The following is a 72,089-nucleotide window of genomic DNA, read 5'->3' as shown; positions in this document are numbered from 1 at the left end:
TACCAGGTTATGCCTTATACCATGCTCTACAGCTCCAAAACATGGAACACGCTACAATAGGAGTGTGGCTATCAGTAATTGCCAAGGATAACCACAACCCCAGGTTGGTACCACAGCAAGAAGCAGCATGGACTATCCACGGGCAAGTAACAGTGGCTCAAACTGCATCCCTGTTTGCAGCCTGGTACAGACCACCCTATCAAACCCAGGAACCCCAGCCAGCCTTCATTAAGACACTACAGAGTAGGAATGTCTCAACAAATACCAAACAAGGCACACACAAAGTATGACATAGGTGGCAATCCATTATATATGGAAGAAGAAATCAGGGACCTAGGGACACAAGTGGACGGTAACCTGTCATGTGACACTCACATTGCCAAGGTGGCCAGGAAGACCTGCTATATTGCCCAACTTAATATGAAAGGATGCACATGTAGATCAAGAGAGGTCACTGTGCCCCCATACTCTTCCCTTATCAGGCGAATACTTGAGAACAATGCCCCAGTTTGGATGTACCTTACCCGACACCTGTAGCAGTTAGAAAGACCCCAAATGTACCTCACCAAGAGGATAAAGGGTCCAAACATTTGTCATCTGCTGCCTGGCTGAAGAAACCACAGCCCAATTCACATGCATACTGCCCAGACAGAGGCGATGTATGCCTGATGTACAAGGCCATGTCCAATCCAGAATTAATGGACATGCTCCACTACAGAAACTCCAAATCCAGCAGAGACACCACAGTGAGATATCTGAACCTCCACACATAGATAAATAGGATGTGCTGGAGGGACAAGTCCACAACCCAGAGGCTCCTTACACTCTGGAACAGAATCCCAGTCCATGATAGGCTGAGCTCCACACTCATACACAACAATTGAAATCCAGTCATGTGCATGGGAGATAGTAGGTGTACACTGGGGGCCATCCCTGTGTCACATCTAGTAAAGTAAACCCCAAATGGGCATAATATGCACATTGCAAGGGGTGTCGAAAGACACACACAGTCTGTCTATGCTCCAACATGGCCAGGGCAGATAGCCTAGTATGAACCTATGAACCTATGACAATACAAATTGTGCAGGACACAAAGGATAATCACACAGCTGTCCTAACTGATGGTAGAAACCATGGTGATAATCCACACATATGCTCTGCAGTACTCAAATATCACAAACAATACACCAAACCCACACACATTGCCAACATCCAAACTAACAGATTCTTTGCAAACTCCCCACCAGCACCAAACTGCCAAATATCTATCCCAGCAGAGTGCTGGCCCCCTGACATTGCAGATGCTGAGGTAACAGCCAGCATCTACAAAGCAAACCACACAGCATAAATGGTACCAGATGGTGTCCTGGGTTGTGTCCAACAAGTACTGTAAGAAGAATGGAACACCAAATAGCACGACTGTGCACTCACCGTCTTACCACAGGATATGTACCCAAAGAGCAGTGTACAGCAACAGTGGTCCCTCACCACAAAGGTGGTGACTGAATGGATACTGCAAACTACCACCCCTCAACCCTGACTATCTTGGTTGGAAAAGTAATGGAGAGGATGATCATGGATCCCATGAATAACGAGATTGGGTACCTACAGACATTGGACCCTACCCAGTGTGGCTTTCATAGGGCAGATCCTGCCCTTTAAACATGTCTGACTCATGTGAAACACGCACCAAGGCCATTGATGAGGGGAATGTGGTTCACACAGCCTATCTGGACCTTGCTAAACCCTTCCATACAATACCCCAGTTGTTCAGTACAGATAAGCTCACCAGCCTAACTATAAACCCCTATCCAAGTAGATGGGTTCTAAACCAGCGCAAGGACAGAACTGACCTGGTCAGACATGCTGCAGCCATGTCAGACTACAAACCAGGTACAACTGGCATCCCACAAAGCACGGTCCTGGGACCTCTCTTGTATGCTATATATGTCACATAGGTACAGGCCAACATGGAAGGACTCTGTCTGAACAGGTTCGCAGATGACTACAAACTGTCCACCATATCGGACCCTCCAGCTGACACAAGCATCCTACAAAAGGCACACATAGAAACAGACAAGTGGTGCCACAGCCATGTCAGCAAGCTAAATGCAGAATAGTGTATAGTCATCCCCTGTGGAAACACAGTACGTGGCCACAAATTACCACATAGGTGTTAACCCATTAAGTACATCAGGAGCAATAAGAGACCTGGGGACACAAGGTGATAGATATCCTGCATGTGACAACCATGTGTCTGTAGTGGTTACAGAAACATACCATATACCCACCTAATCATGAAGGTAAGCACAGCTAGGTCATGGTAGGTCATTGTGCCTCTCCAGTCATCCATTAGCAGCCTCACAATTGTGTACAATGGCCCTTGTAGGATGTACCTTAGCAGACACTTGCATCAACTGGAAAGACCCCACAAATACCCCACCAGGAGGATCTCAGAGCTGTAACAGATGCCATGTGTTGCCTGATTAAACAAACTGCAGCTCCACACAGTGCCATACCATCTGGCTGGAGGTGATCTGTGCCTGATGTATAAAGCCATGACCAAGCTGGAATCAATGGACATCTGGCAACATGTAAAATCTGAATGCTGGTGACCTATGCAGATGACAGGCCTGAACCCCAGCACAGACATAAACAGGACATGCTTTACCAATTGGTCCATAACTCAGAAGCTCACTCCACTCATGACTAAACCCCCAGTATAGGTTATCCAGGGAGTCCCTCATTGACTGTCATCCAGAGGAATCATGATGACTGGATGGGAGATGGTATGTGTACCCTGGATATCACCTGTATGTCACGGGTAGACAGAGGCACAGCACACTAACCTTGACATGTGTCATGTCAAACACCAGTAAATATGTGTGTTGAAGGACAAACACTCTCTGACTAGCATTACAAATGGCCTAGGGCACATGGCCATTGTTTGTCACTGTCCACACAAGTTGTGGAATATATTAACAATGTTGGACAATCCTGTTCTATGTTGTCCATATCTGAACAAATTGCAACATGGTCATATCTGCACAACTGGCCCTCAACCAGTCTGGTGTGCTCACTACAAATATTACAAGCAGTGATAGGACTGAAACCAATGATACTGTCCACCACAGTGAAAGTACTGAACCAGTACACTATACAACAATACACTGTTTGGTCAGTATGAAAGGATGTTGACAACTGTATGCAAACTATCCCATGGCAACCCTGCAGGCACAGCATAATGCCTGTTAGGTTCAGACACAAAGCAGTTGGGCAGTAAGAACACAACCTGACGTCCAACACTCAACTGTACATGTGAAATATAGATGAAGTCCACACACAAGCACAAATATGGTGGACCACAATTCCCAACATATGGAAAGTTCACACTGGGCATGCTCACACACTTAGATAAACGAGACGTGTCAGTCAAGAAGCCATAGAAACTGTGAACTGGGCATGCTCACACACTTAGGCCATGTCACAGTTCAGCAGTTGCACACACATATCTGGCATTTGTATGTGTTAACACAGGAACCTCCCACAATACAGAAATCTGCCCAGTGCACACAGTGAAATTACAACAGAGACATAAGTAAAGTACTGGATCACACTCATATGCAATCATCTGCCACAGTACACAAGTTGTTCATAGAGATAGGGAAAGCTATGGCAATAAAGACCCACAAACAGTATATGAGCAACAGATACTTGCATCCGAAAGGTAAACATATGTCTATAGAGTGCAATACTAGGCTGTTGTCCCTAGAGAATACAGAAGGTTATCCACAGTGTATTTGGCGTCTACCTCCGCAGTACAGTAGGCCACTGTGCCTCAGCAAAGTCAATGCATATATATGCTCTCCCCCTTACTGATGGATAGTGACAGATGTACATACCTCTTCATAAATAATGATGTCAGCACACTATACATATGTCAGGAGCACAAATTATACCCTGTAATTTGAATAGCATGCTCAGCTACTGCGTCTCTCACAAGTGTCATAATATAGTTAGGTAGGGGTTTGAATCCTGCAAGTGCTCAGTGTGTGTGTGTGTGTGTGTGTGTGTGTGTGTGTGTGTGGGGGGGGGGTGGAGTAGTGTGTGTGCAATTCTATGTGTAAGAGAAATGTCCCTTTTGGCAACTAGTACAACTCACCACATGCTGCATATTCCACTGTCTAAACACTGATGATGTCAGCACCCTATAAGTACAGCAGGAGAAAGCAAGCCTCCCAGTAATGCAAATAGCGTGCTCTGCTACTGTGTCTCTCACAAGTGTCATAACACAGTTAGGCAAGGGTTTGCATCCTACAAATGCCATGTGTGTTTTTGTCACACAGTTTGTCCATGTGTGTGGGGTGTTGTTCCCAATATTGCACGACATAGATCATATCAGTAATGTCAATGCACACATGATGATTTGTGTGCCACATACACATATGTACCTGTGACCTTCAATAGTTTCTATGTCTGAAGCCTGCCTCATGTGAATACATGGAATCCGCATTAGACAACTGTATGACTGTGGTGTTCTGTGCAGAGGCTGCATGTGGTATGTGCATATACAGTGTGAGTCATATATGGTGTCATCCTACCAGCGAGGGAAACACGACTGGTCTGGAGCATATAGTCCACATGTTGTTGATGAACAGGTGCAGCATGTGTCCACCTCTTGTGGGAGTGGTAACAAGTTGTTCATAGCAATTCAGTGAATGAATGCTAGGAACCTTCAGCTAGGGTCTTGGAGCTAGAGTAATGCTCACACTCTATGTTTGGGTAGTTGCAGTCCACCCATATAATGGTGTTTGTAGAGACCGTCATATTCCCAGTGTTGTCAGGAAGGCCAAGTGGGTTTCCTGGGTATGGGAGGGTGGTGTGTGTCAGGCTATGAACCTGAAGGCAGTCTAACCCACTGTTAGTTGCACATGGATAGGCTCTGATGCTTTGTGCTGTGCCACCAACCTGGAGGTGTGTGTATCTGTGGTGCCTTTGGATACATCCCCCCTGTTCTGGTTTGGTGCATGTTTAGGGGACAACAAGCATGGTATGAGGTATGACCTGGCAGTGCTGGGGTGCACCTGGGAGCCTTGTACCAGGAGTCTGTTACTGCATGGATATTGCTGTTCTCCATGCTAAGGACAGTGTCCACTGCATGCATCCTGAGGTTTACACTGCTGGCGTTGAGTAGCATTACTATTAGTGTCCTATCCCATGTGATACCTGTGTATGTGGCTATGTAATTTGAGCCTTGCATAAAAAGGCACTATGTGTGTAGCAAGAGCCTCTGCCAATATACAATGGCCCATGGGTGACAGGTGCAAGCTGTCCCTAGCAAAGCAACGTGGCTTGTCTAGCATGTAATCCCACGCTGACAGGCATTTGATCCCCTTTGAATGTCACTGAAACATACAGCAATTGTAGAAATTGATCATCCTGTATACATATTGTGGCAGCATTCTTGGTGAGGGTAAGATGCTACTCAAGGTCAGGGTCATACCAGCCTGTGCCACATGCTCAGAGAGCCCCTCTATGTCCCCTATCATGTAGTCCAGGGAGGTACGTCACAGGTCATTCACACTGGCATGGACAATGACTGAGTCATATTTGTACATGCCTTGGAGTGACCTGTATGCTTGTGTTATGTGGTGGATCATACTGCCCGATGGGCATCTCACCATGACCTTCTCCTTGTTCAGCCTGGTGAATGGGACTGCAGTGTACCTGACGATAGAGGTACCTATTACAACTGTAGCAGGTGTGTTGTTAAGCCATATGGGCTGTGACTGTTTGGCACACAGGTTTTATGAGCAATGTGTTGCACGTGCTCTGTTCTGGCGTAACGTTTGCTTGTGTGTCTGCTTCGCAGGTGTCTGCTGCTCAGGCAGGATGCTATTCTGAGACTCCAAGAATATTCCTGTGTGTTTATGTGTTTGGATTGCTGTTGTGGCAGGTCTATGTGAGACTGGTATTGTATTCTCTGTAGTATCCCACTCCACCTGACAGGGTATGCCAATACTGAGTTAAGAGAGCTTAGCCCCCAGTTTGGCTATGTGGTTGCATCTCTCACATGTGTTGTACGTTTATGGGAAGGGGAGAGGGTTGTCTGTGTACATGAGGCAGCTGTAACATTGCCACATGACTCACAGATTCACAAACTGGACCAGAGAGAAGATTGACAAGTGACCTTTGCACATGCTACCATAGTATTGTGAATCCCATAATAAGTAACAACACATAGGGCCAATGGGGAACAAGGTACTCAAGGTGAGTATGTGAGAGTGTAGTACTCTTGATTTGTTAGTGCTGGCATATATAAATGCTTTCATGAGCAAATGCCAGGTAAGTCATATGCAATGTGTTACAGGCAACTTACATGCAAACAGGACAAACAGTGACGCTCTGTCAAGTGAGACATGGACATCAGTACAGTAAGCAATACAGATGTCACTAGGGATCCACAGAGGCGCTGTAAATCTGCATTGCAGGTGGAATCAGTGTTTCAGGGACATATCAAGCAAACATGCATACCAACAAAGCTACAGTCAGCAGGCCTAGATCTAGACTATGCTACAACAAACAAGGTGTACGACTTCCAGTAGGTAACAGTGCATATATGCAGGCACTATAAGCCTGTACCCAGAAAGTCACAGGTCAGACGGGCTGTGTCCAGCCCCACCTCCCACAAGTGTAATGTAGAATAACTGGCCTGAAACCCAAGTGCTCATACCTGAACTAATACACATTTCAAATAACAGGCACTGAGCCCTCACTCAGCAGTTCCAAACTTTGTAGGATGTATGCTACCTGTTCTGGCACCACAGTATCCTTGACATGTATGGAGACTCTCCCTCCAGTCATAGTTAGTTCTGTGTTTTGGGGCTGTTATGCATGATACGAGGTGTGACCTTGTAGTGCTAGTGTGCTCTTGTGAATCTTGAACCTGTTGTGTATTACTGCACAGATATCAACATCTTCAAACATCCTCATTGCAGAGTCGAGTGTGGACAGCATGCAACTTGCAGTTGACATGTCCATCATTGAGTATCAATACTTACATTTTCTTATCCCCTGTGCTACCTATGTAGGTGGCCTTCTGTTGACAGCCTCACCACCAGTATGCAAAGATGTGCAGACATTACACTATGGTAATTATTATGGGTGTACAAAACAATACAATGACATTCATACTGTAACTGCATCAGGCATGCTGGGATATACCCACAATGATATCATTACACTGCACTGTTGACAACATGATACTATTACTACACTTCTATGTAGTCACCCTGTGCATCAGCATCATGTTAACCTGTTCCTGCACCGATGTTACAGAATGCAGGAGGTGACACAGTTTCATCATATGCACAGCGTGTGTACTTGGTATGCCTGAGTCTGCCACTGATACAATCAATTGACATGTCTGTGTGTGTGTGTTGGTGAGGGACAGCAGTACAAGATGGGGCAATGTTGATGCAGTGTGTGCGTGTATGCGGTAGCCCTAGGTGTTATCAAATCACATGTGTGTATGCATGCACACAGTTCCACCTCATGGCTGCCATATACAGGTGTTTGTGGATAGCCACAGACTGTACCTGCCTGGTCATATAGATCACTGTCTCTGGCCACGGACATGGTACCTGTGCCTGGCAGGGGTGCTACGGACCATATCAGGTACTACGTCAGACTGGGTACTGTCATCAGAAGCAGGTGGTTGGTGACTGGAGACAGGTCCCTGTTGGGACTGTCCAGAGCCATGTGCACGTGGTCTCCTGGGGCGGTCTGATGACAGCACAGACCCAGCATTGCTGGGGCTGCTGCTGGCACTATGGGAGCGGCCGCGGGCCTGTTGTCGTCCGTGACGGCTGCCAGCTGCTGCTGTTGCTGGCATACACCCACATCGACACCTCAACCATCCACCATTGCCCTGGCTCATGGACATGTAGTTGTGGAACAGATCTAATGTGTCCCCCCAACGTCTGTCAATGACCTCGGTGAAATTATGGATGGCAGCCGCAACATCACGCATACTGTCACTCATAGCTGTGCGGCATTCTCTCAGCTCCCTCAGACCCTGTCTGGTGTACCATTCCATACGTGACTGTGCCTGCATTACAGCCCGAAACATAGCTGAGGTTGAAAGACCTCTGTGGGCACTTCTGACAGGGACAGTACGCCCACGGATGCTCCCACGAGAACCCCTGGACATCTGCCTGTGTGGTACCATGTCAGGACCCTGGCCATGGCTGCTTTGTGGGGATGCATGTGCCACTGATACCACATTACCCTGGTCAATGCCCACTGTATCCTGTCCATCACCTAGGGACACTGGTGACAAAGGATGTATTGGCAGGATGACTGTGCGCATTGATGGGGTCGACAGCTGTGTACTGTCGATTGGCTGACCAACGACGGACCCTGGCACACCTCCCTGTGCCATTACACAAGTATCATCATTATCACTATCCACGGCAGCTGATTCAGGTTCCCTGCTGCACAACACCAGAGCAGCACCAGAACCTGTGGGAGTAAGACAGGGAACACAGTTTACAATGTGTACACAATGTCACCACAGATACACACATGCACACATGCACACAGGGCACACATGCACACATTCACACATGCACACAGGGCACATGCACACATGCACACATGGGGCACATGCACACATGCACACATGGACACATGCACACAGGGCACATGCACACAGGGCACATGCACACATGCACACATGCACACTCTTCAGTATATGAGATATCAACACACAGACACAAACACACCTGCAATCAAACACATAGCACTACTGCTTCAGCCTATTATTACTATTAGTATCAAGAGTATTGAAGGTATTGTTATTACTAACTCACCAGCATGGATAGGCTGCCTTGATGTTACACCAGAAGGACCTGCAGTAATGAGACATTTATTGTCAGTGGGCACAACTGTGCCATTGATACTGTGAGTATGATACAGTTCAGTAGTGCAACAGTTGGCTTCCACAGGTCTACTGCTGATATTGAGAATATCACTATTGCACAATAATTACCAAGATAACAGTTACAAACCGAGGACACACCTCACACATGCATAAACTAACAGTGTACAGAACAGTCAACTATACACATGGCATGTTACCTGCATGCTCCATGTCCTGCTGCTGGGTGGCTCCAGCCTCCATCATTACACATGTATGCTGCTGCTGTTGTTGCTGTTGGGCTGGAGCCACAACACTTAGGAGTAGTCCCTCCAGTCTGGTGAGGGGGGATGTCTAGCCACCCCACCACCTGTGGCAAGCTGTTGCCTGTGGATATCCAACGTACGCTGACGGACATTTCTAATTAAATCACTGCAGTGAAGGCGCACCTGCTCATATGTCCGGTTATGTGTGCCTATGTCATTTACCCGACAGACCTGGTCTTGCCACAGTGCAGCCCTCTCCTGCTGTTTCTGGCTGGTGTGGGAAAAGAGTATTGCAAAATCCCACACCAGGCTCTGGTGTATCTCTTCCTCCTCCACAGCGGAGTACACAGGGTTTTGCTGGTGAACCATAGCCCTGAAAAGGAGAAGAAAAATATGTCAGCAATATATGGCACACATAATACACATAATACTCGACTGTAGTGATATAACTTAACCCCCATATATAGCATCTGTCTGTCTATTGGGGGATACACATGTAAATGACCATATACCAGTGCTCAGCCGACAACTGTGCAACAGTACCTGGCACACTCCATATGACAGACTAGTATACTCCAGCAGTCAGCACACTGGTTTAGGTCCAATGCACAGTCTCACACTGGGGGTTTGTATCAAGCTACTGTATGGGGAACATTATCAACCAATGCACTGCATGCAATGCACGTTACATATTTCACTGGTAATGCACACTACTTTTACTTGCCATAACCCTACCTACACCACAGTCAAATACAGGGTAACACAGCACAACATATGGTAATGTAGTATGTTTTGATCGCAATACCTCACACATCTGTCTCTGGCCTCACACCACGGACACACACTACCATGACAGACAGACAGTCATGGTGAGCAATCACACAAGTACATAACATGCACCCAGTCACTGGCACAATCATTCCACCTCACATATTTGGTTTGCAATGGGTTCATGGGTGTGCATTGTGTCTTAGGTAGGTAGTATGCTATTGGCCCTAGGCCTACAGCAGCATACTGTTATGCTACCCTGCCCCTTGTGACACATGTGATGTAATTGCACCTGCTCCTGTCAAACAGTTACGCAGGGTGACTCATATGGCATATTACCTATCTGCATAACATTCAGCAGGGGTAAGTCTGACATCTACTCATTGGGAGCCTTGCTTCTTAATGCTGTGTGGGTTACTCCAGGGTATGTCTTATCTGTGGGTAGGGACCTGTACCTCCACCATGTGCTCTTTACTGTTGTGACAAGGATGACAGACATAGGTAATTTGGGTTGTGGAAGTTGGAGGTGTTACCATGGTTGTTGGAAAACTGTCATGGGTGTGACCTAACTATGTATATCCAGCAGTGGTAACCTCTATGTAGACAGTCTGGGTGCGCTCTCTGGTCTTGTCAGTTACTCTGCATAGGTAATGTGTTTTAGTGCATTGACACAATTACTTACATATGTCTGTGTCCTTCTCCATATCTGTAGCTGTCATGGGAGGTACATGCCGTGTAGGACATTGTGGGGTGTAGAGGGGTACAGTGACCTATATGTCCATAGCTGACACACCATGTCTGCTGACACATTCCATGTACAGGTATTACAGGACTAGTGTGCCACTTTGTATATCAATGGGGAGCCTATTGTACATTTGTTGCTCCTGTTCCCCCCTGACACGTGCAGTGGTGGGCAGGCATGCACATATGTGGTGGTTACTGGTGTCCGTGTTTTGGAATGGGGTATGGTACTCCAGTATCCACACTGGTGTTCACTCCATGCCTTTGTCACCAGGCACCTGTTGCAATACATCTGCACACATGTGCCTCACTCAGTATACATATATATATATATATATATATATATATATATATATATATATATATGGATATATATATATATATATATATATATATATATATATATATATATATATATATATATATATAGATATATAGATATAGATATATAGATATAGATATGGGGGAGAGAGAGAGAGAGAGAGAGAGAGAGAGAGGGAGAGAGAGAGTCAGAAGGGGTGGGATAGAGAGAGAGAGATAGTCATATACAGACATATCTGTTGACAGTCAGATCGGTCTGTCTATGTATATGTATCTACATATATCTATGTATGTATGTGTGTATTACATATATCTGTACGTACATATTCTATCAATCTCCATGTCTGTGCAGTAACTGAAACCTGGTTCAAGGCTCCTGAGAGCACCCCAGCGCTACCAGGCTATACCTCGTATCATGCTTTTTGGCCCCAAAACTCGGGTAAACAAAAAGGGAGGGGGAGTGTCCATATTTATCAAGGACACCCACACCTCCAGGTTAGTGGCAACACATGAAGCATCAGAGACCATCCAGGTGCAACTAACCATAGGCAAAACGGCTATACAACTGGTAGCATGTTACAGACCACCCTCCCAATCTCAGAAACCCCATTCAGCCTTCCTGAAGACATTGTAGGATATGAATGTCTCACCAAACACCATCATATTTGGAGACTTCAACTACCCTAACATAGACTGGGTGCATTATTCTTGCCCAAACACCCTAGCCCAAAGGTTCCTGGAATTCATAAATTGAAATGCAGTGGAACAACTAGTCACCTCTCCCACAAGGGGAGATAATATACTAGACCTGATTATCACAAACATGGGGACAATGTGCTACACACCGGAAGTATACCCCTCACTAGTGACATCTGACCACAAACTAATCACCCTGGATATACATATCCCACCTCTTCCCCCAACACAAAAGACTACAGTGAAAAACTTCTCAAAAGCCGACTTTACACTTCTTAAAACTGAGATGGTATCCTTTAAGCCCACTGGGCCAGTGGAAACCACATCCCACAATGCAGAATCCTTCACAAATGCTTTCTACTGACATCTCCAAGAATGCATGGATCATGCAATCCCAAATAAAATCAAGACCCTCTCCACCAAGGGCAGGCGTCCTGTCTGGTGGACCCCAGCCATGAACAAATTGTATAAGAAATGAAGGAAGCTACGGCACAACAGAGCAAAATCCCATAAAGAGAAGGCATCTCTGATCAGCACTAGTAGAAAGCTACATTCTCTCATAAAAACATCCAAGGCCAACTTTGAGAGAAAAATCACTATGGACACTAAAGATAACCACAAGGCCTTCTTCTGCTATGTTAGAAACCTGGGCAGAAACCCTCAGATATGTTCAGAGTTAGTTCACAATGACAAAAAATACACTGAACACACAGATATTGCCAACATTCTGGCAGACAGGTTCAGTGTAAATTTCTCCCCTCCCTCACCCCCAAAAGAAGAAATACTTATCCCAGCTGAATGTAACCTCCCTGTCATCTCAGATGTCCAGCTGAGAACCACCCTCAGCAAAGCTATAAAGACAGCATCAATGGGACCTGACGGTATCCCGGGTTGCGTGCTACGTGAACTCCGAGAGGAGCTAAACCCGCACATAAAATGCTATTTAACCGTAGCCTTACTACAGGATTTGTACCTGAACACTGGCGTACAACAACAGTAGTCCCACTCCACAAAGGTGGCACCTCTACGGACCCTGGTAACTACCGCCCCATAAGCTTAACCAGCCTGGTCTGCAAAGCTATGGAAAGACTCATTATGGAACTCATAAACAGAGACATTGGGGACTTACAGACACTTGATCCCACCCAGTTCGGCTTTGTAAAGGGCAGATCCTGCCTTTTGAACCTGGTTGGCTTTTTCAAAACAGTCACTAGAGCCATTGACGAGGGCAAAGCAGTCCATACAGCCTACCTGGACTTGGCTAAAGCTTCCGACACAATACCCCACTCTGGCATCATAGACAAGCTAAACAGCTGAAATGTAAATCCAGATGACTGCATACTAGGCGCCATAGTCGATACACCAGCTGACACATACATCCTACAGAAAGGCCTCACTGCAATGGACAACTGGTGCTGGAGTCATGGCCTTAAACTGAATGCCAAATAATGTATAGTCATCCCCTTTGGGAAAAACAAAGTACCCACATATTATCACATAGACAGTAACCCACTGAGTATGGAAAAGGTAATCACAGACCTGGGGACACAAGTCGGTAGTGACCTCTCATTTGACACCCATGTTGCCAAAGTGGTTAGAAAGACTTCCTACCTTGCCCACCTTATCATGTAGGGATTCACATCCAGATCAAAAGAGGTCATTGTACCCCTATACTCCTCCCTTATCAGGCCCATGAATGAGTACTATGCCCCATTTGGTATGTACCTCACCCGGCACTTGCAACAGCTTGGGAGACCCCAAAAGTACCTCACCAAGAGGATCAAGGGTCTCCAACATATGTCATATGCTGCCAGACTGAAGAAACTCCAGCTCTATTCAGTAGCATACTGCCTACTTAGAGGTGATCTGTGCCTGACGTACAAGGTCATGTCCAATCAGGAATTGATGGACATGCTCCACCTCATAAAATCCAAATCCATCAGAACCACAAGAGCTAAAGATTTAAACCTCAGCACAAATACGAATTGGACATGCTGGAGGGACAGATTCATAACTCAGAGGCTTCCCATACTGGAAGAGAATCCCAGTTCATGTTAGGCAGAGCCCCTCACTGACTCTCTTCATGTGAAATCTTGATGAGTGGATGGGAGATCATAGGTTTACCCCAGGGGTCATCTCTGTGTCACTACTAGACAGAGGCACAGTAAACTAATTCTATTATGTAAGGGGGTCTTCACTGTGTCACTACTAGACAGAGGCACAGTATTCTAAATCTATTCTGTACACTTTTGTACCATTACATGGGGTGGCGAAAGCCACATCACTATGGCTAGGCTTATAAATGCCCCAGGGCAGATAGCCTAGTACTAAACTATGACACTGTGAAACTATATATGTCTATGTATTTCTACATCCCTCTCTATCTATGTATAATATATGCATATTATATATACACACACACACATATATATATATATATATATATATATATATATATATATATATATACATACATACATATCTCGATATACATATGTATACACATGATAGATATATATATAATCCTTTTATTTCCACATATGTATACACACAGTAACGTACTGATGAACATCCATTACTGTACAACCTACATTGTACATTGCACTACAACCTACATTGCTATGTGCACATAGCTACCTTCACATACATATGTATGTACAGCCTTCAGTGACAGTTTCAGTATGTCCCCGGCCCTATGTACATCTTCATATACATAGATACAGACCAATAACACATATGGAGGGTTCACAGTATTTAGACTATTATATTAGTACTTTACATTACCTGTGTTTGTTGCAGCTGTTTGCTTAGGCTTTCAGATACTTGGCCTGCTGTCGACTTGTTTGTTTTGTTGTTACTTTTTATTTTTATTTCTTTCTTTCTCTTTCTCTTTCTCTTTCTCTCTCTCTCTCTCTCTCTCTCTCTCTCTCTCTCTGTCTCTACCTCCAGAGGGTGCAATGAAAGTATTGCATGTTTGGACTGGGAGTACAGGATGCTTTTGTAGGTATCTGCACATGTCCATGTGATGGCCTCTGCACCAATTGTTAGCCAGCATTTACTAATTGCATGCAGCCTGTTGTGTAGTGATTGCAGTTCTCACTGTGATTTCAGGACAGTGCTATAAAAAGGTTTGTTAGGTAGGTGTAGCCCTTTCAGATTATCAGGGTGTGGACCATGCTGGTTTGCTGTGGACACTGTTCTGTGAGTGTAAGAGTTGGTATGTCTCTCATATTTCAGGCTGTGTTGTAGACACTGCAATGCATGTTGTACTGTAACCTGAGTATTCCTTCCTCCAGTTTCCTCTTCTCCATGTGTATGTAAACTGACACCTACGACTAGTAATACTGTGTATATGGGTGTGTGTGCTTTCCTGTGGGAAATGTGGTGTAACTGGTATATAGCAGTGGCTCTTGCAATCTGTTGCTATGGCTTCAATATTTGTCCTTTACATTCACTCCTTGTATGCCTGCTAGGTGTCTTTCCTGTAATGTGTTGCTATAGCTTTCCTATTTTCCATTTACATTCACAGCTTGTAATGCTTGCTATATCTGTTTGGGCAGCAAATCCCTATGTGTTTGTTGTGGTAGGGTGGTACTGCATGCAGTGTGGTCTGGCCATGGTGTGGGCCTTGACACTTACAAGGGTATTTGATCATGCTGCTGAGCAGGCCTCAGATACTCTCAGGTGCATCTTTTATCAGCCTCATGGAATGGTACATATCACTGGGATACTCCCATGAAATATTCTGATATTCTGCATTTGTGACTGTGGGTTATTTTGAGCATATGTATTACTACACCATTTGTGACGTGCAAGTGGTGCATACTTTCAGTAATTCATAGTTACCATTGCATGTGTTGTAACACCTTTCTGCCTACTGTTAGTACATTTCACAGGGAGTCATTGGGGCACAGCTGACATTTGTTTTCACATCAGGGGCATCCCTGTAACTCAGTCACAGTTGCTATGTCTGGGCTCTTAACTATTCGACTATGGCAGTGTTTATCCTGCTCTGAGTATGTGTGTGGCTTGCCAGGTGCTACTGTGACATTATTACCTACTAGCTACCAACTAGCATGGCTGTTTCTCTTCACACAGTACTATTTTACACATCCACTAGATTTGACAGTAAATATACATGACATGCTTTGTGTACTAGACTTGCTATATTCCATTTACATTAATGCCTACTATTTCATGATATATTTATTTCAGCACAATGTTCTTGTATAGCAGTCATGGCTTAGTGGTAAATCATGTAGACTAGTGTTTCCAAGGTCCTGGGTTCGAGACTGACAGAGGTATTCTATTTTGCTGCTGAGCAAACTACAGGCCTTGTCATTCAGAGTGACTAAGGCACTTTTAAGCAGTTGTAAGCGGGTTAGCCCTGGTTTGCGCAGAGCTCACGCATGCGCACTGCCACTTAGCTTCGCGCACACATGCTTAGCTAAGCGCACAGAAGCGCACACCCGCTTACTACTGCTTAAAAGTGCTTACTCTTGCGCACACTGGTGCTAATTTCTTTTAAAGAAACGAAAATGGGGAGATAGGAAAATGGTGAAAAAGGGGGCACAAAGAGGGTAGGACAGTAGGAAAACAAGCTCGGGTTTTGCAGGAGGGATCTAGGAAAGGCCCACAGCTGCCCATTTCTTCATCAGCAACAGCTGTGCATATGTTTGTAATTTGGTGTGAAATTTGAAACCTTCCATCCCTGAGAGAGGTGTGAGGACAACAATATTTGTTGTACAGCCAATTGTAATTGCCAGTTTACATGTCCAGCAGACATGTGTGCAAAATAGGCAGCTATGTATGGGGCATAATTTTTTGTGGGTACAGAGTGCCCTTTTTTTTTTTTCAGGTGAGAGTGGTATGTCAGGTACAGGAAGTCAGTATAGCTGGGGAGGTAGGTTGGGGAGGTTAACAGACAAGACAAACAAGATGCATACAGGGGTGGTGTATGACACATGTGGGGGGATACACAATTGACGGGGACGGATGTTTGTATATCTCGAGCCCATGAGCCCACAGATGGCAAGAGTGGAACTGAGATCCCTACCCATGGGCAGTTGCCAGTGTGCCTTCACTGCCCAGGACGGGGCTGTGCTGGGGGCTGTGTAGGATGGGCAGCAGGCACGCCCGTGAGTTGTGCCACCTGAGCCTCAAGCTGGCATAGGGGCACAAGCACAGCATGCCTGATCTCCCTACGCACCACAGTCCAGACACTACGGAGGGTGAGTGGATGTTCTCCTCCAGCCACGCTTGCAGAGGGGGGACGAGCCCCATCCCCTGCCTCGCTTCCACCTGCAGATGGCACAGGGCCACCGGAGAAGGGTCCAGCCTGGGCACTACTGCCAGGTGCACTCGCCAGCTGAGGTGGGAGAGGTGGGTCCGCTGGAACCCGCCTTCCTTGCCGTCCTATGTTTTGCATTATTTTATGACAGTTTGGATTAGTAACGTACAATACCATTCACAATTAGTTGTAACAGCATGCATTAATATTCCCATTAACCAAACACCCATAAATTCAAGCCATTGAACAGCAAGCATAACACATGCATAATTTGAACAACAAAACACAATCCAACCACATGCAGGGTTGATTGATGGCAACAGTCCATCAGGTTTGGATGTATGAACAGGGCACATGCATCAACGTACATGCAAATATGTATGAACCAACAGGACAAATGTCCAGGGGAATTAATTGTGAAGACACATACCCATTTCATGTGGAATGGATTATTTGTGGTTATAGGGTAGGATGAAGAAATATTTCGTTAACATCTTCAAATACCTATACATATGCTGTACATTTCTACTAGCTGCAGATATATACACACTACAGGCCTGACTACAGTTTCCTATGTGTAAACTTATGCATGTTGGTGATGAGAATGTTACTGCTACATTAATATACATAGCATTTTTATTCATACACATTAATATCTGGCTCTGTTCAGCTACAGCATCCTGCTACATTTGCTTTATATGTCTCTAGACAACTGTGGATGTTTGGTATTTCATACAACCATACTCTCTGCATATTGCAAACGTACAGCAACATATCCAAATTGTGGGACACACATTCCAGCTTCAGTACTTTATTCCACACATTTCACTGTTTGGTTGTGGCTGTCACATTCATTTCATTCTGTACTGACTGCAGTATACTTTATTCAGGAGTTATTACAACTTTATTGGTGGATTCATACCTCTTTCTCACACTCTCACTTGTTTTATTTTTACAGTTCAGGATGGTACTTAATTCTAGGCTTTATTGACATGTTTTACTTGGTTACAACAATCCTTTCCAACAGTCTCACTTGTGTCATGTTTCAGATTTTAAACGGGGATATATTTCACACATGCGTTTTACTCAGCTTGTGTAGCTGTAATTTACAGCCTGCTGCAGGTTATGTACTATTATATTACAGGTGAAACATCTTTATTTCAGACTTGTTTCATTTTTATTTTTCGATTACAGGCTGCATCACACTTATGTAATCACACAGTACTAGCAGAATCTCTCTTACACTGTTACTTGCACTTTTTATTAATAAGTGACTACATTGCACTCTTTTGCAAGCTGTCATACTTATATTTTTTAACAGTTACAGGGAGAGAATTACTAACCTGCCTGGTGGCGCAACAGCACAAGCCTATCGGCATGGGCTCGACGGTTCATGGAACGGACAGCTGCAGCTGTAATATAAATGAAGTAATATTGGAATACACATCTCCATAATATCAGCTAGGTTAACTTCTTACATAAATAATTACATGTAACTTACTCAGTAGTGGGGCATTGGGCATTTGCCGGGCCTCCTGGATCAAACGGTTCAGTTGGTCCTGCTTCCGTCTCTTCAGGTCCACATGGTGGTGATGGACCTGTTCACCAGTCCTTGGTATTCCTGTGGCACTGGTGAGATCATGTGCCAACCGGTCCCACGCCTCAGCCTTGTATGCTCCCCACAGGACCTGGCCCTGCATGAGTTGGACCTCATGATCATGGACGAGGAGCCAAACCATATATTTGGACTCCTCAATGCCCCACCTCTGTGCTTGGAAGCAACTACCCTCTCCTACACCTGCCATCCTGACTGCAAATCAATTCCACAATGAGTTATGCTGTGTATTCCCGCCTATGGGGCTTATATATGCCATTTTTCCCGCACTTATCTGTGATTGGCCATTTTGGAAATGTATCAGCTTCACAAAACCTGCTTTGTCATGCTTCTCTTTCCATTCATTCCTATATATATATGCTATTACTGCATTTCTAAGAGCAACTATCATAGCTTAGTGGTTCAGTACTTTGACTATGGTGCTTGGTATCCTGAGTTCGAGCCTGGCCATTGTTTTTTTATTTTATGACTGTCTACACAGGCTAGGAGGTGTGTCTGTGTAAAGGCAGTTTTGATACAGCTTGCTCAACGTTGCCCGCCGGTTAGCTTGTTAGCACGGTGCGCAGCTCCGCGCAAATGGGTTACACTGGTTTACACGTCATTTGGCTGTCAGCATGCATATTACGCTCAGCTCAGCTATGGGCACACAGTTTCAGTGTGTTAAAATGCTGCTCAACCCCGGGCACTCATTTTACACCTGTTAAACCACTGCTCACCTACGGGCAGATATACTCAGCTTGTTAGAGTGTAGCTCAGCTATAGGCACTTCTGACATTTTTATTTTTTTTTTTATTATCACACATTTCTTCTAAATACATGGCCCATTTCATTACATTTTACATAAAATATAATTTTATAAATGTACATATATGTCAGGGAATTGTTTAGTGCTTATTTCACTAAAAATAAAAATTAATGTTGTGGGGGCTGGAACCATGACTGCCTCCTCTTCAGCCAACGTCTCTACCACTACGCTATTGCTTCTTGGCTTACTTTGCATATTTAGATCTTATATGCTTTTCCACTGACTGCTAACTGTAGCTAAGTGGCAAACGAGCGCAATCACGGGCAAACATCTTTAAAACTTATAAAAAAAATATAACATGTTCATTTTTACATTTTATGTTTATAGTCTGTGGGGGCATGTGTTGTGTTGTGTTTGTTGACATTCTGCGGAGTCTGTCGTGGGGGTTTACTTTTGGGACTGTTACTCTTCTGGGGGCGTGTCAGTTTGCAGGACTCGCCCTGTGGACACACCCCCTACTTTCTTACACGGACCGTGTTAGCCTTGGGTGTGAGTCAGCATGCTCTCATGAATATGCATGGCATGCTGACGTCACACCGTTTAACTGCAGCCTCCGTGTAAGACTTGTAACTCTTACACGGAGGCTTCGTGAATCCTGCCCAATGTGTTTACCTTCCAAGCAAAAGGTCCTATGTCTGATCCTCACTAAGAGAAAATTGGATAAGCTTGGTTTAAAATCATCTGCAAGACCAGCTAGCCTAGTACCTATGAAATTATATATCAGAAGCATATCTCTTTTGTTAAATATCAAGATGAACTTATTAAAAACACAAGAGAAAAGAAGCTAACTTGGGATACAGTCGAAATTCCAATGTAACAAAACAGTATTCTCCAAAAGATTGACTACTGAAGATCAAAACACACAAGGTTGACTCCATTGGCTACCACCTTTTTTAGTAATGCAAATGTCAGCAGAGTGTTGTATGAGATCACAGTACAACAGGAAATGGTCAATTGTCCTTTCCCCATTGCAAGCTCAGAGTTGGTATATTTTGGGGGGGTGGGGTCTGGGAGCCTGCTCCTCCCTGAATATAATTATTTTAGCATTTTCAGGTGTTCATGTTTCCACCTTTTGTGGTTAATGTTTTGGTCTGCAGTGTTTTGGTGGTCAAGTTTTTGAATGTATTCCACTAAGTCCGTACTCTTTAAAGACAGAAGCAGGAGTAGCAGTTCATCCACATACTTCTGGTTTTTACACTGTGTTTACAGAAGGACAGGCTTAAGTGATGCTAACTTGTAGCAGGTGATAGATGCTCCAAGTTATTTTTTAAGATGAATTTTAACGTAGGCCTTTAAGTCCATATGCTGGGCTAGCACATTGGGCAGCAAAAAACGTTATGCAGTTTGTACTTGTTATTCATTCTGTTTGGAACAGAGGCAGTCACCTTTCCTATCGCCTTCCTTCTACTTTTAAAATTACTCATTAGTTGGGATTAAGGAAGGTGCACGCTCCTAACAGAAAGTGAGATGAGATAAAGGCACTTCACCACCAACTGCAAGTAAGCTTTGTACAGGTAGCTAATTCTCAGGACTACTCTCAAGCTCTGTATTGGAAGAATGTTTTATTAATAGTAACACTGGATACGGCAGCCTTAGAGATCATGTCATAGCTTAAGCGTTTGGTCTGGCAGATGCTGTACTAAAAATGATACATACTGACATTGCTGCATAACAAACTTGTAGTGGGCTGACATAATCTATCTCAGTGTTCTCAAATGGAATTCATGCAGACAAAGTGTATATGGTAGTTAAACGCACCCTTCACCTCAAGGTTACTGGTACTGACATAATAAGCTACTTTTCTTGCATTTAGGTAAACCACTGGCCTGACTATATATATATTTTTATTATTTTGCTCATAACCTGTTTTTTAATTATAATATATGTAGGGGCTTGCATTTCATTATCACTTACTATAACAGCAAAGCAGAAACTCCTTAAACTAGATCTGCAACAAATATGATGATTGACTCAGGATATAAGCATGCTGGCACTTAAGAATATACGTGCAGCAGTAAAGCATGGCTGTGCAAGCAGTCCTGATGCTTTGAGGCTGCTTCTCAGTATAATAGCAGGTAAGTAGTCCTGTTATACCATTTACTTACCTGCATGCAGCTCAACTGATACGATCTTTATAATATCCCCAGCACCGCCACTCAGAGGTTTCAAAATCGATTCCATTTGATGCAGATGTGAATATCTCCACATTGACTTTAAAAAATTCTGCACCTGCAATTCTTATGCATGTTTCTCTTTTCGTTCTACACATGCCACGACACAAACATCTGACTTTGCTGTTTATACAAGTGTCATTTTTTACACAGGCTTAAATCCACATTAGTTCTCCTAAATGAACTTGCCTATATTTAGAGGCATCCCATGATGCTACCTCTCATATCATTAGTAAGCAGAACAAAATAAAAGTCCAGAATCATGTCAAGTGGTCAGCAGAATACTGCTCCAGAACAAAATAAAAGTCCAGAATCATGTCAAGGGGTCAGCAGAATACTGCTTCTGTGCAAATGGATTCAGCAAAGTGAGTATAAACAATTACTTGCAGTGGCATTTATATACTATATTTAAAAAAAATAGTTACTGATCTAGCACATGGGCTAAGTAAAAATGAGCTAGCAGCATTGAGTGTAACAAAACTATTTTAAATGATTATATGCATTGTCCCTATGTTTCTCTGTAAGCATAGTGATCACCTCTGCTGTACAGAATTAATGGGTATACCTGACGCCAAGGAGCCTGGATGGCCAGCTAAATCACAGCCTAATATAATCCACCACCGGTTCTGGGTAGATTAGTGTTTCCATTTATGATCTGTACCACAGGTGATTATTTGTCAAGAATATTGATGGAAATTTTATTTAAAAAATTCAGCTACATTATTTATGATAGAAAAATGTCTTACAAAGTCTCTCTCTTGCTCTCTCTCTTTCTCTCTCTCTCTCTCTGTCTATCTCATCAATCAGTATTGGTAAGTTTGTTAGTCTTCTAATACTGACTAATTTAGTGCTAGAATGGGGGTGGGGCTATTTCAATAATGCTCATGTGGTCTATTGATTTCTAAGGTGGTCTCCCAGTACTCAAGATACAAACTGCATTCTGAAGTATTTTGTTGGCCTCACTAACATGTTGACCAGAAATGCATTCCTATAGGGTGTGTGAGAGAGAGATGAATATTTGTTACGTAAGATCTCTGGGTGTAATCAATAAGAATTGTTACTTCTCCAGCACTTTTACAAACATGATCTGTTTTGCATATTGTGTAACCTAAGATATTAAATTCTGAGTTGGCAATGCACAGATGAAGTTATACCACTGAAACTGCTAATATGTATGGTTTGAACTAAGACAATGAGGCTTGAAAAGATGCACACTTCTGCAGCCTTTTAGTCTTGGCTGTGTTACATTTTGAATTTAAAGTAGTACGATTCATGAGAGAAAGAAAACCTGGATTAGCTCCAGAATCCTGAAACCTGTGCAGTTATAGCTGTAATCAATAGCAGTATGCTTTACTGAACCTATATAATGAAGTAACATGGGGCAATCTTTGACAGTTTTTTTTTTTAGGTTGTTTAGCAGTGTGCCAAACAAGGTACAGATCTACAGTCAGGGGTGACATCTATAAGAGCAAGTCTGCCTGGGAAGAATTTGGACAGGTAAATCTGATAGTAGAAATATTGTTTATAGATAAAAGTAGAACTTAAGCTGCTAAGAATACTTGCAACCCATACAAAAGTATTGCCCTAATCATTTTGCAATAGAATGCATATGATGGGTAGGTATATATGCTGTAGCAGTAAAAAGAGATGATATAATAGCTAATACCATATAATGACTAGGTGGCTCTGCTATTGGATGACTTTACTCTATATCTCCTGGGGTTGAGCATGGCTGGGTGGGTGGGTGGATGTATGGGAGGGAATGAACACTGACAAATTTTAAGTCCACACATGTTGCCTGTGGCTAGCACACCAGAATGGTATCTACCAGCTGGTCTAGAGAAAGATATTAAATAGTGATTTTCTGTATCTATGTTTTGAATTAACACATATACTTGCAGGTTGGTGTGCATCCTATCTTTCCGCTATCTGTCCAAAAAAAAAAAAAAGATGCAGAGTTCTTACTTGGTGGCAAGCCTGGCTTTATACTGTTCATTGTGCTGCAAGAGATTCAAGTCACTGTATAACACACAGCAGTGATAATTTATTGGGGACATGCAAAACAGAAAAAATTCAAGGCATGAACTATGAGGTTATGACTGACAGCAGTTACTATTACCAATATATCATATTAAGAGTAGAATACTCTATTCAGAATTGAGCAGTACAAACTTTAGGGTGTGCAGACTAAGAAATGGATAATGTTTGAACATATGAAAATGCATCCAAAGTATCTCTGTATTGAAAACATCAGGGATAAACCTGTACACATCTTACCACAGTACTCTTTGCTTGTTTTAGGTCATCAGCTAGTTCTCTGTCCTTTCCCTATGCATTATGTTTTTACCAGTCATGCTCTGGCATTCTGTTGGAAGTGAAGTCAAGGTCTATACTTAATGTTTGGTTACGTGAACTGGAGAGCGAGATACATTGCAATATTTTTTCAGTCATATTTGACATACATGATTTGTTTTGCATTTACAGGAGGGGAAAATACAATGGGTGCATTCTGTCTTTTTTATTCCGGCCATGGACAGCTGAGTACTGAACATGATTCATATGTTAGTGCTGACAGGCAGACCCGGTTACGTGTTGTTCAGTCACAGTATACTTCATGCCGTGTATGAGATGAGACATACCTATCATGCTTTGACTGTGGCTGTTATTGTTCTTATTTGTGGCACATACAAATCTCAGAGACAAATATACACGCATAGTCAAAGTACTTGCACTTACATAGTATGTTATATTCTCTCCACAATTTTGTTCAATTATTAGACACCTCTTTCTTTTTGTGAGCCAAACATTTTTTCCAACTTCCATCCAGCATTCCATGTTAAAATCATAGCTTATTCTTCTTTGGAAGAGCATTTAAATAAAATATATTAAACTTAAAACAGATTGATTAAATTGCATTTCATTTACAGTAAAGGAGATGGAAGAAATATGCCATGGAGATCCAGCAACAAGATTCATACCTTTCAAGAAGATTACATTAAAAGATAATACAAAGGGACATAGTGAATTTAGTGGTTGGTATATACTTTTGCCAGGAGACATTCAATAACAAGACTTTGACATAATAGAGAAGAGGAAGAAGCTTTCTGACACCTGACAGGTCTGGAGCAAAATAAAGGTACAACATAACACCATTAGTCTGAACTTTTTTTTCTTTCTTTTAAGCTTTTCTGGCTAAATTTTCTTGTATCAGAATACTCACTGCATATAGCACTGTATATACCAGTACCATGGTACCATTATAGCACTAAGGTAACACTTTATCCAGGTGATCATAAGCATGTGACATGGAATGGTGCAATTGTCCTTCTTTTATAAGATTTAAAAAAGAAACTACTGGTGAATGTGTTTGGATGAGAACATACTAGCATTTTGTAAAGGCATATGAGGATAGGATGGCATTTTATCTTCCAAAGATAGTGGCTGACCATAAATACCATAGAGATAAAGGGGAACTATTAGAGGGATGCTTCTTTTAGACAACTAATGAATAACATAACATTGTAAACTCATTTTCATAAAAAAGTATACTGCAGTACTATACAAACTAATGTTAACCAACTTTGCTTTAAAGTTAAAACTGAACAAAGTCAAACATGCATATTTGTGAATAACTTTGCATGTTTCTGTGCATATTCATTTGTATGTTTTAGAGTGAGTGTACCACTTATTTTTATTCTGGTACTAAATATTCCCAACTGAGATATGATACCTGCCATTAATGAAGATAAAGCCAAAAAGTCACATTTTTTACATTGATCTTTTGGAGCTTTCTCTGATGGGTCTCACCTGTGATCCACTTGATCAAAGAAAGCAAAAACACTTTGTGTTAATTATTGTTAATGGCAGACACTGCTTAAAACGTTGCCATTCTCTTTTCCCCACTTTACATTTTTTAACCTCACATGTGATCATTTTTTTTCTTTTTACATTAGTACTTGTTGACTTTCCATTCCTTCTTGTCTAGAAAGAGTACAAATGTTACTGCTCATATTGACAAAGCTTTTATTATTCTAGTAAAATTACCATACGTTTCCATTCTCTAGGTATTTAATGGATCATTTTAATATGTGAATATTTTTATCTTTATGAATATATCCAGCATGATCTTGTTGGTGGGTGGTTCACTTTGCAGTTGAAAATTAATGTCACACTCTATTGTTCTTTCTCAGCTTCTTCTTGTGAGTCCCATACTAACTAACATATCATACTCAGAAATAAATTAATAACATAAAATATAATAGCTAAATATTTTATAATAAGTAAACACTTTAGGTGTCACTGCTAAGTGGCCTGTGGCCAAAGGCTCTGTAGTAACAAATGACAGTTGTCTAGTTGCAGCGAATATGAGAAGAAAATCTGCTGAGCACATAATGCACTGATGAAATTGTAGTTTCATCCTAAATGATTTTGTGAGAAATATGCATATCCTGTGTCAGAATGCTGACATTTTTCGAACAGCAACATGTTTAATCCAGAAAAACAGCAGCATAGCTGGCTGAAAATGAGCTCTTTGTACATGCCAGTAGTTCTCTGCAAAATCGCAGGACAGTGAGGATCAAGGGATTTGCCCTGTCCCCACGGTAGTGCATTCTCGGAGCTAGTACCTATAATTAGAGGGTGTGGGACAACATTTGTTCTTTTTTGATATGCTACTGATCAACAAGCTGTATTCAGTCTGCTACCTTTTGATGTATTGACTCTACAGTTGATGTTCATATATCCCCTATAGCCTGCTGCTATATTGCAACTGAATTTGAAGAGAAAAATGTATCAGTTTTGTTGTTTTACACTTTAAGAGTACACCTCTTTTTTTACATGTTTTTTTTACCTCACTATCATCACTGTCATTGGTCACATTTTAAGCTGAATTTGGCTCATCAATTCCAGAAATTCTCTTACCATCTGTACCACAACATGATCTAATATATGATCAAGTTACATTGGCCATTCTGTGGAAAGTAATCAATGCTGCTCACCACTTATGAAAAAAAATAACTATTAACTAAAACACTTGATTGGTGGCTGAGGAGTTGATCTTACTTTGCTGACATTAAAATGAAAATACAATGAATATGACTTTGACATGATGGTAATTATGCATGAAGCCATGGAGCATAGTGAATCCTGACATGCATTAAGCAAGCATAGCAAAGACATATATACAAAGATGTACTTTTATCTGGCATTGCCATAATCTTAGGTATAGCCCAAACATCTTTGACAGATCTCATTTTCTCATTACCAAGGTAACCTGCAAGTACTTCTTGAGAAACAGTGGACATTTCATGACAGAAAATCTTATACTTCTGTTCATGGGAAAATATGACAATGGAAGAAGTTCTGTTATTTGAAGGAATAATAAATGAGTATATATGGAAAAGGGAAAATACAAATCCTGGAAAAGGTTTATCTATACTGATTTAAGTCAGTTTCAATTGATAGCTAAAATGCTATTGTATATGTAGAAATTTAAAGAAAACAAAATTCTAATAAGTGAACATTGTTTTAATGAAAATGAAGAAATATATGTGGAAGGTTTATAATTTCTTTTTAAAAATTCATTGATATTCAGTATTTGATTTGTACTGCACAACTTCTGAGGAGTCTTTTTCAGCTTAAAGAAAGTGACATTTAGAGGATTTAAAAGCAGGCATTTAATTGCAATATCTCACTTATTCTACTTCTGTTAGTTTTATTCCCTACAGAATCACTTCAGTTTTATTATGAGTGTCTTAACATCATTTCTTTTAATTTGCCAACAGCTCTGATAGACAAACTAGACTTGCATTCACAGAGAAGCATAGACACGCATTCACAAATAACCACAGACTTACGTCCACACAATCACACATAACTTGGACATAAGCACACAGACACACATACTGGCACACACAGACATGCACGCACACACACACACACACACACACACACACACACACACACACACACACACACACATTGCTGCCTCTCAGTTATATACTCCTGACCATTATCATGTTATTAGTGGTATTAACTCCCTTCCATGGAGACTACTTATTAACTCCCTTCCATGGAGACTACTCGCTACAAAGCAAATTATGTTGAATGCAGTTACCTCTGAATTGTATGCTGCTGAGTACTGCTGGCTTAAACAGGAAATCTGACATCCCATTTCATCTCATGTTTTCTTGTTATGCTTTTTGAACTGAGGGTTGCTGTTGTGTGCCTTAAAAAAATAAGAGCCTCCACACATAAAAACATATTCAGATTTGTAATCAAAGATACTCACTTTTCAGAAACAAACTGCAACTTGCTTTTGTTCAATACATTTCTATTTTCATTTGCTACAATATAAGAAACGGCTTTTGAAGTAACAGCTTTCATGTTTTAGTACAGTGATAGCATTGTAAGAAACCAAATCATTTTTCTGCTTATTAGCTGTTGTTACAAATTCATCAGGTTCTCCACATGAAAGTGCTGCATGGGAGCAAGAAGCTGAAAACACAGTAACAGACAGAAGAGATAGTGCTAGAATGTTTGTTTGCGTCATAGAGCCATGTTTTGTTCATGGCTAAGATCCATTATCTGAAGTATATAAATAAATATTTGCATTGGTCACTGCACTTATGTCTGAATTATTCCAATATTTCTAAAACAGGTTGTCATAGTTATGACTTAATTATTTTCCTGAGCTTAACCTGTTAACTCATTTGTTATGGCATGCCATTGAGGAAGTGCTTATTCATTGTGCATTGCATACATATGAATCCAGTTCAAGTACATAGTGACTGGTATACAGTAAAGCAACCAAGCATGCTGTTCTGTGCAACGGCAATGCTATAAATACTGCAAATAAACAGGGATAGAAGAAAAAAATGAACAATGTCCTAGAGCTGTAGACTTTGCACTTTTTTTCTAAGAGATCTCTCAGCAATATCTGGCTCATTGAAGACAGACTATAGAATTGCTTAAACTAATAATCTTAGCATAGATGTGTATAATATGATTGTGTATAGCTAGGGTTAATTGAGAAAAAAACTTGTTTTAAAGGGTGAGAAAGGAAATGCACATATGTTTTAATTTGTAAGGTACAGTGTGTTGTTAAGATACAGAAAACATGGGATCAAAGTGTAAATTGTAAGTTTATGAAAGCATCTTGCATATTTTGGCTGTACCCGTCCAGTGCCGAATCACAGAAACTAAATGATTTGACAGAAAGAAGCAGTATTACTATGTAAAGCAAATGCCAGGATTGGCTAAATCATTTTATTCAAACAACATGAATAATGTAGATGCCATAATGAGTAAACCTGTGTATTGAGAAAAGAACTGTACCATGAAACAGAAGCTTACCAACTTCCAACACAAGAAATTTAGAGGGAGGACAGCCACTTAAGCCAATTGTAGAAAATAATAATAATAATAATACTAAAAAACGTATTAATCCTGATTACAATTATTATTACAGTCTCACAAGAATGTAGAACAGGCCAGGGAAGCACAAGAAAGACATATAATCAAAGTAGCTTCAAACAAGACTGCAGGGAGCTTTGCAAAGTGCTAAGGAGAAATAATTAGACTGTGGACTGGGATTGGCTATCTTGGACTGTCTGAGATAGCCAATCCCAGTCGATAATAAGACTGTGGACTGGGATTGGCTATCTCAGACTGTCTTGGGGCACCCTACATAGGTCAACTAGGCGCTACACACAGGACAGTAATAAGCAATAATGTGTGAATGACTTGTGTGAAATGTCTCTAAATGTTGTGTCAGATGATATGCATTAGGTCAGATTCCAACAGAAAATTGTGGACAGTGTGCACGCCAAAGGAATACTTCACAGCATGAACAGCAGATGTGAGTTCATAATCTGCACTTAAGGAAGGCAATGGAATGACCTATATAGCATAGGATAATTACAGAATCTACACATGCCTGCTGGATTCCAAAACACTACAAGCCCACCCAATGCAACTTACATGTGCCAAAGTATTTCACCAATGACTTTATGAAAACATTTGGTGGAGGCTGCATTTATTACCATGAAAGAAAGGCATGTCTGTCAGAATCCTGAGGGAATCCACATCATTATCCCCCCAAAAATATTTAACTGGTATGCAATTCATTGCAGCAGGCTGGGGCATTGAGGAAGATCTGGTAATACATCCTGAAAGGCAACCAGCTAGACATTAAGACTAGATACATGTAAGTCAGGTCTCTGATCAAGAAATAATCTACAGGTACCAATTAGACAGAGAACAGGTGCAGGCAGTATGTAACATGTTTGCATGTACCTTGTGAGGTAACCCCATACCTGTTGAAACCAAAGTGTGCCTGAGTCTAGGTATACTGGCATCAAGGACATTTCAGTGGTATATGGGAGATGCATTAACAATGACACAGACAGCTGCCACTCACATCCTATCCCAAGCAATATGCATCAACATAGATGAGTACATACACTTCCCAGCAACAGTCATAGAGCCAAGTAATGTCATGCACCATTTCCACATCATTGCCAACATTCCCCATGTCCTTGGTGCAATAGAGTGCACCCATGTTCCTATTTAAACCCCTGTTGTACCTGAAGCAGAAATTTACATAAATAGAAAGAGGAGGCCATCTCTTAATTGCCAGGTGGTGTGCACAGCAGATGGCATCATAACAAACATAATCGCAACATACCCTGGGAGTATACATGATGCTGCAATATGGGGAGAAAGTGGTCTGAAGGCTTCCTTCCAAAATGGCAAAATACCAGAGGGGCTACTACTTGATAAGTACAGGAAAACAGTGTCATTCATCTGATCAGGATAAAATAGACAAACAGTTGTGGGTTTGCTTCAAGCAACTTTATTACATACAAACACACCAGGATTGAGGCTTAATAACTTAAACTTAAATAAACTGATAGACTGACTACTGCACTCATACATGTTAGCACTCTGGCCCTTCACTCAAAATGGCACTGTTGCCTGCACGTGCCCTCTAGTTATATGCATATGCCCTCACTTTGAAATGATTCTTAAAGTCACAACACATGCTCTGTTCTACATCTTTCATCTTTGAGAAATAAGTCATGCTAAGTAATAATAGAACAATCATTCACATGCAGTTGTACAGAAATAATCATTTGATATGCAGTTATACAGAACTAATTGCAAAGGAAACAATCATGTCCAGGTTGATGTGTATTTTACACTAGGTCTGGAAACAAGACCTGATTGTTACATAAAAATTAAGATGAGGTTTAGCAACAGGGATTGTCTTTAATGATAATTCAACTTCAGGGAAATCTGGGACATCATCAGGAATGGAAACAGGTACTGAGACATGTCCTTCAACAGGAACATTGTCTGGATTGCTCTGAGATCTACTGTCTGTATCACAGGGGTGATGCTACAATATTGATTCAGACACCAGAAGAAGTTGCCTGTGATTTCTTCTGTAGTCTATATCCTCAGATTCTACTAAGTAAGATCTTGGTTTGGCACATACACCTCTCACTTGACCAATTAGATCAAAACATTTCACCATTTGCATCCTCGCTGTCTCTCCTTCTTTCAATGGACAAAGAAATCTGCTAATTTTATCATAGTTGGACTTCTGGAATGAAAGCTTTTTGAATAGTTGGGCTTTGATTGCTCTGGTGTTTTTAGCATTAGGCACCAACAAACTGGAACTGATAGGCAAGGTTGTTCTGGTTTGCCTAGACAGAAGTTTCTGAACAGGACAGCCAAGTAAATTGTCATGGGGTATATTTCTGAGATTAAGCAAATTCAAGAAAACATCAGTACTGTCACACTTTGACCTCTCTAGTAATTGCTTTGCACTTTGTACTGCACATTCAGCTAGCCCATTTGACTGTGGGTACTCAAGACTACTGGTAATATGGATAAAGTCCCACTCTTTTACAAATTTCTGAAATAGCTGACTGATAAGCTCTGCACTGTTGTCAAAAATAGCTTTGTATGGACTACCATGGACTGAGAAATGACGTTTCAACTTAGTAATGACAGTACTGGACATTAGGTTAGGTAGAAGATCAATCTCAAACCAGTTCAAATAAGAGTCTACCTACAGTAAGTAATGTTGACTATTCCACTTGAATATGTCAGTGGCTGCTGTTGACCAAGGTAGTTCAAGAATCTGGCTTAGCTGAACTGGCTCTTTTTGCAAATGTGGTTTAGTACTATTGCATACTGAACAGGATGAAAGTACTTTATCAATGTCTTTTGACAGAGAAGGCTAAAATACTAGTCCTCTCAACTTTCTTTTTGTAGCTTTGGAACCTGGGTGGCCATGATGCAAAATCTGGACGTACTCATGTTGTAAGGAAGTAGGAACAATAACTTTAGGACCTTTAATAATGATACCATCTTCCATCAACATCTCATCTCTATAAGGAAAATAAGGTTGCACTTCTGTTGGTACACAAGATTGCTTTGACAGCCATCCAACATTGATGAAGTGGTTGAGCTTTTGCAAAATTGGATCAGTCTTTGTGTGATCTCTTAGCTCATCAAGTTTCGTTGTAGAAAAATTATGCACTTTCATGACATTGACGTCCAAATTCTCTGTATCAAACATCTCTGTAGTATTTCTGGGTGATCTGGATAAGGTATCAGTGAGATAAGGAAGTTTGCCTTTTGTATAGATCATTTTGAATTTGTACTTTTGTAATCTGACTATAAATATTTGTAGGCTTGCTGGAGCAGTATGCATAGGCTTTTTTAAAATAGTGACTAGAAGTTGATGATCAGTCTCAATTTGGATAGCGCATCCATAAATATAATCATGGAACTTCGAACATGTGAACACAATTACCAAATGTTCCTTCTTAATTTGAGCATACTACATCTCAGTTTGGGTAAAAGTTCTAGATGCATAGGCTGTTGGTCTGCCCTCTTGAAGAATAACTTCAGCAAGGTCAAACTTTGAAGCATTACAGGAAAGAATTACTGGTTTCTGGACATCATGGTATCTTAACATTGGTAGACTGGCAATTTTCTGTTTCAGATCATCAAATGCTCTCTGGTGTTGTTGCAACCATGACCAGGTAACATCTTTGTGTGTCAGCTCTCTTAAGGACACTGATAATTCACTGAATTCTTGTATAAACTTGCCCAAATAGTTAACCATACCAAGAAAATGCTGCAAGGCTTGGAAATTATCTGGAGCTGGCATCTCAAGAATATCTGTTTGTTTGGAAGGATCTGGTCATAAGCCTAAATTAGTAAATAAATAACCAACATAAATAACTTCTGGTAGCCTGAATTTACATTTCAGAGGATTGAGCTTTAGATTCACTTCACGTGCTCTTTCCAGAACTTTTCTGAGGTTTCTGCCATGCTCTGCTTCACCATTGCCTTCAAATAGTAAATCATCCACTATCATAGCACACAGATTGGCTGAAGAAATTGCTCCATTGCACTTTGAAAGACTTCATTGGCTGAATTTATTCCAAAAGGCATTCTGAGAAATCTCTATCTACCAAATGGTGTGCTGAATGTAGTCAGTAGTGAAGGTTTGCAATCAAGCATTACTTGCTAAAATGAACTCTTTCCATCTAAGACAGAAAAAACAGTGGCATTTGGCACGAGGGTAGTAACTTCCTCAACTGTATACACAGGATGGTCGGGTCTCTTTAATGCTTTGTTTATGTCTCTTGGGTCAATGCATATTCTGATTTCATCTCAGCTTTTCTTATGAGTGACTACCATGGAAGACACGCATTAAGTTGGTTCTGTAACTGGGCAAATCATACCATGTTCCACCATTTTATCTAACTGAACTTTGACTCTGTCCTGCATAGCTACCAGAACTCTTCTCACTGGTCTGGCCACTGGACTGACCTCTGGGCCTAATTTCATAGAGTATACAACTGGAAGTTTACCTAGCTTGTCTTCAAAAATATCAGCATACTCTGTGAAAATGGCATCAGTGAAACTTGAACTAGGACATGTGCTTATATGATGGAGTTCTTTGGTAAAAGAAAGCAGTTTAATTTTTAAACTGTCTCTGAGCCCAAATAATGACTGCACAGGTCTTTTGACTGCATAAAACTGTGAGTTGTAACTTTTCCCAGCTGAATAGCATGAAAGCACTACTGAGTGTTTGGTTTGAACCTCTTCTTCTCCATAAACAACTAGCTTCACACAATTGGCCAAATTAAGTTGTTCACCAGCTCTTACTCTAGAAAATGTTTCTGCTGGCATAACATTTCACTTTGAACCAGTGTCTACTTTGAGCTCTGTGGGTTTACCATTAGTCAGGACAGCACAAAACACTTTGTTTTTCACCAACAAATCTACTGCATTAATGTTATCACCAACTGCTGATTCACTATCTACATAGAAAGTAGAGTTGCAACTTTCTATATGATCAAATTGATTTTTTTGAGTGACCGTGCTTAATAAATGAATGCTGCTTGCTTGATTTGTAAAGCTTTTGAAATTGGTTCCATTTTTTACACTTGTGGCATTGCTGACCACATCCTAGGCACCTTTCTCTTTTGGACTCATTATTGGCACCACAGTTATGACAGTTAACAATGTGACTTGACTTGGGTTTTGCTGACTCATCCTTGTGCTGCATTGCACATGTCCATTTTACAGACCTAGTCTTAGAACTCCTTGGAAAAGAATGGTCTGTCCCTATAAATTCCACAGGATGTGCAGCTGCCATGTACTTAGGCCTATTTCTGTTAGCCACATGCTACATGCTGTCTATGTTTGCTCTAGATGCTGCTAAAACTATGTTCTTATCACTTACAAGTATGTTTGTGTGCCTTTCTGTAAGCTTGTGTATCTGACAAATCTCTATGGCTTTGCTCAATGTTAGATCACTACCTTGAAGCAAAATCTCACTGCAGCATTACTAACACCATGCAAAAGCCTGTCCTTTAGCAACTTGTCTTTCGGATCACCAAATCTGCATGTTTTAGCTCTTTTATCAAGTCAGTAATGCAAGCTGAAAAGGTTTCTCCTGGCTTTTGCTCTCTTGTATAAAATAAGTGTGTCTCCAATGTAACATCTGTCTGGGAGTTACACATTTCTCTAAATTTACACTTGAAGCACTCTGTGTCCTTCCTTGAGTCGGCTTGTACAACAATATGACAGTTTTCACTTCTCCTGCATATACTCCTGGTGCATACATAAATGAACACTCTCTTTCAATGGCTCTTGACCCCACTAGATTAAGCAGAATAAATGCCCTTATATGTGCATCTTTATCAGAAAGAGCTGCTTGTATGAAAATATCATATTCCTGTTCAAATGCTCTCCAGTTCTTTGCAATATTATGATCAAACACAAGTGAATCAGGACTGCAAAACACCTCTGCCATGCTAACACACAGTAATAAAGCCCCTTGGAGTTATGTGCAAACATACACACATATAGATCAGAAATTTATACCAGAAATGTGTAATTATGCTCAACAGCACAATAGACTCTCCAAAATAACTGCCCTTTGTGAAATGTTTCCTTAGCACAAGAGCACTTTAAAATCAATCTGATTTGCAAAACCACCCTTATCAGTGTAAAAGAAATGCTTCAAAATGATTGCACTTTGCAAATGAATTGTACACAGCACAAGAAACTTCTCAAAATTACTGTATTCTGACTGCACTTTGTGAAATAACTGTGCTTTGCACACAGTAAACTCTTCAAAATAATTGTACTGTAATAAAGCACACTCTGCAAACACTTTGAATACTCTGAGATACTTAGAACAATTCTAGTTATACTTTGAATAGCTTTAGTCAATGCAAAATAGTAGCACATATCAAAAAACATGGTTGCCTACTAAAAATATGCAGTTGCTTTGCTTTTCCATGCTCATGTTGCCCTCTTATTGTACTTGTTATGCTTGTTTAACTTTTATCATGCTCATTATGTGAATGATAAATAGTTATGAATGCTCTTATAAGTATTTTGAATACTTTTATGAGATATGGTTTCGAACATTTCATTTAATCAATAATATGTTTTGTACTTTTTGTTTGATAATGCATTTTGTGATTTTCATTTGATTAATAATGTGTTTTGTGGTTTGCAAATGCTTGGTACCATTTTCTTTATGGAATAAATCATTTATGCAAGTTTTTTATTAACTGAAATTTGTTTCTGAACTTTCCTAATTGTTTAAGCAGGTTAGGATGAAACTTCTAACACCATGTCATTCAGAAATGCTGCTTTTGACACCATGTCACTTGTCCGGTCAGGATAAAATAGATGAACAGTTTTGGGTTCATTTCAAGCAGCTTTATTGCATACACACACATCAGGATTGAGGCTTAGTAATGTAAACTTAAATAAACTTATAAACAGACTGACTACTGCACTCATACATGTTAACACTCTGGCTGTTCATTCAAAATGGCACTGCTGCCTGCATGTGTTCTCTATTTATACGCACATGCCCACACTTTGAAATGCTTCTTAAAGTTCTTAAAGCTCTGTTCTACTCACAGCTTTGCTGTAAACCCAGTCCAAAGCTGTCAGTAGTATGCATGATGACAACATATGTGTCATTTGTTTCTCACCAACAGGAGACTGTGGTTATCCACTATAAACGTAACAATGGCACTACATGAGCCCCATCCAACCCTGCAGATGATGCATATAATGGATTACACACTGCAACAGAAACATCGTCGAGCATGTGTTTGGCATGGTGAAATCCAGATGATGGACACATCCGGAGGTGCATTGCAATACACACCAGAAAAGGCAGCATAGATGATTACTGTGTATGGCATGCTGCACAACATGTTAGTAGAAAAACATGGTGGGTTGAAAGCCGCATGTATAGTTGATGTACCCAAAGAACCCCAGATGTCTGAAAATGGCATTCCACAGCTGTCAGAAGAGGATCATGAAGACATGGGATACAGGAGGTGTGCACAACAGAGATCGTCACTGGAAAAGTAGAATATCATCATACAGAATAAAAATAAACAATATTATCCTTCCAGTAGGCACACTCTCAACAAAGAAAGGTCTGTGACATGTATGGGAATGAACGAGCATATACATACACATACACAAAAACATTGGCCATACAGTAGCAGTGCTGTCTCACCTACCTATTGTATTGTTGCAGTGTGAGTCATTTCCATGTAATATATGTGCAGAAATGTACAGCATCAATGACATTCACCACACAGCATACCTGCAACATAAAACTATGTTAATAATTCAGCAACATATGAGTATATACATCGATGTGCAGAGGCCATCAGATATGGGAAGGCACACATGGGAAATGCCATTAAGCATGGCAATTAAAAATTGAAAAAAATGACATAGAAAGGCATTTAGTTCTGGTGTTAAGCATGTGCAGGATCATAATAAAATGCCATATGTGGCACAGGTATGTACACATAGGCATAGTTGTGCATGTGTGAATGGCAGAAAACAAGTCAGACTGTAAGGAAAATAGCAATCATATCTCTTCACTAACAGAGATGCAAAAATTAAAGCACGATGTCACAGAGTACATTATTGTTGTCAATATCATCACAAACAGATGTCAGTATCAATAATGTAATGCATATCCACAAATGACTGTATTTACATATGTCATAAAAAATATAAGATAATTCCATGCCATCTGACATGCCATCCTCTGCCTAAACATGTCAGTTGTCAGGACAATGTTACCCTGTTAGGAAATAAACCATTTAAACTCTCACCCTGGCAAATGATGAGCCAAAATCTCATAATTAACCCCTTCAAAAACTCAGAAAAAGAAGAAAACTTGTTGACGAAAAAAATTCTTTCCTCACTATCTTCCATGTTCCTACCAGGCCACATCCCAATGTCATCTTCACATCTCCTCCTATAAGTACTTTTGCTGACTTATGGAAAGAGAAGCATGAGAGATTTGCTCCTGGCGATCCTTGGTATCTGGGTAATGCTTTGTTTCCTAGCAGGGTAACATTCTCATATAGCAGGTTTTCAAATTTAAGGGAGTTGCTTAATATGAGAAAACCACACGTTGAGGGAATTCACTTAGAATGTTTTCCTTGTGGAAAATGCAAAGTTTGCAACAAGTACAAGAATTTAAAAGGGCGTAGAATCAATAGAAGGAAGTATAAATCTTTCGGCAACTCTAATTGTTGCTCATGCAGAGTGGTGCATATTATGCGGTGTGGGTGTACACCCACAAAGTGGTATGTTGGGCAAACTAAAAGGATGGTTAAGAGATGTATAATGAAATATACGGGGATATAAGGAATGTTAGACTGGAAAACCTTGTGGTCCAGCATTTCCATCTAGTACATGGTGACTCTAATGCCAGCTTTATCTTCAGTGTTCTGCCAAACCTCATTGTAAAAAGGGAGATGATCATGTACAAAAACTGCTGCAAATGGAAAACAAATTTATTATTAATTTTGGAATGTTATATCCAAGTGGTTTGAATCAAGAAATACATTTTAATGTATGATATTTGATTTTGCAATTTTAAATGTTACATGCATGGTGCATTTAATTTATTGTCTTTGCACTTTTTATATTGTATTTAATAATGGGGAGGTACTTGGCACTTTAATGGTGGGGTATTTTGTATTTTAAATTGGATGAAGTGTTAATTGGTGTTTTTTTTTTTATAAAAAAGACGTTGAAATGATGTGCAATTATTCCCTTCAAGCCAGTGGCCGAGATGCCAGGAAGCACCAGTAAAGGTTTTTGCAATTAAGCTTTGGCTCTATTTTGTTTGTTTATTATATTTCAGATTGCTTGCACTAACAACTATTGGTGTTGTAATAAAGATCAGATTATATCTATAAACATGCATTAAACTTACAACTTATGGAAACCCTTTGGAATTCATTTTCCTTAAGCATATCACAGACAGTGCAGGTTAATCATAATAATCTATGGGTTCCTTCTTATTCCAGCTTTACCTGTAGTACATGTTTTAGTAGTGATCAGAGAGTACTGTAAACTATTAACATACAACTTACGGAAACCTTTGGAATTCTTTGGTCTGTTTAAGCATACCATATACAGTCAAAGTGAACCAGACTTTACAGCAGACATGCTTGTATGCCATTTTCATCCACATTTCATAGGTTCTGTTTGCTTTTAGTCATATACCCATATGCATGCTTATTGTTCAACTCTACAAACACCCATTATGGCACAGCCACTTTGTACTACGGACTTGTTTAAAAACAAGTGGGGTGTCAACTTGTACAATTTGAATTATAAACATTAAATATAACATAGATATATAATAACATATAATGACAGTATTGCATTCCCCCTCAGCAATGTTATCAAGTGACAGCTTACCTTTGAATTTAGCTAGTAGACTGGTATACCTGTCAGTGAGTTCACCTATGTGTGCTTTTAAGTACCATTTGTGGCATGCATAGTTAATGAGCACATTAATATTCAAGGTTTTGGAATCCCATTTGTGCACAACCATGTAACTTCTAAAAGTTTGGCACATTAACGCATTGGTCAGTGTAATGGGAAGGTACTCTGTTCAACCACCCAATAGGTATCAGTAAATAGGACTATCTGTGACAAGTGCCTGATGGCCTCCAGTAGTCTGATACGATCTTATTATATGCACCAATTTTAAAATGTGATTTAGGTTCATTTACTGCTTCTACCATTGCTACATGTGAACTAAGTGGGAACCTAGTCAGCTTTTTCAGAAGGCCTTTGTGAACACAATTCCTACTTCAAAAGCGAGGATGTCAACCACAAGCAGACTTCAGCATGCCTGGCCACCAAACTGGATAGAGGAGGCAACTACCCAGATGATCACTGTGTGCTAGACACGAGCAAGAGATGGGGCACACCCAAGGAGCTTTCAATGATAGAAACCTGGAACCAAATTGAGATGAAACACTGCCAACAGACTGGGAATTTTCTGGACTGGCATGCAAGTTTGTCACTTCTATGATGCTCTGCATTGGAGTGACACTGTGGATCTTCTAAATAGGGTAGCAAAGGTTTGACAACAGCCTGTGGATGCCTGTAGTAAGTTTCATAATCCACACCTTAACACCTACATTATCATAAAAGTATTTCCTAGCTGTATGTGTTTATGGGAGTGTTTAAAGTTTATTTCATATGTGTCTGTACTGGTAAAAGTACTATAAATGTACTTAACATTATGCACATACCTCAGTGAATGATATGCCATAAATATTCTATCACAAGCAAGGAAGAGCAGTTATGTCAATTATTTCAAATGGTTAAACAATGAGACTTAGTGATTGATGATCTCCTACGTTTTTTTTTCAAAGCCCATTACAGATCAGTTTGTAAATTCTGCTGTTTATGTAGTTGATATAGAACCTAAGCAATTTAAGCACTCTGTTTTCTTTGCAAATATACAGTACATCTTTTATACATATGTAGAATGTTCATGTTTCACTGACACCAATAGGGCTTGGGACACATATACCTACCCATGTCTCCTTTATCCAAAATGGTTTGTGAGGCATTGTGCATTATACGTCTGTATGTGTAATGCAGAGTAATGTAGACAGAGATGATTAGTCTGTACATTACAACAAAGTTAAACACTATGACATACTACTACTATATGACAAAATTTTATTTATTTATTTATTTATTATTTATTTAAATTTGTTGACCGGGAGTGTCCGATTGGACGTAGGTCCATTTTCAGCGGAGGCCCGGGGAGAAAAGCTCCACAGTAAAATAAACAGACAGTAGTTACATTGGATTACATAGCAATTAACAATTTAACATAGCAATTACTTACAACATATTTACAGATGAAGAACAAAGTAAATCAGTAGACAACTAGAATCTTTATCTGCAAAGTACATAACAGACATTAACAAATGTTACAATAAGAAGTTCCTGCTGTATAATAAGTACTAGGCTTATGAGCATCTGAGCTTGCTATAATCAAGGTAGTTAGTGGAGTGGAAAGAAAGGTAGTGGTTGGATGGGGTGGATGATATTAGAGTGGGAGTTGCAAGGGCATAGCCAGCATGTTTTTAGGTGCGCTTTTAGTAAAGTTTTGAAGTGGGTGCATGATGGTATGGAGGTAATTGTGGGTGGGAGTGAGTTCCATAATTTGGCTATGGTGCAAGAGAATAGTGCTTCACCAGCAGAGTTGTTGGCTTTAGTGATCTGCAAGTGATTTTTGTTGCTGGATCTTTGTGGTCTGGTGGTGCGATAGGGTTAGAGTAGATACGTAGCATCTAAAAAATATGTTGCAATGCCATAAAAATAATGTTGCATGTTATAAGGCAGTGTGTTGTCTGTTAGCTCAAACTGCTGAACCCTGGGCCAATGTGAATGCATTAGGGAAACATCTGGATTCACTTCCTGTTACGGTGTATTTTTTATTTCATTTTTAATACTTATTTATTGGAGCAGAAATGTGAGGTAATTGCTTGTTTAGATATGCAGTGTAGCTTCTGACATATCTACTAAGTATGTGGTGCATTAATGCCTATAGCACTTAGATGTCAGATGACTACACATTTCTCCATTATCTGCTACATTCTACAAACATTATTGACCTTCTATTGATAGCATCCATACACATTAATAATAGGACATAGGGAATATTGCATGATACTGACTGTGCACCTGATACCCTCAGTTATTTACATTATACAAATTATAAAGACATATTGACTGTTAAATATGTTTACATGACACCTGTATTGCATTGTGATATACCTTCAGTAAATGTGTCACTAGTTAGTGTTATATTATTCTGTCATGTTAATAGCATGACATGGGTCTTTCACAATATTCAGATGGCCATCGCATAGTGTTTTTTGCCAGAGATGTGTTGTACATGCATGTAAGATTGACAACATTTTTTATATTGTTATGCAATGAAGTGGCTTTACTCACATAAATTGTTACAGTTACAACCAATCATACATTATTGTGAGATGACTTAATAAACCATTTCCACCCATAGGTCATATCAGTTTGTTTGTGTTATATAGTCAAAATGTAGGTGCACATGGATTCTGTACATGTGATATATATATGTATGTATGTATGTATGTGTGTGTATATATATATATATATATATATATATATATATATATATATATATATATACTACACACACACACACACACACACACACACACACACACACACATATGTTTTGGTCTTACCCTGACAGAGTATGGCATCCATGGCAGCTTGCCAGTTGGACTACAGAGGAGATGACACTCCAGATCCCATCAGGTGACTTTATGTCAAGGGACAGGAAGATGACAAGGTGGACAATAACAATGGCAACAGACCCAGACCTGCATATACCATTTCTCTGTGGCTCATCATCGGAGATATCAATCAGTAGTGTAACTGGGGTCGGGCAAGGGGGGGAGCAGCTGCCCTGAGCATGAATCATCAGGGGTGTGATCAGCTGATCCTGATCTCTCTTTAATGCAATACCAACTCTTACAAAGGGACATGAATGGCTGGGGCAGCAGGGAAAGGATGCGTGTCATGCGTCTGGCCACCTGGATGATTAAGCAAGTAGAAGAAATTCCATTTGGTCTAACTGTAATAAGCTGATGGTTTACAATGTAGTAATCAGTTTATTACAGTGAAGTGTTTTTTTCTCAGGAGACTACTAGTGAGATCATTTGGGATCTTGAACCCCAGCAGTGTGGGCCCTCAGGACCAGAAGTATTGTCTGTGTGATCCAGTTATGTAATGCTGCCATAATGGTGTCTGCACTTTCACATAATGTAATTTAGAGGCATAATTGTGCAGACATAGCATATTGCTGTTATATGTAGCTGGTATATGTCTGACCATAGTAAGCAGATATCATGTCATAGGTGGCATTAAGTTACTTAGGATGTATGACACACCTTAATGCAGTACACATGCATTAAGTAATTACATTTACATATGTGTCGTACTTAATCCATGCATTGTTCCATATAGCAGGAATGCTACACCTTAACTGTGTATATATGCCTGTACTCCTATGCATGAGGTGCAGCATATTATTATATCTGGTACACTGTGGCCCTATATGTGACCAGTCTGACTGTTGTAGTTACCATGACACAGATGAAACACAGTTCTTCTGCTTGTCTTGTTCCAATGTCTACATGGGTGGGATGACAGAAACTCGACATATGAGTTAATGCATATTTCTCACAAAACACAGTGGGCTGGGTCCATTTCCTTTATTTACATGTTATCCATATGCATATGTTGCACCCATTCCACTCTTGGTTGTTGCTGTCTTATGTCTGTACAACAACATGAGCAGTCCTTGTACATGTAATTTATGTAACATTGTGTTGTCATGCTATCAAACTGGCACAATAGCCTTGTGTGTGATATGTAGTGGCACATTTTGTGTCATGTTGTATCACATTCACCTGAATGCATTTCATGGGCATTTATCCTCCATATAATGCATAGACAGCCATTTTATCCATTATTATATATAAGGTAATGATATATTTCACATCCCAACTCAGGATCAGTGGACAGACTACTGGAGGAGGTAGTGAATGTAGCATAATTCCTGCATGTATTGTTTCTCATTCTAAGTTATATTACAGCATGTATAATCATATTGGCATAGATGCCCATGTTTAGGCATTTGGAATACATATATAATGATTTACATATATGCACTTGTCTATGCATGTAGTATGACTGAGACACAAATACCCTTATACATTGGAATTGTGTACATTCAGTTCTTCCATTGTCATGTACATGACTGTTTTTGGTCAGTCATACATGTGGATATTGCTATTTATATGACAGTAAGGGTTTTTGTTGCACGTGTTCCATTACGTTGTCATGACAGCATATATGTGCATAGATAAGGAATACTATGTCATGCACCTGTGCATTTTGCTGCTTATTTGTTGCACATTACTGTGTTTAAGTAATATATACACAGATGTTTACAGCCATCAACTATGCTGTCTACCCATGTGAAGTACATTAGCCAGTTGTTTCAACATAACTTAGGTGGACTTCCGCACCACTCTGTGAGGTGAACATATGCTTGTACAGTGTGTCCTTTTATATACAGTTGCCCAGCATTATCGTGTGCCTATTTCATTTGCTTGCATTTCCTTACTGAGGTGGACCTTTGCTGTCCATGTCCCTTCCCTGTTGTACCTTTGTCATATATGGTGCACACATACATTGCATACGTTTAACATTCTCCACATTAGCATCATTTGTCATGTAGTTTCCTTGATAAAATAATACCTTGGGCAACAATTTTGCCCTTATACACTTGCAAGGCATATGCAGGCAAGATAATTTTTCTTGTTGTATTTGTGTTTTGACTATTAAAGAGGACTCTTTCACTTCCTTCCTTCCTCAGCACAAGCTGGTATTCCTTATTTAGCAATATGTTTACCTTAATTGGCACCTTTTTATTACATCATTGCTGGGTTTATGTGTGTGACTCTGCTTTCTGACTGGATTCTGTTCATCCAATGCAAATCACACATATGCAACAGCACGTCTGTTTTGTCTTTGTCGTGGCATATGTTATTCACATCTCTTTCACAGCTGTAGTCCATTTTGCATTTATTTAAGTTGTGTACAATTAGTCGTATAATACACAGTCACATACTTGGATTGCTACATTACTTATGTTTGGCATTGTGCTTGTTTGTTTGCCTTTCACATGCATTGTTGGAGGTTCTAGTCTATTCTCCACTTGTCTTCTTCTACATTTCCTTGGCTAGATTTGCTCATCCAGATTGCAGCTTGGCTTAACTTGCACTGCTGACAGTCTTGACTGGATTTAATCCCCACTGTATACTGCAATCACCATTTATTTCACTACAACCCACTACTACAGTCAGTCATACAGCTTCTGGTTTGACGGTCACATACTTCACAACATTTCAGCACTACATAATGCATAGGTACATGTGTATTTCTGCATTGCACCATGGCTGGCATGCATCCACACCCTGTTTGTTGATTTTCCTTTGCCATGCGCTGTCTGTGTAACTTAACACAGCTTAATGTTTTTCCAACCATTGTCTGTCATGTATTATGATATTTATTATTATGCTTGTACCTGTTGTTTTTTTGTCCTCCTCCTCCTCCTCTTTCCCTATATTTTTATTCCATCTATTCTCCAAAAACTAAAAAACAGACCTATTTCCACCAAAAAGAAAAAAAAAACCCTTCCCCCTCTAAATGTCCCTCGGTTTTCCGATTTGAGCATACTTCCTGTTGCCCCTCTTCTTTACCATTACTTCTGATTTGATTTTCTAGTTTGGTATTTCATGGCTGTGTACATTACTTGTGTTCCCATCATGGGTCCCCCACTCATTGTTAGCTATGGTGAAGTAACCATGATTACTCTTTGCCTTAATTAATTTTATATGGAAATTTGCGGATACTGAATATTATAATATACATATGTGTATGTAAGGGGCGGTTGTGGTGGTGCAGTGGCTAGCATTGTCTCCTCACAGCAATAGGTCCTCCAGTTTGATTCTCGGCAGTGGTGCATTCTGTGTGGAGGTTTATGTTTGAGCACCACTAGCCATTCAGTGTGTGAGGAGCTTATTTTTTTACTGCATGGTTCTGCAAATGTGGAGTAAGTATATTTAAATAAGAGGGTGTGGGGACAATCCCCCTGCAAAAAAAAAAATGGGGGTACATTTAATGTTTATGAAATGTGTTTCAGTCATTTGTGTTTTCAAACTAATGTGTTTTAGATAAACTGTGACACTTTTTTTCAAAGAACATTTTTTAGATCAAAAGAAGTATACTCAGATTAAATCCTTACAGAACAGTAATGTGAGTGCATTTTATTTATTAGTTGTTTCAAAAAGACAGTCAGAGTCCATATGTACTGCAAACATTTCAGACAACTGAGGTGGGTATTGCATCAGAGACACTCCTTGGTTTTTCATTCTTGTTAGAGACACAACTGTCCTTTTACCTTCTTGTTCTCTCCATCTGTTATTGATATGTGGGGAAATCTATCGACAAATGAGGACTGTAGAGCATCATTCTGTTCTTTACATTTCGTTTTGACTAAAACTGTTATTTGAAATTTAGGAAATTCAAACTATCAAAAACAGCTACTTCATGACACTTGGATTGTAGATTTATTGGATTTTGCATTTCTTTCTTCGGTTTCAGTCACTGGAAAAACATCTACAGATGCAGTTAGAGTTTTGAGGTCAACAGTCTGTCCATATGAAACCATTTATGTTCCTTTCATTCTGCTTATGCAATTGTAATCAGCTCCTTTTTAAAAACTACAAAACTTTCATTTTTCATTCTCCAGATCTTGTGGCTGATTTATTATTTCATTAATGAACAGCATTCAAACAGCATTAATGTGACTGCTGCTATCCACTCTTTTGATAAGAGAGACTGTTTAGTCATCTGTTATTATAATGCAATGCTGATTGGCTGGATCCTTAACACCAAAAAGTGATCAGCAACTGAAGTCTTGTTGTCAAAATAGTAGTCTGATTGGTGTCAGTGTACCATGAGTAAGGGTAAGTGGTTCAGTCACTGAAGAGGTATTAATAGATCCTTAAGGCAAACAGTGTGAGTGCATCTGTGTGTATGTATACCAAACACTTTGGTAAAGTTTCAGTCACAGCTCAAGACAATATTGTGACTGTGCCATAAGCTCTTAAAAACAATTATTCTCTTGCAGAGATATCTGGGTAGCACTGTTGTGCATTTGGGATCCATAATCCAGCTATCCATTACATCAGGTCAAATAATGTGGATATACTGTAAAGAAAAATGTTATACCCTGCAAAATGGTCATCTTACAAAAAAGACATGTGCACTGCATAATAGTTATTTTATTTGTTAGTCATAGAGGTTATGGCACCAACAAGATAATATCTGAGAATATCCCAGGATATAAACTGCACAACTTGTTAAGTAGCATAAATTGAAAATCCATCCATATACTGGTTTGAAGAAAGTTGACTTCTTATTGCAGTCTCTTGTGCAGTTGAAAATTAAGTCCACTGGACATGCAGATAGCTTGGCAAGGACTTAATGCATACAGCATAATGCTTAAGGACCACCAATGTATACTCAGCCAACCTTAAAACTCAAACTAAAGTAAGGAGGCTAGAGGTAAATTTAAAGCTGAGAAGTCTGGAAGCAGATGAGAGAATGAAGCAGCTTAAATTGCAAATGACAGAGAGAAGAATGGAGAAAAGGAGTCATTAGAATCATAGGTTCATAGGTTCATAGGTACAAAGTAGGCTAACGTCCACTAGGACCTTTATAAGTGCAGCCTCACAACCCAAATGTATCCCACGAGTTAACATATCTTAGATGTTTATGTGAAGGGGTGTATGTTGGTTTGGACAAGATTTACTGACTGCCTCTGTCCATCAGACACATGAGCAGCAGATCAGAGGTGAATTTTCAGTCTCCCATCCACTGGTCCAGGTTACACTTGAATAAGGTTACGGAGAGACTCTGCTTCATATGGATGGAGAACCTATTTCAGAGCATGGAAATTCCCTGGGATACATATCTCTCTTCAGCATGTCCTATTTATGTTGAAAGAAAGATGTAAGTCCTTAGATCTAGTAGTTCTAATGCTATTTGTTTTGTGGTTATGCAAAAGGTCCGGCATAGCCTGATCCAAGGTTGCCTTGTATGCTAGACATAGTTCATCTCTCTGGACCTAGATACCATGCCCTTACTGTTAAGTTGAGCAACACAGACTGATTTTATTATTACCGTTGACAAATAATGGTCAAAAGCCAGATTACTATCTACATATATTACCAAATCCCTGACTACTAGGTCTACTCTTAGGGATGTTTTATCAATGCAGTAGTCTTCCATGGTGGCTGTCTTCCCAAAGGTACTATAATGCATTTCTTTAAATTGAGTTTTAAGCTGTGGCTTTGGCATGAGTCACTAATCTGTCTCAGACCCTGTTGTAAGATATTAGTGTCTGGGGGGGTGGATTCTATGACTGTTCTTAATTTGCAGTCATCTGTAATAATGGTCAGTCAGAGGCCTTTGACATTGGCCTTGACATACGATAAGTAGATATCTAAGAGGACTGAGCCTAGCATGGAAGCCTGAGGGACTCTGCGGTAACAGGCCATTTTGTAGTGGTGGCCTCATCAATTCTACTGTCCTGAGTCCTATCTGTGAGACAGCTGTCTGTCCAGTCTGTTATAGTGGGGTTTATGCTGCTATTGCCCCAGTGGTGTATTGTATCAAATGCCATAGCCAGGTCAAGCTAGGTAGTATACACCATTTTACCCTCATTCATAGTTTTGGTGACCTTCTCAAAGAAGTCCATCAGGTTTACTAGGCATGACCTTCCTTTGACAAAACCAAACTTTGATGGGTCCAGTGTCTGAAGGTTTCCTATGTCTTTCTTGAACATTTAATTCATACATGTTCCATGGCTTCGTATATAAGACTAGTCAAACTGATGAGCTTTAGTCACCGGGATCTGTTGATGGTCCACCCTTATGAAAAGGGATGCCCATTGCAGTCCTCTATTCACATGGAACCCAGCCTGTGCTGAGACTATAGCTAAATAGTGTCTCTATCAGTCATGTTAGGTCATATTTTTAGGTTATTCTGGAGGCATCCTAAAATATTATTGAGGCTGATTGAGACTGTGTTCTTGGCCTTAGTGAGTACAACCAGGACCTTTCCCCATTTATAGTTCAAGGGGTTATGTTTGAAAGTATTTCCCGGGTGAAGTGTGGCTGAGGGATGAGTTGTAGGTAAAGTCTGAGTTAAACTTGTCAACTAGCAGATTTGCTATATCACCAGGCGCAGTGAATGTAGCACCATTTGCTACCAGTTCAGCACACTTTTCTGCCTTTGATGTTTTGGATATAGCTGAAGAAGACTTTATGGTTGCCCTTGTCTTGGGAAGCTATCTTATCTTTTGGGAATTACACTTCCTGATTTTAGCCATGCCTTTCTTCATTCTGTTGTATAACCTGTTTAATTTTGGATTCTGTTATTTGGTTTGTTTTAGAATAAATTTTGGGCTTACATCTGGTAGTTAAAGCTGTGTCTATACAGCCATCAACATGGTTGTATAGAGTTTATGTGGAGAATTCTATATAGGCTGCTGTGTTCAAACTATTGCTTAATAAAGGCAGTTTGTTTTGGAAAAATTCTTAAATGTTCCTAGCTTACTGATATTACCAAACTGTTTTTTATTTCAAAGAAGATAGATTGCTGCTCAGACCTTACCAGGGAGACAATGACACTGGGGATGGTGCAACATTCTCCCATATTTGTGAGTATCAGCTCCAATATCTCCAATATGCTACATCGTCTAGTGTGCATATGCACTATCTGGTAAACAGTGTTTAAGTTTACAAATTCCAGGAATGTCTGTGCCAGTAAATTTGAGTTCACATAAGATTTTCAGTCTATAGAAGGGTAGTTAAAGTCCCCCATGTGTAATGTGTGTGTCTGAAATGATGAGTCCCTTCAGTAGGTCTGAGCATGAGTTATGGGTTTTGTGGAACACAGAGGGTGACCTGTAGCCTGCTATGATATGGTATTGGAATTTGTGTATGGCAATTTGTACATGGAAGAACTTCAGTAGGTTATCCTGTTTAACCCATCTTTTTTAATTTCTCCAAGTCTTTTGGGTTTCTAATACCATGACAGGAATGTACCCCATTCCCAAGTCAAAGTACGATTAAAGTTCATGAAATTAGTATTGTTAAACAACCTGGAGGTATGCTTGCTGTTGATGTAGATTGAGACTTCTTTGACTTCAGTCTTTGTATTTGCAGTTGATGGTCTAAATGTATGGAAGGCATTGAAATTTTGTACTGGTGATGTACTTTCTGTGGCTTTAAAGCATGCCTCAGTAACTGCACAGATGTCTACATTAGCAAGGTTGAGGACAGCTTAAAAGGATTGGAACTTTTTGTTTAAGTTTCTAGCATTGAGCAGTAACACCTTAAGTTTCTTTTTTCCCTTGGTTTGATTTTGCTATATCAGAAGGTTTGTGAATTTGCCATTGCCTAAAAAGGCTGTATGGAGGAGGATAAAATTTTAGCAAGTATTCAGTAGCCTAGAGGAGACAAATGCAGATCATCCTTGGCAAAGCAATGTGGTTTGTTAACCATATCCTCCAATTCTGACAAATATTGTATCCCCATAGAATGATACCAGAAACTAAGCAAATTATTAAAGTCAATCATCTTTTGTTCATATTGTGGCATCATCTTTAGTGAAGGTAAAATCCTGCTTAATGTGAAACACACAGTCTAAGAAATCTATAATATCTCTCTTCATATAGTTTCATGAGGTACTTTTCAGGGTCTTCACATTTACATGGACTATGGTTGAATCATACTGGTACTTACAATGCAATGACTTGAGTGTGTGCATGACTTGTCAGATCATGGCTCTAGATATGCAACTGTCATCTTCTCTTTGTTCAGCTTGGAGAGTGTGGCATCAGTGTGTTGTACAAAGGAGTTTGCTTGCATTTAGGGCTTTGTATTTGGGGATGTACTGAGTGTGGCTGAATGTGAGGCATTAGCAGTTGCGTTTGATGAGTGCTTTTGGCTTTTCTGAGAAAACAACTTTGCTGTTAGAATGTTTAGGAGGACTTTTGTGTTTGCAAAGATTGCATTTAAGTGCCTCAGCATAAGTTAGTGTGTGTGTGTGTGTGTGTGTGTGTGTGTGTGTGTGTGTGTGTGTGTGTGTGTGTGTGTGTGTGTGTGTGGTACATACTCTGTGTGGTGGGTATAGTGTGAATGTGAATTTGACTACCTGGTTTATATTAAGTGTGCTTGTACATGAGAGTTGTGTCTCCAGTGATATTGTGTAAGTACATCTCTCGCATACTGCATATTTCTTTAAGGATTAAGTGGTTGTCAGTGCCACCAAACTGGCAACAATGAAATTAGGAAATCACATTTCCATGTTGCCAGATCATATAATTGGTGAGCTGTAGGGGTGTGATATACATGGTTTAACAGGGGGCTACTAAGGATGCTTTTTGGGTAGGGCCTAAACTAGGCTATGAAACACTAAATTTTAATGGCAGTGCTACTCAGTATGCAAACTAGCTGCTCTTCACTTGTTATGATACAAGGTAGTTGCTCTACTGTCATTGAGTTACAAGGTACAGTTTTATGGGTAGTTTTACAGAGAGTATTTGCTTTTTAGATGTTTGCATCTATACAGGGTACTGCTAAGCACCACTGTATGATGAGCAACTTCATGCAAATGTGTTTTATGTATACAGGCACTGAAAATACAGTAAATGACTAATGAACCCTCTGGCCAATAAAAATATTATGCTTACAGCCCTTCTATGTGTTTACCAACTCAGATAGACCAGACAGTCACCTACCGTGACTAGATGAATAATCCTAGTGCTCCTAATGTAAAAGCACACTAAAAGATTGCTACAAGTATAATGCTACCACAGATTAAATGCAAACAATTAATCAGACAACATATTAGAAGGCAATTTCAAGCCAAACAAACCAACAGCAAGAACAACGAGAGAAAATGCACTTTTTCAATGCAAAACAAAAAAAAATTATAAAAAAAAAACTAAGAGAGAGATAAATATAAGCATGAAGCTTCTGAGGAAGAAGAGAAATAGCATAAAAGAGAACAGCTGATTCTTTGACAGGTGCATTTGAGCAGTACAGGAGGAAACTCCACCCCACTTGCAAATGTTTGTACTAATTTATTTCCTCAGTAAAGAGGGGAATGACTTTGATAGTTTTTTTTTCAGACATTTGAAACATAATCAGAGCCAAAGTGTCCAAGTTTAATGTACAAGGTCATTAGCTCCTCTACTTGCAGGTAGAGCTATGGTATTAGTAACGTGCCAGATGTTAATTGTGTTGACTGAAGTAAAATGTGTCCTTTTAAAATTTTTTAAGCTTATACACTCAATACATAGAATGAAATATAAGAAAATAATAAGGTAGTGTAAGTGATTTCATTGCTGAAATAACATCTTATATTCATGGGTTGCTGAGTGGTGTCAAGTTACCACATACAATATGCTAGGAAACCTTCTGATAAGGAAGCAAGCAATAAGTATTTTTCCTCTAGACATGACAATCTGGTTGAAAGACTAGAAGTAGTATAACTTAGCTAAAACATGGTTTTTATTTGAATTTAGTGAGTTGGGCTCAAATGAACTAGATTTGTTTTCCTGGCATTACACATAGGTATAAGGAACCCCAAGAAGAGCAGCCTAAACCATTGCATCAAGTTTCTCAGATAAATACTGATGCCAGTGGATCCCATGCTGAAGTCCTGAGGCTATATATTTCCAATGTAATTATGTAAGACACACATGATCTAAATGTCCACTGATACAAGATGGGTGAACAAAAGCTATGTGAAGGAGCTAGCAGTGATAGTGCCACAGAAATGTTTGCTTGTCTTGAAACTGCAGTTGTTTAAGGACCTGGACCATATCATAGTATGGGGTAAGGAAACTATTGCTTAGATAGTCCATGAGGCAAAAATAATGTTAAACTTGCAGCTGTTATACAGGAACAATACTTGACTTGTCAGTCCACTCTTGTTAGGAACATGGGCAGGAGACCTTTTCAGAAGACATTGACTAAGGTTAATTTGGACTGTGATGGGGGCAAAGAGACAAGCATATAACGGGTTTAATGATATTCCAGTATATATTCAGATAATGAATTACTTTGAAGGATTAGCAATTTGTAGACCTGCAGGGACTCACAAATAGGCATGAAGATGTGTGTGTGTGTGTGTGTGTGTGTGTGTGTGTGTGTGTGTGTGTGTGTGTGTGTGTGTGTGTGTGTGTCTGTGTGTGTGTGCGTGTGTGTGCATGTGTGTGCGTGTGTGTGTGTGTGTGTGGAGACTACATAAGGGGTGACTCAGTCTGCACCCACATTTCCAATAGAGCCTGGTGATGTACTTAGTCCAGGAGAGGAGTTGAGTAATAGCAGTAACCCTCATTCAGAGCTATAGATGTCAAATGGTGGGCTTCTTCATGGTAAGTGTTGTCTGGAAGGAGTAAGCCTAAATTCACACCACAGTTATCAAAAGATAGTAAACATCCTAAGGGTGTGAACTATGGAGGATTGCAAAAGCAATGATGTGACAGACAAATCTCTCAAATCCATCATTAAAATACATGAAGGAAATAACCAAGGAGGCTTTGAGCTCTCAAGGACAGAGGTATTATATATCCTGCAACAAAGGGCTACTGTACAGAGAATGGACTCCTTGAAGGATGATAGAATAAGAACTATATAGCTGTTGGTGGTCTTACTGTCAGGCAATTATTGATGTCTAGGGATAAATTAGAAAAAGAGGAGAATTACATACATTTTTTACTGGATATGTTTTGCAAAAGATGTGACAGGGTACTTTAAGAAATGCCTGCAGTGCTAAAATGTTTGTAAGATAGTAGACAAAGTTAAAGCTGCTTTGATGCCTTTGTCTGCCACTGAAAAACTGTTTCAAAAGATAATCATTGACATTGTGTGGCATCTTATATCCACAAGCACTACAGGTAAGAGGTTTATCTTGGTGGTGGTACGTTTTGCTCTTAGGTACACTGTGGTGGTGGCTTTGTCTTATTTTGAGACAGAGTAGGTGGAAAATAGTCTGTAAAAAAATTCTGTGAGGTAGGTTTTCCACAGGAATAACTGATGAGCAGAGCTAATATTAGCTCAATCCTACTGACCTGGTTGTGAAGTGCTATACAAAAAAAAGCAATTAAAAATACCTTATCATCCACAAACAAATGGTCTATTGGAGGGGTGTAACACCACTCTCAAGACCATGGATAGAGCATCCAAAGCAAGTATAAGCAGGAATGGGATGATTACTTGGCTCTGGTCCCCATTTGTATACAGGTAGGTAACCAATGATCCACTGTATTTTCACCATTTAAGCTACTGTATGGTCATAGGGTGAAGGAGCCCATATATGTAATATATACTGAGTGGAAGATAAATGTGATTTCCACAGAGAGTCTGTGGTGAAGCATATACATATATATGCAAATGTAGATAAACATATATAAGCAAGCACATTTTGTACAGAAAGCAGAAGAACAGAAACAATTATCACTGCACATCACCATGCAAGTAATGATATGTGCACATTTAATAAACAAAAGAAACATTTCTGCAGTGATTTGCGTAAGATGTACTGCAACGTATGGAAAATGGTACAAGTCTGCAAATGGAATGCAAATGGTAACACAGGATGATTTTTGGATGGTGGTGCTGGGCATTAAAGATAACATTGGATTGCATGAGTATTGAATAGCAATGTAGTGCACGTTCTATGTTCATTGCAGAAACATGGATTGTGACAGGAGATAAGGGCCAATTGGTTACTTTATGTAAATAACCCTTGCAGTCCTAGGTAAGTTTCAGCACCTACGTAACTGCTAGATTATTTTCCACCACATTTAGGAACTGCCTTAGACCTCATTCATAGAAGTGTCACAGCTTTTAACTATATGAGCACACCAAGAAGGCTGCATCAGCCATCTGCTACCTCTACAGTTAATACTTTGCTTCCTGTATCTGCTCTGTACAGCCTTTACAGTTATCTCTCTTTCCTTTTCATTTTAAACATTGTTCCCACTTGGACTCTTGTGGAGTTCATCTAGTTTATTGTAGCATCCTGAATATTTTTCAGCGCAGGTTCTAGATTAGTGAAACTGCCTCTCATGTACTGCTTATTCCAAGAGGAATAGCCTCACTATTGCAATATACATTTCAGACCTAGCTTTCTGCAGTTGGATACTGAGTCTCCATTTTAGTACTCTTTTCAACTATCCTTATAACTACGTTATCTCCATTAGGACCCCACCACTAGTCCAATCACATAGCAGCAATCTGCTGCTTTCCTTTTATGTACTGGATTATTCAATAGCATTTGATTCCTTGGATAGATTATGATGGCAGACATGTCTACTCTGCCTATACATATGCTTGGTGATTGAGCTACAGATCCTTTTTCACCCAGAGCTCATGAAGTGTGCTACCACTTGCAAGAACTGCCTTAAGGCTGTCTCATGTATTTTTGAAATCCATCACATTTTTTTAACTTATCCTCTCTTCCAGAAGGTCTTCCCAGTCATCTCTTCCCCTTGTAGCAACATAGTATCTCTGTTAAGACATCTATCAAATGTCTCCTCATTCTTATTCCTCTTGTAAATGTACAGCACGTTTTATGGCAGCTTGTACCCACATGGGCACTGGATTACCTTTATTACTTTAAAAGTTTGTATCACCTTGGGATATTTGCCTAAACACTGCAGTGAAGTGTAGCAATGAATGCTCATTTTGGAAAAAAAGAAAGAGAGAATATTATCAGCATATATCCTACAGAACTACTAAACAAAACTTAAATAATTTGTACATGTTGTTCTAACTCAATAATTGTCTTGGGAGCCAATCATGATTTTTAAAATCTAACGACTGATGTCCCTATGTGCAATTATTAGTATGTGACTAATGTTTTTTTCAACAAAAGATCAAAGTTGTACTGTCATGTGGATTTTATCGAGATGGTGAGTTCTCAGAGTTGGGAGTATATAAGTTGCATTGGTGTGGGGTATGCAGATCCTCACATTGGGACTACAAGGATCATTCACAGCTACAGTTAGAAACTATATTGTATGCTTCTGATCATCATTTTAACATTGTTTTTGTAGAAGTTTTTCAATATTACTGCAAATTATTTAAAAAGAAAGGCATGTAGCTGAAACTGTAGATTCAAGAAGAGTTAAAGTTTTGGCTGACACATTATTGTTTATTATTATTACTATCATTATTATTATTATTTTAAGTTATATAGTGCCAGAAATTATTATATCATTTGTCCTATTGCAAAAAGAAGTAAAATAACTGTGTTTTCTTTTTCAGACAAGCCTTTTTCATGCTACAGTGCTCCAACATACAAAGATATTGGTAATTATTTTAATTGAATATTTTGCTGGTAATAAATAAGGGTTACACTATAAGTCAGACTCGTTAAGGTTAACTGCAAGGTATACAAAGGGTGTGCACCTCACAGTAAACATTTCAGACTTATAAACAGCCCCATCACAGTTCTTTAGCATGAAGATATGTAGTAGAATGGTGGGCTGTCAGTGTTACCATTTAAGTGCAAATGAGGCATTTCAGGGGAGTGCCTATTCTAATCAGCCATGTGCTCTCTCTTTGTGGGCAGACAGCTGTATACCCCATCCCAATACCTCATTAGCAGTGTGTGAGAGTAGAGGTGAGGATAAAAACATGAAAATGTAAACCAAAAAATAGTTGAACCACCCTTGATGACAACCTGGGTGATGAACCTTCTTGGTTGACTTTGTCTTGTTATGGAAATCAATGAGCTACTTAACTGAGAGAAGGTCTGGTGGTTTGCAAGTAGTAAGGCCAAAGGGTCCAAAAATGGTAACAGTGACTATTTTTCTAACTTTTGTAAACAGAAACTCACTCATATGGCAAAATTGAGTGTCTACTCATGCTTGTTGTGCAAGATTGGTTACACAAAAAACAACTTTAGCAAGTGTGCCTTGGCAGAACATGAAGAGGATTACATAGATCTATCTAGGAGATGAAACGTAAACACTAAAGGATGTATAAAATATTTTATGAATTGCTCTGACAATGGTCTCCAGACTTGATGAGTTAAAGCTAGATTAGAAACACAGAAGTTCTAAATCCCTATTGTTTCAGCACTGAGTGAAAATGCAAAACGAAGACATGCTGTAAGTGATGGTGGCTAATAAAACTTTGGCTGGAAAGCAACATTACATCAGCATAGGAACTCCATTATGTAGTTTTGGGGAACAACAGATAATACAATAATACTTAACATTTACAAGGGTGCATACCATTTAGTGGCATAGAAAGATAAAGTCCTAAATATACTGATGGTGAACAGAGTTCAGATTACTGCTTGGGTGCTTGTAGGAGGTGAGAGAAGAGAATGTAAAGTGAGTGACCTCTGCTTGTTCACCTGTCTTGTGTAATGACCACATGGGTGACACTTAGTGGGAACATTGAGTCTTTTGAGCCCACATTGCCATGTGCAAGTCACAAATGTGAAAGGTAATCCTGAGAGGACAGGTATTGTGGAGCTCAGAAGAGCCCCACTTAGAATGATGGTGCTCTGCTGGGGGACAGAGTGGTAGAGTTGGCCTACTGACAACCACTCATCTCTCACAGTGTGTGGACAAATCCCCGGCTCCCACAATTGTAGACAAATGGCCTGATAATGATGCAGGTAGAGAGACCATCAGTTTGGTCCTGCGGGGATGCAAAATAAATAAATGTTTTAGTGATATACAGATATCAGTGTAGCACACAACACAAAAGATATCACCATATACCTGTCGTTATCAAGTAATAATTGTCTATAAACCAAAGCCATTGGGAACTGTGCTGATCACTGCTTCTATAATGAAATACCTATTATTTATTAAAGTACCTTATTCTGTTAAAACTGGGAAGAATGTGTTTCAATGCCACACAATAGACCACGCCTTTATATGTTGAATTGTAGATATATTTAGGTTTTGGTCTCCTGTGGATATGATTATTGACTGCTTTTGCTATTGGGAAAATCACTTAATGAGTTAGCAGAGACAAGAAGCACACTCAAGCAGATACACCCCGCCAACACACACACATACATACACACACACACACACACACACACACACACACACACACACACACACACACACACACACACACACACACACACACACACACACACACACACACACACACACACACACACACACACACACACACACAGCATTTTCTGATACATTTTCTCCACTGCTCTTGAATATAACTTCTGCAGTATGGAGTCTATGACTTCAATGCTATGCAAGTTTCCTAACTGGACAGTACATTGTGGTGCTTAAAGGTCTCATTAGCATAGGCCACAGATTGGCAGCCATCTAATTATATACAGCACTTATAGATTCCTCCATGGGGAGCAGTGTCTATCCTTTTTAACCATGACAGATCCAGCTCAGACTGACCTTCTATTCCTTCACAGAACAAGTGGTTCCCTAAATACTCACTTAAAGGAAGTAAATGTTCATCAGCTGTTTGCGCAATTCTTTTTCAATATAATCGTATTTGATTCCAGTATCTGAGGTCACCTGGGTGTCACTTGGACAAATTATCACCCGTTTTGTGGAGCCAAACTGTTTTGCATAAGATTTTGTAAATATATAATCTGTTGTGTCTGAGAATAAAGTTTAGAATCTGCACACAGTTTATCAGTTTGTCTGTCTTTACTCCTTCTACATCTTATGTATCTATAAAAACGCTTCCTATTATGCGCAATATCTTTATATAATTTTTCTTCAAATTTTTATTTATCTCATCTCACACTGTGCTTAATCTGTCTGTCCAGCTTGTTTATTTAAATTTTCAAAGTTGTAGTGTGACCTCTCTTCCATTTGTTATATTTTTAGTCTCTCACCTTAATCAGATAGCTTGAGCTTATGGAAATATATCCCCCTGACGTTGTATGCCTAGATCCTCATGTTAAACATTTTTTTTTTACTTTTTGCACTCAAACATTTTTTCTTCCAAAACATTCCATATTCCATCTGCAGTTTTCCACTGAACACCTCACTCCAGTTAGTTTTACATAGTGACTCTTTTGCTTCATTATAATCTGCAATTAACCTTCTGTGCATTGCTTTAGATTTCAGTTGGACAGAATTATCTAGCAAAAAATTAACCTTTATAACCCTATAATCACTGCACATCAACAGTGGTAAAACCTGACTTGAAGTAAAAGTAATTTCTTTAGGAACACAAACAATGTCTAGTATGTTCTGTCTCCTGGTACTTTTTTTTACAATCTGAAGCAATTATTTCTCTTGAATATACGTTGTGAATAAATTCCTTACTAACGTTGTTGAATCAATATTATTCCAGTCTGTTTCTGATAAATTTAAGTCCTCAGATAATATTATTCTTCCCTCCTGTGTTTCATGCAAGAAATGTATGAATTTCTCTAGGTCATCTGCACTTGACTTTGGTGGTCTATACACTCCAATAATTGTTATGTGTTCCAGGGTTGCCTTTATTGTCACAGTTACACAGACTATAGTACTGGTGTTATCACTGAACATGTAATAATCACGAGATTCATAACTATCTTTAATCCCTATCATAACACCTCCACATGATTTTTTGCTGGAATGTCTGTTACAGTAAAAACATTCATACCCTGACAGAACTGGTTTCCAGTCATTGTTCTTTAACCATGTTTCACAAACAATAGCAACATCAATCTTGTGGGAACACAGCACATTTTCCAAGAAAAAATCAACCTTGTTATTAATACTCCTAGCATTAACAACTATCAGAGATGCATCAAATGTTGCTATCTGTGAATTGTTAAATTTTCGACCTGGCAAAAATCCTGCCTGGTGTTTGTCAAATATTGCAAAATATCTGCTGCAAAAATTCTCTTCCCTGATTTTGACAAATGTATTCCATCCTGCTGAACATGTGTGCCCAAAACTAGGTTTGGATGCTCTACACATTTCCAATTTTTAAAACAAGACATTTTTTTTTCCATTTAGATATTTATCCCAAAAATATTTTCATTCAGAGTGACCTGACTACCTTTCTATAGGTGATTTGTAAAAAAATATGTCCTAACACCAATATGAGCTATACTATCTAAGAGGGCTGTCAGTTCCCGACTAACAGAGAATCTTTGTGGATGAGATAATTTGTACTGACATGAATAAAAACAGATCCATACTTCCTTACATTAAGGTGTTCCAAGTCTTAAGTTGTCTCACATCTTCTATTTTTGCTCCTGATAAGCATAACACTATTCGATGTTCATTATCTTCTCTGCAAATATAAGTATCAGTTCCTCTAATAATAGAATCTCCAATTACAGGAATATCTTTGTTGGCCAGCTCTGAAGAATCTTCAGCTTCTAATACAGTAATATCTGCTCTATAAATTGTTACAAAGGATAGATCTTCATCACTATTATTAATCTCACTGTTTTCACTGGGTATTACATTCTCATCCAGCTGATATTGTAAATCCACAGCTTGAGCCATGCAGTCAACATCTGTCTTTCTCTTCTTTTTTCTTACAGTGATGTTCTTCAATTCTGCCACATTCAGTTTTGATTTCTTCATTTTTACCTGTTCCTTGCCTCTTTTTTCTACCTTCTCCATTGGAAAAATTATGTCTTTTACTGTAGACTGAAGGCTTTCTGGTATAAAAATATCATCATTCCCTGTAACCTGTGTGTTACATAACAAAACATTGTCCTTTTTACTATGTATTCTCTTTCCTTTACAGTCATTAATCAGTTCCTTTTCCTTCCTTGTTATTTGTTGTGAACTTCTTCCTTCCTTTCTTTTTTTGTTTCCTTCTAAACAAACTGGATCCTCAGATTGCTAAATACTTGCATCCAGGATTCCAAAGTTGTTAGGGGCAACATCTTGTTTCGTAGGGGTTGAATGATCTGTACCGACAATAGATGCATCATTTCCTAAACGTGTTCTATTTGTTCTTTGCCTAACATTATTTATCTCAAAAGTCCAGTCATTAATATATGTAACAAGTGCAATCATCATCAACTAAGTCTAGATTTGCTTCTAACAATAGCAAACAAATCATCCAACTTTTGACAGGAGGACCACAGATTACCAGTGTTATCAGCTGTTACCTTATGCATAGCATTTCTTACCCTGTACAAGATATTTGTGCATTAGCAAATCCTTAATTGCATAGTCATTTAAGGAATCCATATTCAGCTTCAAACAAATAAAATATTATAAAAGAGAAGAATAATCAAAATCAGTAATCACAGAATTCAAAGAGAACTTAAATCAACTTATTTCACAAAAATCACACAAGCAATATACAACTAAATACTAAAGTAAGTAGAGTAAAGCTGTTCTGACTGTACGAGTACTCTAAGCCAGACAAAAGCTGTAATTCTCACTATCATTGGCAGTTGCACTTTTTTTTAACAGTAAAGATCAATAAATCAGAAACCAAGGTAGAGTTGTTTAGATATGCGCTGGATTTTCCTCTCTGCAGTCTGTGCGAATTTATAGCTGTCTAGGCCCCTTGGGATGGCCAGAGCTTCCCTGTCTAAAACCTATCCATTTCTAACAACCAACAGTGAAATTAAAGGTAAAATGACAAAATATGAATCAAAGTAAATCTTGTTAACAAGCTATCCCTTCCTACCTAAAACAGTAAAAAACAGTGATACATAAAATATAGATTCAAATAAATTGTCTTACCAGTCAGCTCCACAATAAATCATGAAGCAAGGTAGGATTGTTTAGATATGGCCTACCACATTTGGGGGCATTTGTCCACTCACTGTATGTAGCCTGTGTCTCACCAAGTTTGGGTTGACAGTGTCATGTTATTGTATCCCTGCCACCAATGCAAATGATGATGACTGTGACCATAACCCCCTCCACCTTGTGGTTTATTGAGGTAATGCCTGGTGTGATAGCACAATTATATGTTTTATGTTCAGTTTATGTGGCACTGTTACTTTACTATTGTTATGGTCCACAGCTAGTGACCAGACATTACCACACCAGCACTACTACCATGTACTGCACTTGTTGCTGCCTGAGGAGGGCATGTGCATGATGCCATTCTTCTTTACTGCTCTGACTTGCTGCAGGTGATGTGATGCCTGGGAAATGTCCTTTTCAAAACTGTATGACATGGCTGACCAGCTTATTTCTGCACTGCCATGTTGCGCAGCATGATACAGGCAACTAACCTTTCTTGTTGGCAAACATTTATGAGTGGGTGCTCTCTCTCTCTCTCTCTCTCTCTCTCTATATATATATATATATATATATATATATATATATATATATATATATATATATATATATATATATATATATATATATATATATATACACACACACACACACACACACACACACACACACACACACACACACACACACACACACACACACACACACATACACACACATATATATGGGCCCCCTTCATATAAACAAAATACCACTTACCTGACTTTCATAAAATCAAGCCGAGAACACAGAAAGTCCACAACACTGACAGCTTCGAACACCGATGTGTAACTAAAGGTATGTAACTGCTTGGTCAGCATGTTGACCTTTGTCCCTGATCTCCAAGGTAGTGTGATCTTTGAGTTAGTATATTTAGTAAGGGGGTGTGGGAGATGGTGCCCCATGTGGGTGTGTTTTCTTTGCTTCCATTTCAGCTTGTTTGTCATGTTGGCCAATGGGTTACTTACCTTTAGTTAAATGCCTGTGTTCTGAGAGGACGATGTTGTGGACTTTCAGTGTTCTCAGCTCAGTGTTATGAAACTTGGGTAAGTGGGATTTTGTTTATATGAAGTAGACCCATATTTATATAGTGTATATCTCTATATATCTATATGTCTATATATCTATACTTATATCTATAAATAAATAAATATATATATATATATATATATAAATATACATAATATATATATATATATATATATATATATATATATATATATATATATATGTATATTTAAAATGACACCACTATAAATCATTTCAAAACTTTTCCCACCTTTAATGTGACCTATAACCTGTACAATTCAATTGAAAAACAAACAAATCTGTTAGGGGAAAAAATATAAAAAATAAAAAATGTACAATACAATGGTTGCATAAGTGTGCACACCCTTAAACTAATACTTTATTGTCTGTGGCATACCCTTAAACTAATACTTTGTTGAAGTGCCTTTTGATTTAATTTCAGCATTCAGTCTTCTTGGGTACATACCTGTTATCAATTAAAGAGACTCTGATTAACCCCAAATAAAGTTCAGCTGTCCTAGTAGGATTTTCCTGACATTTACTCAGTTGCCTGCTACAGCAAAAGCCATGGTTCGCAGAGAGCTTACAAATCATATAAGGGATCTCATTGTTGAAAGGTATCAGTCAGGAGAAGGGTACAAAAACAATTTCACACCATTGGATATACCATGAAACACAGTGAAGACAGTCATCAAAAAGTGGAGAAAATATGGGACAACAGTGACATTGCAAAGAAGTGCAGCTGCGGTTGTGAAGCAGTTAGCGTTGCCACCTCACAGCAAGAGATTCTCTGGTTCGATCCTTGGCTGGGATGCCTTCTGTACGCAGTCTACTCTACATGTCCTCCCTGTGGTCATGTGAGTTTCCTCTGGGTGCTCCAGTTTCCTCCCACATTCCAAAGACATGCTGTAGGTGGATTGGTCATTCTAAATTGGCCCTAGGTGTGAGTGTGTGCATGTGTGTGCCTTATGTGGAAGGCTGGGTGCTGGGCTGGCAACTCAACACTGTAAAACTCCACTGCCAATCATGAGCGGACAGGTGATCTGCTGTGGTGACCCCTAACCAGGAAAAGCCGAAAGAAGAAGAAGATGAAGTGACATTGCAATGAACTGGTTGTCTCTCCAAAATTGATGAAAAGTCAAGATGAAGGTCAGAGAGTCTGCAAAGAGACCTACAGCAACACTGAAGGAGTTGCGGGAATTTCTGGCAAGTACTGGTTGTCTACTACATGTGACAACAATCTCCCATATTCTCCATATGTCTGGACTTTGGGGTAGAGTTGCAAGACAGAAGCCTTTTCTTACACAGAAAAATATCCAGGCCCAGCTAAAATTTGCAAAACAATACATTAAGTCTTCCAAAAGCATGTGGAAAAATGTGTTATGGTCTGATAAGACCAAGGTTGAACTTTTTGGTCACAATTCCAAAAGGTACGTTTGGCATAAAAGCAACACTGCGCATCACCAAAAGAATACCATCTCTATAGTGAAGCATGGTCGTGGCAGTATCATTCTTTGGGGTTGCTTTTTTCAGCTGGAAGTGGTGGTTTAGTCAAGGTGGAAGGAATTATGAACAGTTCCAAATACCAGTCACTTTAGGCCCAAAACCTTCAGGCATCTGCTAGAAAGCTGAAGATGAAAAGGAATTTCACCTTTCAACATGACAAAAACACCAAGCATATATCCAAATCAACAAAAGAATAACTTCACCAGAAGAAAATTAAAGTTTTGAAATGGCCCAGCAAGAGACCAGACCTAAATCCAATAGAAAATATGTGGGGTGTCCTAAAGAGGGCTGTGCACAAGAGATGCCCTCACAATCTGACAGATTTGGAGTGCTTTAGCAAGAAAGAGTGAGCAAACATTGCCAAGTCAAGATGTGCCATGCTGATAGACTCCTACCCAAGAAGACTGAATGCTGTAATTAAATCAAAAGGTGTTTCAACAAAGTATTAGTTTAAGGGTGTGCACACTTAACAACATATTGGTTTAAGGGTGTGCTCACTTATGCAACCAGCATATTGTATGTTTTTTATTTGTTATATTTTCCCCTAACAGATTTGTTTGTTTTTCAATTGAATTTTACAGGTTACAGGTCACATTAAAGGAGGGAAATTTTTGAAATGATTTATTGTGATTTCATTTTTTTATATCACAAAAACCTGACATTTTAACAGGGGTGCGTAAACTTTTTATATCCTCTCTCTCTATATATATATATATGTATACTCCGGTCTGCTAATGATTGGCAGTAGATTTTCACAGTGCCGAGGTGCCAGCTCGATGCCCAACCTTCAACAAAGGCATGCCCATGCTCGCATGTCTTTCGAATGCCACTCGACCACAGGGAGGACATGCAGACTCCACATAGAAGGTGCTCCAACCAAGAATCGAACGGGAGAACCTCTTGCTGTGAGGCGACAACGCTATCACTGCACCACCGCGGCTGTCCTCATATTGTGCTGAAATTATGGTCATCATGACAAAATTATAAAATGTATAGCAGCATTAATATCACTATTAATATTCAAGGAAATGACATAAACAACTTCCCTTTCTGGTGTCAGAGTGCTTTAATGAAACGTTATTACATTTTCTTTCCCACAGCTGTTTCTCAAAAGTAGCCTCCTTTTTGAAAATATCTTTTTTTCCAAGCACCCTTCCTGCAAACTTGTTCCAGCCTCAGAATCTTCCATGTCCAAGTATTCTTCTTCTGAACTGATATTTGTGTACTAACATACCAATAATATCCTTTTGCTGCTTTCCAAATCCTGTTCCTTCACAACTGGGAGCACTCGACCCTTTATCATGTGTTGTAAATATTTCTCAAATGCAGTTATATCTTTTTAAACTATTTTATTAACATTACTTATTGCATAGCGACAAAAGTACACATTCAGTTATAAATGAGAAAAAAATTGCGTTTTTTTTCATTTCCATGCATTATATACATTTTATTTCATTCATGACACTTAATCAATTTTTCATTATATACATGTCTCAAGTCTTGCCATCCCTGAAATATCACTCCTCTTACTGAACATTATTGTGCTTGCATTTTCCACAAATTCCATTTATTTTGATGTTCCTTCACTTTTCTAAAGACCCCCACCTCCAATTCTTTTATCTCCTTTTCACATTTCAGTAATTCTGTTTATGTTAGTTTTGTTTTTGGTTTCTATTTTTTAGTATTTTTTATTTTATTTTGTTTATGTATTTATTTATTTTTTGCAGTGAATTTAAAATCCTTACTTTATCTAAACAATTCAGTTTCTATATATTTCCTTAATGAAAATTATTTTCTCAGTTAAAATAATGTGCTCGCCCAACATATCTGACAAAGTACCATGTATAGAATTTTTTTAAATTTACTAACAGGGTCTATATTAGAAACCTGAAAAGGCTAAATCTTGAATGTATGTACATTGACACATAAAGGTCAATGTACATACAAAGCAAAACACATAAACGGCGAAAATCAAAACACCGAATGTGTTTTTTAGCCAGAAGCGTGATGGTGGGGATAAGGAAATATGTTATTATCCCCACTGTAGTGCGGTCTCGGAGTTGGTATATTTAAGTAGGGGGTGTGGGGGGCTTGCCCCCCTGCAAGAATATTAAATTAAGTTTTTTTTTTTTTTTTTTTGCTTATCTGTGTGGTGCATTTTGATTACGAAATGCGTTCAGCATTTCGATTTTCGCCATTTATGTGTTTCACGTTGTATGTACATCGACTGTTATGTGTCGATATACATACATTAGAGATTTAGCCTTTTTGGGTTTGTAATATAGACCCTGGCTAACTCATTGCATTCCCAACAAACATGTTCATATATACCATTCTCTTTCACATCACACCTCTAGCAGATGTTGCCTACCTGTGGAAATTTCTTTAAAGTCTAATTGAAGTACAAAAGTACCTATGCAATAACTTCCATGCAGAAATTCTAAACCTTCCAAATGTTGGTGAATACTTGGTTGCCATACAACTATCCTTTCATTGTTTCTTTAAGAATTGTGTTTCCATTCTTTTCTAACATCCTTTGATTGGTTATTTTAGTTATCACACATTTTTATTTATGCATTTACTTATTTAATTTTATTTACCAGAGTAGAGCACTGATCAAATCTGACCATTTGCAGACTCAGTTTGGGTTACATACATAGTAACAACAGTAAAGTAAAATTAAAGGTATAGCTATATTACACAGTATCCTGCTATAGTATAACAGATGAAATAATACACACTTACAAGAAGGTTTAAAAAGAAGTAGGACTGGGAGTATGCAATACATATTACAGGTGGTATAGGAGAGGTAAATGTGGTCTTGCCAAAAGAACAGACAATATATAAAAGCATGACGTTAACTTTTAGCAGGTAAGGGGTATAAATCATAGAATACAAAGAGATGCAATTGAAAAGCTAATAACAAGTGGATGCAAAATGTATAGTAGGGACTGGATAGGGCAGATGGTGAAACAAATTTATAAATTCATATTTTGAAGATGTAAGCAGATTAAGCAGCCACGCTTTTCTGGCATGAATATGATAATGCAACCACAGGAGTTATATTATACTGTTTAGTTAGGTATTGTTTGAATTGAGGTCAGAACTGTTTGTAGTCCCAGATTTTAGCACAAAATTTGATTTCACAAAATGTGATTGCCACATTTTAGGGAAAAGAACAGAAAATTTGTGGTGTGTGGAATAGCATTTAGGGATACGTTTAAAAAAGTAGTCCATTATTGGATTAGTTTGTTAGGTTGTGGGGGTGGATATAGTTAGTCTCACAGTTAGGCAGGAAGGTATGTCTTGGAACTGCAGTTCAAAGAGAAGGGTCCCAAAAAGGATGCTGTCTCTGCCTTTTTCAAGGTGTTCCAACGATGTTGACACTAAGGGGAATCAGTGATGAAATGGCATGTTTTGTTAGAACGAGATTGGTGTTATTGTTCCTGTAAGGTAGTGGTGAATAGGGTTAGGCCATGTCCTAGTTGCGAAAGCAGGACATCTTTGTCTAAGGCTTCTCTAGCAGCTTGTTAGAAGAACTGCGATATATTTTAGGCCCAGATTAGGAGGTAGTTGACTTTGGATCTGACTTTCTGAATGTGGTCTTGGAAGTTGAAGCATTGCTCTTGGCAAGCACCAAGGTAGCTAAATGATGTGGTAGATTCAATTAGCTTTGTTTCCAGGTCTTTGATATAGAGAAGACTAGTGGCTTTAGTGAGCCTTTTCTTTGTGCCAAACAGCATGGACTTGTTATTTTACGGTGGAGGTGTAGTTTTTATAACAAAGCAAATTATTTAGTTGTAGAAGGTTATCTTGAAGTTGATTTTGGATGATGTCTTGAAGAGGATTGGCTCAACAGATATATATATGTTATCACTGTAATGAATGAGTTGTAGATGATGTAGGCCAAGAATTATTATTATAATCATTATTTTGTATATCCCTTTTTATTTATTTATTTATTTAACATTTGTTGACTGGAAAAGTCTGACTATGACATATCCTTTTTTCAGCAGAAGCCCAGGGAAAATGCTGCAGATGCATGTCTTTGGAATGTGAGAGGAAACAAGATCTAACCCATTCAAATGCAGGAAGGGCATGCAGACTCCACACAGAAGGCACCCCAGCTGAGAATCAAACCAGAGAACCTCTTGCTGTGAGGTGGCAATGTTAACTGCTGCACTACTGCACCTTTTTTTACCACAGCCACTGATCTAAAATCAGCAATAAACTTAACAGGAGCTGGTATTTCATTTAAAAGTCCCCATCCTTTTCTCTATGAATAGAGTCTGTTATCATATCTTGGCTGGGAAGGCAATCTCTACCGTTTAACCTAAAAGTCTATTTGGCCTCATCTCATTCTGTCATTTTCCCCACCCTAGTTATTTGTTTCTAATAACTCCCCTTATATCTTCAGCCTTCATGTATATATAATCTATCCAAAAATGACTCTCTTGCTGAAATATGTAAGAAAAGTGAGTGCATTTTCATGCAACATATCCAATCTGTACAAATTGTGTATATTTCCTTTTTCTGCAATCGTTGATTGAATGATTGAATTATTTATGTTAACATGCACAGAGACACACACACATGCACATACACACACACACACACACACACACACACACACACACACGCACACACGCACACACGCACACACACACACACACACACACACACACACACACACACACACACACACACACACACATATCATTGTCCTGCATAATGAACAGACTTTAAACATTTCTAGTTTTAATTACACAAAGAATGTATTGTACAACACCATAATCTTCTTTCAAAGACACTCACGGTTCACAAGCCCCAGTTCATAACTGTCATATTATCATATGTGTTAGTTATATGTTGATATACAACCATAGAATATTCTTTAATCACATTTTCTTCAAGCACATGTCTTCTGAATAGTGAACTAAGCCTACATTTCCCTGTAGTGGACAATCCAATAAAAGTATACCCTTTCCATAGATAGTATCACTTTTTGGATTCAGCTTGTTTCCAGAATTTGTTCAATAAAGAAAATTCCTCAATGATAATGTCACACAACGTTTTCAGTGACTAAATGTATCAATGACTGGATATCTTTAGCCATGAACCCAGAAGATGAATCATACTCTCCAATAAAAAATATCTGTCTAGTCTGGAGTCTTTTTAGTGGTAATGCATACCACTGCCCGTTGCTTCTGAAAAAAAATCCTCTTCTCACCTCATTTTTATTTAATTGCTACCAATACTGCATGGCTCCAAACAGTGTACAAATAATAAACAGCGCGTTTGCCTTCTAAAGCTCATCTTGGTCCAGCTGTGTCTGTGGATCACCATCTTAAGGAAATACTCTTTTCCAGACATAGCTAAAGCAGGCTCTTCTCCTCTCTTCTCCTATTCTATCTACTAGTACAGCCCAGGACAAATATTTACCACTACAGAGTTTGTCTGCCTCCAGCAATCTCATTAGCATGGGAGTCATTAATTTCCACAAAGTATTCTGCTCCAAAACAAACTCATCCAGTAGAATTGCACTGTTCACCTCAGTCTTACACCATGATCACGGTGCACTGACATCCACTATACTGTACCGCATGTTGCACAGGCTTCTCTACCTTGAAAAGAATAGGTGAAGTTCCCTGATACCCTGTCCAAATTTCCCCTAATCAATGTAACTACCACTTTGGGTCTCCTCTAAGAAGAGGCAACTGGCCTACTGGGTCTAACCCAGTCAACAAAGAGTAAATAAAAATAACAAAATCTTGAACCAGATCACTGATTTAATCCATTTACTTTTACTCAAAATTAAAAATACTTGTAAGGCCTTTTTATGTCCCAAACAAAATGGCAACAACTCTCTGAAGTCCCTGATGCCTTAAAATATCATTGTATGCATTTCTGAAACATCTCTGATGGAAGCAACCATTTTTCGCAACTAAAACTCAAGATATCATGCCTAATGTTCTGGGGTCAAGATAAGATACATATAATGTTGTCAAATCGTAACAAATTTGAACACCATATTGTCGAACCCATATGTTCGAATTTGGAAAAGTTTGAAAGTTTCAATGGGAATTTCCGTTCAGTGTGGAAAGGGAAGATTTCCCTTTCCTGCACTGTAGGGTGATCTTGGAGTTGGTATATTTAAAGAGTGGGGGTGCAGGGTGGCTTGTCCCCCTGCTTACAACTGTCAGGTAGGTTTTTTTCTGTTTTTTATTAATTTATTTTTTGACATTTTCAAACTTTTGAAAGTTAGAATGTATGGATTTGACCATATGGCGTTCGGACTTTTAAAAGTTCAACAATGTAATATGAACCCACAAGATGCATGCCATGCTAAACTAGCAATTTTACAATTTTAAATAAAGAAACCACCAACAATTTAACCTACATTGCCCATATTAGCAAACTAAGATGTCCCAGCCCTTAAATAGGCAATTTTGAACCATAATTCATCACTTTAATGTGAAAAAAAAAATAACCATTTGGCATTCTTTATGTCCAGTACAGCATAATAATGAATCCATGCATACAATCTGATGCCATACTTGCAGTCTAACTACAAAGGTTTACAAAATCCCATCCATCTTAAGAGGGGCCTCATAGATGCTGGCTACTCATTCAGCTTGCACTCACTTTTAAATATGGTGTATTATACATTATATTATCAATAAGATACACCATTAATTTAATTTGCAATTATTCCTGACAGTATGGTGAAATGAGTTAGTGTACTGTGCCATAAATAAATTAATGCACTCTAAGCATTTTATTGTGATTTAAAATAAAAGTGAACCCCATAGGACTCAAACCATAAACAGTTGGTATGACACTTCATAGTAACTTCAGGGAGCTGCAACGTGCACATAACTTATGAAGGCACTCTCACTCAACATATGTCATTCAGCTTAAAAAAGCTGCATTACTGAACTTCTTCATTTTAAATGAGGTAATGTACAATTCAACTAGCAAATTCTTTGCAATTATCTATTTGGAAAACTGAGCTAGTACTCTGAAATTCATTCAGTACACCGAGGTTTACCAAAACAATAACTTATTTTAAAGAGAAACTGCATAGTAAATATTTTTGCACTAGTTTGTTTAGGAAAATGGTACAGCATAATGACAAAGTATATTACCATTTTCTCCCCCTTGATTCTTTCCACAGCCTGATCCCAATTATTTACCTCTTTTTTTCATTATTTGCCATCCTTTGTTTACATACCCATGTATTCCCCATGCATGATGCACCTTCTCTTTCCTAGCAGTTACCTGGATACCCACTTCCTATCCTTGCCTTAACTTCCCTTCCTTTCTCCAGTCCACTGTCATCCATATAGCTAAACCTCCTTTATCTGTATGTTGTAACAGTTGAAAAACATCCTACCATTTCCCTTTCAATCTCTCATTTATAGTGTAACTTATATCCATTTTCTAGCTAGATCAATGAATCCCCTGTACAGTTCTTGTTCAATGTAATTTGCCCATCATCCATTTCCTTGCTTTCCTTGTTTTGATTTCCACAGCCATAAGCATTTGTAACTTTTTCATCATCTCTTCTTATGTTTTGTGCACCCTCTCAATAGAAGTCCCATATGTTTTCTCCCGTTTTGTTATTTATATCTTTTCATACCTTTATTGCTTTTTTTCTTCAATATCTGTGCCATGGGTACTCACAGTACTTTTGTTGTATCCCTGCTTCTGCCACTCCCTCATCCAGCATGTGTTTTTTTTTTCTTTTTTTCCATCTTTGTGCACCTTTATGGCATGAGAAACCACATCTGCATTATTCTTGTAGTCTGGTCTTCTATTCTATTCTATTCTATTCTATTCTATTCTATTCTATTCTATTCTATTCTGTTCTGTTCTGCTCTACTCTGTTCTGTTCTGTTATTTTCTATTCTTTTCTATGTATACCTTGCATCTCTTTGGATCCACATACTTACTTATTTGGAACCACTTCTTCCATTCCTTTTTATTTATCCACCACAATTCCTCTATCTGTACTTTTTCTGCCTTCTTAATCTAGGTCTTCATACACTAATTTGCAATTTTGCTTCTGTTTTTCTTCCTGCATCATCCAACAAGCTTCCCTTTTTCCCTATCATTCCACTTCTGTCTTTCTTTCCTCCCTTCTTCATTTCTCCCTTTGACAGTTCTTCCAATAAGAATATGTACCTCAATCATTCTTTTTCGGGCAGTCCATATTGTTGAACTAACTCCTTCAATGCCTTGAATATTTTCTCTCTCTCCTTCACAGACTTCTTCAGATCTCTTTATTCTACTAAGCCATATCTCTTCCATTCCTCATCATTTTTGGTCCCTGTTCCTCTCCCCATTTCAGCTATCCTAGATCTGATCTATTTCTTCCCATTCCACACTGCATGCTCCCCAATTATTTTATCATTTTCAATTCATGTTGTTGAAGGCTTCTCTCCACTCCTTCTTTTTCCATTACCTTCCACGTTTCATTTTTATTCTTTTGTTTACACTGTATTATATTGCAGGATAAGGCACATGTGAGTAAATGTGGGTGCTCACACCCCTCTCTTCCTTTTCATTATGAGCTTACATCAATGAATTCTCATTTCCCTCCTCTCTAACCATTCTATACG

The sequence above is a fragment of the Protopterus annectens genome, chromosome 2.part0, assembly GCF_019279795.1.
Source record: "Protopterus annectens isolate FY-2018-M chromosome 2.part0, PAN1.0, whole genome shotgun sequence".
NCBI classification, from domain to species: domain Eukaryota; kingdom Metazoa; phylum Chordata; order Ceratodontiformes; family Protopteridae; genus Protopterus; species Protopterus annectens.
Note: the sequence above shows the minus strand (reverse complement) of the source record.